The following is a 72,089-nucleotide window of genomic DNA, read 5'->3' as shown; positions in this document are numbered from 1 at the left end:
GATTGTTATCAATGGTCATTCGAACCATAGTCATGATTCGTCTTCGTTAATAAGAATTGTTTCAAATAAAACGAGTGATCCTGACAATCACTTGGTTATACGTAAGTATAATTTCAGTGAAAGGATAAGTAAAATAACATATGAAACGAAAGTATTGTTAAAGCGTAAAGAATCTTAAAATGCAGGAATATTAAATTCTTCAAAAGTAAATGACATGAAAGTAAAAATACAGAAATGTAAATGGCAAGAAGTAAATGAAATGCAATAATACTGAAAGATATTTGAAAACGAAAGAGAATACACATGTATTAAAATGGTGGTGTCATACGTACATTTTCTCAGCGAACTCTTTCTCTTAACACTTGATACTTGAGTAATATGTGAGTGATTTGTACAAAATGAACACCCAGAATCCTAACATTAAGACTCCTATTTATACTAATTTCGACCTTAACGGCCCTACGCTAATCTAATGCCACGTTTCTCATAAGAACTCCAGGGACGCCATCTGTTATTTAGACAGTTACGAAACCGTCTTCGAATTTCAAATCTTCCCGCCTGAGTCCTTCTTCGACGCGTGGCAGTGTATTTAAAAACACTACGAAAACACGCTAAGTAGTAATACTTGAACATATTTCATAAATTTTGTCTAAGTCCTCGAAGACATACACTTCTACTAGCTTCAGTATTCATTATCTTCATAACGAACTTAGAAGTCTTCATTCTCGAAGCATGGCCATCAGGAGCCATTCTTTTATTTTTAAGGGATGGTCATCAGTAACCATCTTTCCTTCGAATTTTTACTTCTTCGAAGAACCAAATTTGTAAAACGAAATCTTCAGCTAACAAGACTGCATGTGCGGATTCAACTCGGTTAGTCGTGGTGCAACCAAGATGTCTAACCCGATTTGTCCAAGCGCACACGACTTTTTCTCTAACTTTGTCAAGAATGGTGGATTCGACGTAATGACAAAAAGTCTTAATGGAACCACACAAAGACCTAAAGTGTACCAATTTCTCGGTATACACCTCTTCGGAGTATGCATCCAAAATTTCCTTCCATGCCGCCATTATCCTATCAACCACAACACCGGCTTTGACAACTTTACCATTTTCATCCGGCCTATCTTTTGTCCCAACCGCGGGTTTCAACTTGCTTCTCACGTTGCAAGTTATGTGATACCGGCAAAGTAAAGCGGTAGATGTCGGGAAGACGGTATCGACCGCATTCATCAAAGCATTGTCTCGATCGGTAACAATGACGTTTGGCATAACCTCTTGATCAACTAACAAAGACTTGCAAATTCCCAAGGCCCACGTAAAGTTGTCTTCTTTTTCACACTCCAAAAAAGCAAACCCCACCGAATAAGTCTTGTCCGTCGAGGTCACACCGACGATCTCTAGAAGAGGAAGCCTATATTTGTTTGTCTTGTACGTCGAATCCATGACTAGAACGGTTGGAAATGTGTTGAATAATTTGATACTTTCGGGATGAGTCCAAAAAATATCACGCACCGTAACTTTATCCTCGGAGGTTCGGAAGCTTGAAACATATTTGTTATCGTCTAGTAGTTTCAAAAGTTGTTGCATTTCCGGCCGAGGGCCCATATTCAATACTTTGAGATTGTGCTGTTCATTGTAAACTTGCTTGATATTTGAAACGCTATCCGGATTCTTACGCTTCAAATCGGCAAGTATGTTGCGAGGCGCCACTTTGACTATCGTTAGGTCCGATATCACATTCCTCTCTTCGCGGGACAAACGACACGCCATTGGATGCCCCTGTAACTTGACATCCAAGGCATGATTATGAATTCCACAAATTACGGTTAACCGCCACAAATCATCAACCCTCCGAGTAGCACGCAACTTAAACGGACACCCGCAATTTCTCGATCCTGTGTCCTCGTGTTTTAGCACCCGGTTTGATTGTACATAACTACCACCCCGTTCGCAATTCAAAACAACGAAAGCTTTCCGCCTACTATTTCCGTTGTCCGACCTTAAAATAACAATTCCAAATCCATGTTTGTTAGCTTCCTTCCGAACCCAATCAATCAATTGTTCGCGACTACCGAAGCTCCGATCATTTGTAAAATGTTGCCGAACATCGACCGCATCGATCATAGGAGTAACGTCAATAACCGGATCGTTATTAACGTTGACAATTTCCGGAACTATGCCTCCATCGTCTTGCACAATATTGTCCGGATGCACCATACCTAACAAATGAATAAATTAGCAAAATTGGCCAAAACTGTTTTTTTTTAAACTGCCAGGGCATATTTCGGAAGTTCATTTCCGAAATTTATTAGGTAATATATTTCGGAAATGAACTTCCGAACCATATCAGTTTTCAGCAGAAATTTCTTCAATCAATGTAGTGAAATAGGGGATGAAATGAGTGATGTTTACCTGAAATTGTAGCTTTCTATGCTCCCTTTAACGTGATCAACGGTTTGAAACTTGATTTTAGGGCAAAAAATGGATGGAGATTGATTGGGTTTTGGAGAGGGTTTTGAGAAGTTTTGGAGAAAAATGATGAAATAGTGAAGGAGGGAAATTTGTATATGCAGGAATATTTTCGGAAATGAACTTCCGAAAATATTCACGTTTTTAAATTTTTTGACTTCAGAAATGCATCTCCGAAAACACCACTTTTTTGGTGTTTTCGGAGATTCATTTCCGAAATGTATGAAAATTCAAAAAAAAAATAACTTCGGAGATGCATCTCCGAAGCAGGGGCAGTTTTGGTTTTTTGCTGGGGGTGACTCCCATAGGGAGGTGGGTAAAGAAATTTTCTAAAAGGAAACCATCCAAGAACAAGTTTACAAGACAAAAAGCCCAACAAAAAAAATTACGCAACCAAAGACTCCAAATAATAGCTAGCCAAACAATTCCCTCCTTTCCTCTTTTGACTTTCTTGGCATGACAATAAGAGCTCCAATACCAAAATTCTCCTTAAAATCTAAAAAACTATTGAAAGACAATCCTATCCAATCGGCCATCTCCATCCAAACAACAACTGTATTCCGACAAAATAAGAAAGCATGATACGAAGATTCATCAAATTCTTCACAAAAAACACATTCTAAATTTGAGGAATAATTAACGATACCTCTCTTCAAAAGCGAATCTTTAGTTAGAATTTTGTTGAAGAAGCATCTCCAATCGAACCCCTTTACTTTGATAGGAACTTCAACTTTCCAAATAGTAAAAAAGGCCGAATCAAAGATATTTTCCGGACCAAAAGAAATATATTTCCTACACAAAGTGTTATTGCAAGAAGACACAATGAAAATTCCACAATCCCCTTGCTGCCAGGAGACGGCATCAGGCTGTGAGGAGGAAATAGAAGCTCCGGTCAGCAACTGGAAAAGGGCAGCAGAAACGGCAGCAGCTGGGCCGGAAGGAGACGGTGTATTAGCTTTTAAAGTGAAAAATTATATTGTCTTTTATTTTATCTTTATTTTCCTTGGTTAAACCCTAATACGTTATTGCATAAAAAAACCTAATACGTTATTATGATGTAAAATAGCGTATAAGTGAAAACAAAAACCAAATTCCATAATCAGTCCTTCTTCTTCCTCTGTTGTTCGAAACCGAAAAATATGAATGGCTGATATAATAAGTAATTTACCAGACGCTATTCTCTGTCACATTCTCTCTTTTCTTCAAACCGAACAATCCGTCGCTACAAGCATTCTCTCAAAGAGGTGGAAACATCTATGGCTCTCAGTTCCCACTTTGCGCTTCCAACAGACACTTCCAGAACGAATCACAGCATCTGAGTTTAAAGATTTTGTATACTCTATTTTGGTTTCGCGAGATGTCACACTTCCCATTAAGACTTTCCACCTTGACGTTACATACAGACATCTTTTTCAGTGCTTCATGATCACTATAACCAAATGGCTCAATTTTGCGATACAACAAAGAGTTGAGTACCTTTATCTCCGTCTCACCTCATTGTTACTTCCCAAATTTCCCATCACCATTCTCACTTGCAAAACACTTGTGGTTCTCAAGCTTTTTAGTTTCCACGTGGAAGAGGCTTTATCAGATTCTTCTGTTCTACTTCCTTCTCTCAAAACCCTTCATTTGGAATATATTTCGTTCCCTAAACTTCGAGACTTTATCATGTTTCTATCTGGATGTCCAACTCTCGTGGATTTTCGAACATCTAATATAGAGTTTGATTCTTATGAATCTCTATCTTGTAGCGAGTGGAACAGCTTTTGCTTGACGAACTTGACCAGAGCTGATATTGATTATACACTACAAGAAATACTGCAATTTGCCAGGGGCTAAACCCCTCACTAAAGGCAAATATTTACTAACACACATAAAAATATACCAAACAAATTAAAAAATCAGCAACTATAGAATTTAATTTCGAAAAAATTAAAAAAAAATTCTAAACACATACAAAAAAAAAATCTAAAGTGTAATCTATATATAACAAACACACAGAAAATTTATATATAACAACATACACACTATATATATATACACTTCTATCATAAACACATATAAAAAAGTTCATAAATTTTATATGTACCTTATTTGAAGACAACTTTGGTGTAGACTTTGAAAATTTCCTTCAAAATATCAGAGCTTTATTCCAAGATTCTGTCTTCTAAGATTCAATTGTTGTAAAAAAAAACGAAAATTAGATTATATATGAAATCAAAAAGAATGTATACTATTGTTGAGAGTAAGTTGAGGAGAATTTTACCTTAAGTGTTGTTGAGAAGTTGAGAGGAATGGAGTTTTGAGAGAAATTGAGAGGGATGAGATTGAGAAGTTGAGGAATGAAATTGTGTTGTTAAAAGGAAGAAGAAAGATAAATAATAATGTTAAAACGGTCCAATTAATGCGCAACGGATCTAATTCAGATATCAGCGAGGGGAGACCCGTCGGTAATGAAACGGTCCAATGGGGCGTGGGGGGACCCCTCGCAAATTGTAACCTTGAAATTTGGGGACTGCACGCGCAGACTGCTAGCACAGTTGATAAGACAATACTGTCTTTTTTCCGAGGGGATACCCCTCGCTAAAATTAGCACTACTATTTCCTTGGGGATGCCCCTCGCTAAATGCTGCATTAGCTGTCCACCAAATTTTCTTTTTGGCGCCACTTTATTTTGCTTGGGGTATCCCCTCGCAATGTAGATTTTGAAAATCAAAATTTCCCTCTTCTTCTATTTGCGACGGGTATCCCCTAGGTATACAAATGTTGTTTTTTTTTTTTTGAAATTGTGGTTTGCGAGGGGCTTTACCCCAAGCAAAGTCATTTATTTGCGTGAAGATTTACCCCTGGCTAATTCCCCTGGCTATTTCAAGGATTTCTTGTAGTGATACTCCATGTTATTTTCCGTTGAAAATAGTTCACAACACACATTCTCCGCGCCTTTAAATCCATAAGGTTTGTTTGATATGTATTTTGTTTTCCTTTTAGCTTTGTGTGTCACAATTTTACTCTCAGTCCTAACAATGATTTTTCTACATATTTGAACTAGGGACCTTCCTGGAATGAATTGATTCCTACTTTTCATGATTTGAGCCAACTCGAGCTTATTTCTTTTAGTTATAGTTGGTAGTTATTAATTAGTAGAACTTCTCAACCACTTTCCTAAGCTTCAAAAGCTTCACATTGACCAGGCTGAAGTAGATGTTAATAGGCTGAAGTAGACGATGAAATGTGGAGTAAAATAGATGACAGAGAAGAGTGGGTAGACCTAGATGTTGTTCCACAATGCCTTTCATTACACCTTATAACATGCAATCTGTTCAACTTCTTAGGCCTTCAAGGTGAGATTCTTATAGTAAGATATATTTTGAAGAATGCAGAAGTCTTACAAACCATGAAAATAAGGAAAGTTGGACATGCTAGAATAACAAGACTAATATCTAGGGGTGGCAATTGGATCCATTAAGCTAAAATCCATCCAATCCATCCACTAAAAAATCCATCCAATCCATCCACCAAATAAAAAAATAAGTTAATGGATGGATTAAATCCATCCATTTATATACATGGATGGATCCAATCCATCCAACACATTTTGATAATCCAATGGATTATTTTAATTTTATACTTTAAATGGTTTAAATTATTTTTTTTTAAAATAATAAAATATGAAAATACAAAAAATCAAGTTTCTTCAGAAAATTGAAAAATCGAGTTTTTTTTTTTGAAAAAACGAAAAAATCGTGTTTTTATGAAAACGAAAAAAATTCAGTTTTTTCGGGAAAACAAAAAAATCTAGTTTTTTCGGAAAAACGAAAAAAAATCGAGTTTTTTCCGAAAAACAAAAAAAAACGAGTTTTTCCCGAAAAACGAAAAAATCGTGTTTCTCCGAAAAACGAAAAAAATCAGGTTTTTCCGGAAAAACAATAAAGTCGAGTTTTTTTTGTTCAGAAAAACAAAAAAATCGAGTTTTTTTCTAAAAAAAGAAAAAAGTCGAGATGTTTTTCGAAAAACGAAAAATCGAGTTTTTTCGAAAAAAGTTGAGTTATTTTCCGGAAAAACGAAAAATCGAGTTTTTTCCGAAAAAAGTCGAGTTATTTTTAAAAAAAATGAAAAATCGAGTTTTTTTCGAAAAAAGTGAGTTTTTTTCAAAAAAACGAAAAATCGAGTTTTTTCCGAAAAAGTCGAGTTATTTTCCGGAAAAATGAAAAATCGAGTTTTTTTTCGGAAAAACGAAAAAAGTCGAGTTTTTTTCGAAAAACGAAAAAATCGAGTTTTTTTTTTCTTCAGGAAAAACGAGAAAAGTCGAGTTTTTTTCCGGTAAAACGAAAAAATCGAGTTTTTTTCGGAAAAACGAAAAAAGACGAGTTTTTTCGAAAAACGAAAAATCGAGTTTTTTCCGAAAAAAGTCGAGTTATTTTCCGGAAAAACGAAAAATCGAGTTTTTTCCAAAAAAATCGAGTTATTTTCCGGAAAAACGAAAAAAGTCGAGTTTTTTTTTCGAAAAACGAAAAAATCGAGTTTTTTTCGAAAAACGAAAAATCGAGTTTTTTCCGAAAAAAATCGAGTTATTTTCCGAAAAAACGAGTTTTTTTTCAGAAATACGAAAAATCGAGTTTTTTTCAAAAATACGAAAAGTCGAGTTTTTTTTCGAAAAACCAAAAAAATCGAGTTTTTTTTTTCGGAAAAACGAAAAATCGAGTTTTTCCCGAAAAAAGTCGAGTTATTTTCCGGAAAAAACGAAAAAAGTCGAGTTCTTTTTCGAAAAAACGAAAAAAATCTAGTTTTTTTCGGAAAAAACGAAAAAAATCGAGTTTTTTTTTCGAAAAACGAAAAAATCGAGTTTTTTTCGGGAAAACGAAAATGAATTTTTTTAAAAAATAAAATTTATTTAATTGTCTTTTGGATGGATGGATATCCATCCATTAGATTTTGTTAATGGATGGATTGGATGGATTTTATTCCTTAATGGATGGATTGGATTGGATTTTTATTTAGAGAGTTTAATGGATTGTAATGGATTAATGGATTGGTTTGATCCATCCATTAAGGATCCAATCCATATCCATCCAATCCATCCATTTTGCCACCCCTACTAATATCCTCATCCCCAAGGGCCTATGCAACGTGTAAAGTTACAATTTGTTAGCCTTTCAATGTAAGTCGTAGTTACTGTTTCTTTCCCGTCACTTAATTAGCTTTTACCATGCAACTGCTAGATTTGGTTGTTTGAATTTGAACTTTCATGTTCATAACCTTTGTCTCAGTGCACAAGTCGATAGAAAATGATTATGTCTTAGGGCACATGTCGATAGAGCTGTCAAATAAGTCCAATTTTTCAAAGTCCCAATTTTTTAGCCCCACTAAAGCCCTACTTTATTAAGCCCTTTGTTAATGAAAAATTTTTTAGGCCCCATAATTTTAGGCCCCTTAGTTAATGTGTTATTTTTGGGCCCTATTGAGGGGCCTTATTTTGTTTCAAAAATTTCATTTCTAGTTCCAATATGGATTATTACTCTTGTTATTAAACTTTTATAAAATTTCGTTTTTATTAAACATTTATGTACTTCTTATTTTCTTTTATAAAATTATTTTAATTCATATTTCTTATAAAACTAATAAATAATAAATAATAATTTTATATAATAAAATCCAACCGTCCAAATTTTAAAGTTTAACATAGATTTTTCGCATTGAGGAACTATTGACAATCCCACTGAGTGCAATTTCCACTTAGAGTTATTGATTTGTGAGACTTAATCAAGTAATTTATCGAAGCAGTGGCATAACTTCAACCAAAAGAATTTACATATTTACATATATATTAAGTTAAGCACTATGACTATATACCATACATTATTAAGAAAACTTCATCAAAAAAGAAAGTAACAAACAAAACTAAAGAAAATGTGGATGTGCTAACATCAGTGGATTTGATATACCAATAATTATTTTTAGAATTTTTTTTAAACGAATTTTTTATTTTTTTTTGTTGAAAAAACTTTTTTAGTTTTTTCTAAAAAGTTGTTTTTTTTAGTTTTAGAATTTCTTTAACGCAATTTTTTAATTTTTTTTTTTAAAAAATTTTTAAAAAACTTTTATTTATTTATAATTTTTAATATATTTATTTTATTTAAAAATTATTATTTTTTGAATTTTTTATTATTTTATTTTTAAATTAAAATTTTAATTTTATTTGATTTGGGGCCTAATGGCCCTCTTTTAAATTTTGGGGCCTTTTAAGTTTTGGCCCTATGTGTTTAAGGGCCTATTATTTTTGAATTTTTTTAAGGCCCCATTATTATGGGACTGGGGCTCAAATTAATTAGCCCTATAAATTGACACCTGGACCTGTCGATAGAAAATGATTATTAATTTCTGTATGCAGTGCCTTCTTAGTTATGTATATTTAGTCTTACTTTTTTGTGACTTCATATGCATGTCAATGCATTTTATGAGCAATGATATGCAAAACTATAATTTGATGTATAATCATTGGGTAGGAGGGGAACATGTGTAAATTAGTGCCACAAGTTTTCCAGGAATGTACCTTCGTTATTCTTTTGTCTACCTTTTGATAGTGTTTTACTATTTTTCCCTGGCACAATAGAAATGATTGCAATTAGAGAACAAGTATGTGGTGAAAGGTTCAGCAGTGGTCTCAATTGTTCTTAATTTATTAATTTATAATAAAGTGCTCTGTTTACATGTTATATTTTATTTTACTAGTGATCACCACTGTAATTTTGTCGAAGAAAATAATATTTGTTCCCTTATTCAGTGTCTTACAGTGCTTGAACATAAAAGTGGGTTAAGAGCAAAAGGAGAAAGATCTGAGTTATAGATAGTTTTGATTTTGATTAATATGAATTTTATTGTAATTCAAACAGTTTTTGATGCTTTGGATCTTATTTTAGTTTAAACCATTCTTATTAACTTCCTCCACAAACTTCAATATCTCTTAACTTGCTTAGAGTTAGGTAGATGTTATCATTGTTATGTATGAATAATCCATTGGTTCTAGACTTCTAGCTGCTGAAAGGTTGAAATAAATTAAAAACATGTAATATTAATAGATTTCCAATACCAAACCAGTTCCCAATTAGCAGGCTAACAACATCAAACCAGTTCACAATTCTCATTACTGATTTTCAATAAGCCAAAAGATGATTTTTTGATGAATTCAATTCTTAAATTGATATAAAAACAAACAAGCTTCATATTATAACTCATTTAAAAAAAATGAATTATGATGGAATATGTAAGTCTGTATGTTTAATAGTTATTGTTTGAAAGGAGTAGTCCTTTATAGAAAGGAAGACCCTTCCTTGTAAAACACATTTTCTCTTGTTCTAAATCATTTATTCAGCATACACTAAGTTTTTGACAGTGTAGAATCACTTAATATTTTTTGTAGTTAATATTTCTGTAGTGTCAGTTTTAGGTTGCTTGGTTTTAGAGACCTCAGAAGTGTACCACAAATAACACCCCTATCACTCAAATAATGTTTTTTTATCTTTTGTGCAACTTGACCTTTTTGAGGTCTTGGTCGAAGAATCTTCAATGATTTGTTGGGCTTGTTTTCCTGGTTCATCTGCAATTTTAATGGCTGATTTTAAGGCACCTTTGACTTCAGATTGACCAAGTTCTTGAATCTCATGTTGAGATGCAACTTTGAATGTTTATATTCAATCACTTCAATTTTCTCTAAATATTACCGGTGTCTACTCATTAGTGTCATGTTCAGAGTGTGTGTGTATTATGTCTGTGCTTCATAGCTGCTGAATGGTTGATATAAATACAACATGTAAGATTGATTTATCTTTTATGAAATGTATGTGTTCGGAAAAGAGAAGGGAAAAATACTATTCCTTTAATATTATCATTTTACACGCCTAAAAAAGAGAAGGTATTGTTTCAAATTGGATGATGATGAGTAGTTCATTTGCTATGGTTTTTTTGTTCTTTTTCTTTTCAAATTGTTCAATGATGTTATGATGTATTTGTGCTGGCTAGTTCTGTTTCTTCTCTTGGATATACATTACAAACTCTTTATATTAATACTCAGTAAATTAATAAACTCCCTAAAATAATAAATTTGTCCGGTCCCGACTTGGGCTAATGTAAAAAATTGAAAAATTCGATAAAATAATAAGATAATAATTTTTCAGGAGATCCCTTTATAAGTTTGGGTCCCAAGAAAATCATAAATTAATAATTCATAGAAACTGAAAAAAAAATATATTACACTCTGTTGAAATATGATTCAATAGTTGTCTGTTTTCCTTTAAGAATACATTGAACACATTTGTTCCTCTTGTTTACATTTACTATACTTCAAAAGTCATTATTAATTTCCAATGCATATGAACACAGTAGTTACTAATTTACATTGTGTCCCAAGGTTCGCTGCAACGTAAATCTAAGAGGCATAGACTAATTTGTCTTTTTGTTTGGTATGTACAGTATAATTACTTAAAAACTCTTTAAATTAATAATTATTAATTTATTGATAAATTAATAACTCTCTTAATTAATAAATTTCTCCGGTCATGACATTATTAATTTTAAGAGTTTCTACTGTATTTGTTTTGACTTTGGCATATACACTTTTTTATGCACTAACTTTGCCCCAGCTAAGATGCTTTGGACACTGCTTTTTTTGTTAGCATGAGTTGGTTTTGTGAATGATAAATGTTGTAAAATGGAAAATGTATAGTTTGTAATAAAATGGTTTGATGCAATTTCCTCTTAGCAACACCAAACCTATAATATTGATGGTTTAAATACTTTTTACTCATTGGAAGGGTATGTGTAGTGTTTGCTACCAGGCTTATGGAAGGATACCATTGTTGGGATATTGATTTTTGACACAGTAACTATATGCAGTTTATGAAGGTTAAAAGAAGAGGTGTTGGAATTGAACTTCAAATTTTTTCATGCTTGTTGATATTAAAATGATTCTGCACTTATTTTTAAGTTATTGATATATGAACTAGAGATGCTATGGTCTTAATTTATGTATATGAACTAGTAACAAACCCGTGCTGCCGCACGGGTAATATTTTTATGTTTTGTTAATTTCTGGAAAAAAATAACTAATGGAATAAGTTGATGATCAAAACATATAAGATTTCTGACGCAAAAACATTAAACCAAGAACATTAGTTTTGATAAAGTAAAATCATTACAACTGAAGTGTTAAAGTCACAACACTTGTTTTTGCATTTGAAGTTGAAAGACATTACAAAATATGTAACAAAGGCTAATAAAAGGAAAACATAGTTGCAACATGAATCTCCAAAATCAAATGGATGTTTGGACCTGAAATAGCAAGGAAACCAAAAAAATTATATATTGCGGATGTCAAGAACAACAATAAGGTATATTATTTTGTTAATATGGCATGATAAGCTTCTATATATAAAAGCACACCTTTCAAATGTTATGGAAGACTTCTTTGAATACAACATTAGTTGTTGAGATCATAGGTTGTTTATCTTTGTCATGAATAAGAATCCTTAATTCCTTTTTGGATTTTACTCTTGAGATAGCCACATATAATTGGCCATGGCTAAAAACTTCTCTTGGCAAGTACAAACCAACATTGTCAAGTGATTGGCCTTGAGACTTGTTAATAGTCATGGCAAAGAAAACAATAATTGGAAATTGGCGTCTGACCAATTTAAATGGCCATGGTGATTGTGAAGGGGACAAAGACATTCTAGGAATATAAAATAAGTTACCAATATTTTTTCCAGAAATTATCTTAGCTTTAATGACATGAGCAGCAAGCCTGGTAACAGTTAGCCTTGTACCATTGCACAAACCTTCAAACTGATCTAGGTTGCGCATTAACATAATAGTGGCCCCAACTTTCAACCTGATTGAATGGTTAAGCAATCCCGAAGTTTTAAGGGCATTTAGGAACTCGGGTGTCACATGCTCGTATCCATCAAAGCTATTTGCATCAGATTTATCAATAGAATCACTACTAAAGTACTCTTTCTCTTCTCCTGCTCCAATTGAAAAATAGCTATATTTAGTTAATATGTTTGGGCAACAATAGTCGTTAACATATATAAAAAATGTCTCTATTATTAACGTAAATAAATTGAATTAAGTGCAATTTAATACCTGGAAGAAGGTTTGTTATATATTGGTTGATATCATCAACTACTTCGATTGTTGAAGCTAAGATCGCACGACTTTGAAGATAATTGGAATCAAGATAGTTATGAATGAGATCAGGGTACGTATCTTCAACAATTGCTTTAATGGGATCTTTGAAGTTAGAAATTAAGAACTCATCTGGAATACAAATATCAGCATAACCATCATTTGACTCACACATGGTCCCATCCCCAATTTTTAAAATCCACTCGGAAAAATTCCTTATCTCATCATTTGTAGAAGTAGGTTGACCAGTTTGCAAGCGCATGTTCTTTGTAAGCCTCAAGACTCTACAATGATCCCAAATATAAGAAGCATTGATTGTTGCATGGATAATATCAGATCTAGTACCTCTTGGTATAATAGGGAGAATTTTTCTGAAGTCACCACCAAACACAACAACCGAAGTTTTAAGGGCATTTAGGAACTCGGGTGTCACATGCTCGTATACCAGTCAATAGATGCTCCGCTTAAACTCTCTTGGAAGAAGTGTATCATCAGCTTTTGATCGTGAGCATAAGCAACCATTTTTCGCACATACATGCGCAAGTGATTTCTCGGACACGTGAGCCTTTGTATTTTTCGAAGTCTGGAATCTTGAATTTGTGTGGGATAGTCAAGTCTGAGACTAAGCTCATTTCGAAGGCATCCACGTCGAAGACATCGTATCCTTCTACCACTTTTAGTCTCTCTTCCAGCGCCTTGATTTGTTTACTATCCTTGGAGTCTTCCCTAGAGTTGGGATTAGACTGTTGCGTCTGAGGTGCTTGGTCTGTGTTGTCCACCTCTTGCACTCCGTATTGTAGATCCACGTAATCATCATCCCTAGGGACATTGCTAGCAGGAATGCGAACTGTGCGGGTTGTCCCTTTCGTTTGTGGAGTGGGGACAAATCCTTCTTGGGAGGTCTCTCCTTTCTCTTGGAACTGGATAGCTCTCCTGACAGATCGGGCCTGAGATTTGTCCTTAGCCGGGCCAAAGCCTGAAACAAATTCTAGCAGCGGGTTTTCGTCGTTAGGGATCTCATCCTGAACCAGGGTATCCCCAGACTGAACCTCTTTTGCTTTTTCTTGTTTATCCAGGAGGGCCTTCATGAATCCTAGCATCTGAGTCATACCTCCTTTAACTTCTTCCATACTAACCTTCAGTTGATCCACCTCCTCACGAAGAGCGGCTTGATTCTGTTCCAGCTGATCCATTGATCTCTTTTGCTGAAACCTTGTTTGATAAGACGGTCGGGATGTTAGGTTATCCTTCCCAATGGTCCCTTGTTCGTGAGATAGAAGAGAAATCTTCTCTTAATGCCATGAAAGTGATGCGTATGCCATGAATGATATGTATGATATCCTTTTTTCCTTCTTTTTGAATAAAATATGATGCAAGAATGCCCATGATGTATGATGAATGGAAAAAGGAATAATAATAAAAAAAATAATGATCAACACATATATATACATATAGCACATAATCACATAAGTTCATAGGTTCGACGTAGGGGGCTCTAGGGAGCCAACCTTTTTATGGGGGGTTCTAGAAGGTCTCATGGGGTCGTTCGTAGCCTCCGAGACTTTTTGTCTCTTCGGATTTTAGAACAACTCATTTTATCCATGAGGTTCGAATTTTTGGGGTAGGTTCTCGGAGAGATCAGTCAAGTATCCAGTCCTGCCCTCAACAAAGTCAAGCCTCGTTTTGGACATTTCCGAATACTCAACCCACTCCGAGTGGAGTTATTAATGAGACTCGTAGGCGATTCATGTCCCCTATTGATCTCAAAGTTAACTCCCACACTTAGGGTTTTAACACGACATAATATCCAGCAGTGCATATAAAAATATAACAGGCAATAAAATATAAATATATTCACATAAGCGATTAGATATAGACATATCCTAAATAATTAAATGTTAAAAATAAATAAATAAACAAAATTTAAAAAATAAAAATAATTACAAACCCTGAAAAAAGCACGTTAGCCAAACCCTAAAAAAAAAGTTGCCAAACCTAAACCCTGCCAAAACCTAAAACCTATAGGAGCATAGTATTCACCATTTAAGTTATCCCCAGCAGAGTCGCCAGCTGTAGCAACCTGCCCTAAAAATTAATATTTAGAGTCGCCACCTATTCTACCAAGGCGAATAGGAAACCTTTAATGGTTAAGAGATTTAGGGTAAGACACTATATTCGGGTTAAGGGAAGGTGTTACGCACCCAAAACCCTTTCCTAAAGGTTAACATTGCAAAGATAAGGGTTATGGCAAAACATAAAGGAAGGTAACAAACAGTTAATAGGGTTAAATACATGATTAAGATTTGGAAGAGGGGGACTCGCCTTGTTGCCAAGTGCCTACGTACCTCCTTATGGAGGATCAGAGTCAACGTAGTTCGGGGGACGGGTTGTACGCCCTTTGAGTTTGATTTGAATGGTTTGAAGGCTTTTTGAATGGCCTATCGTAGTTTTGAATAAGGATGAAAATCCGTAGTTTGTTTTGAAGTGTTTTGAATATTTTAGATTTGGGTGTACAACCCTGATTTGATTTGTACTATTAATCGCGATGATCAATAGGTTTGATCACCATAATTAATAGATTAGCGGGGATTGCTAACAATTCTAATCGATAGGTTCGATTATCACTAATAGCAAATAGATGTGTTTTTTAGAATTTAATTATTATCGTTACCCCTCATAATCAATAGATTTGATTACAAATAATAACGAATTTGATAAAGAGGAAGTGCTAATCATCGTAACCAATAGATTTGGTTAAAACCCTTTAGCAGAATAAGTTTATTCGAATTATATTAATTAATTAAATAATTAATTGATTATTACCCACCGCGATCAATTGATTTAATCGAAGCGAATAAAATTCTAGTATTGGTTGGCTAAAAGCTAGGTTGGCTAGAAGACCCTAATCCTACTATTGGGTCAATGGGGTTGGGCAAACCCTAATGCATTCATAACAATCTCCTAAGGTTTTTTTTTATGATCTTTATAATTAAAATTAATTAAATTTAATTAAATCGAATTAATCGAGGAAACAGTCGGAAAAATAAGCGGGACAGTCCTAATGTTAATTATAGTCCTAATCCTAATTATATTATTATAATTCTAATTAAATAAATTATTATATTAAAATTAATCAAGATTAATTGTATAATTGTATAAATAATTATTAAAATAATTAAATAGAACCTGGGAAGCCATCCTGTGTGGCAGCTCTGTAGATCTATGGTATGAGCCCCTTTTCCAGATGCGTTGGATCTGAGATGAGGGGGATCCAATGGTAGAGCGCTGAGGTCGCACCATAAATCTCTCATATACTGCACACCGGATCACGTATCTAAGTGTCTCATAACATATATGAAAAAACAATATGCATAACGTCACCAGCAAGGTTCGAACTGGTGCGTGTGTGATTGCAAAGGAGCGTATGACCATGCGAGCTGTATGCTTCATCTGAAATACTGTAACTAAACAATTAATATATTAGAAAATAACTTTAAATATTTGATTTCAGAAGTGCGCGCTCCCAGATCTTCATCTTCATCGTGAGATTCTGGAAAATAAACACAGGCTTTTGGCAACGGTTCTTGTGTGTTGCTGTAGACCTGCAATTATCAATCTCCACCTACAAGCCAAATAAATCCCAGATAAAGATACCATTCGACTGGAAATCGTCCGCTGAATCTAATGGTGCTATCAATTTGGGCCAATTTTGCCTCTAATTAGATCCCCCAAATGGTATGGCCGAAACCCTAGCAATGGTGAATTCCAGAACCTGTGTCAAAACTCAAATTAAATACATCAGGCACGTTCCGTACTTCATCATGAATCATAATATACAATAAAAAACTATTAATCACGCATGAATCAATAAGAACGAAATCAAATTTTTTTTATGGACAAAACCGTGATGTATACGCGTGTCCTTGATGCCGCGACTTTGGAGAATGAATGGCACACGTTCAGTCAAATTCCAGGAACACATATGGACCCTCAAAACGCCTTGAATCAGTTCCTTTCTCAAAAAACCATTGTTGCTTCTCCTTGAATTTTCTTTAAGAATTGGCTCGGGTCTTCTCTATTTGAGGCAGCCAAAAAGAACCCCCATGCCTTTTTCTTCTTTTGTATATATAGTAGAACGAATTAGGTCATCAGATTGATACAAAATCTCTTTGATTTATGATATTGAGGTTGATTGAAAATCAACATCCAAACTTTCCAATTTTGGTTTAATTTTATTCTTTTCTCTCCAATCTCCCTTAATCACCAATTTTAATCTAATTATGTTGATATAATCTTGATGTCTTGATCACATAATAGACTTAACCAAATCTTTGATTTTTTCTAATATTTATTTTAAATTAAATTGACTTTAAAATGAATTAAATCAATATAAATAAAATAAATAATAAAATGGCATGGGATTGGGCCCGGATTCTTCTAATAAGATTAGGATCATGTTTGGATACAAGGATTATGGGCCCATTTGGAAAATTTTCAACTTTAATCAATACCTTCTTCATGCGTTTCAACTCCTAAGCTTTGTATCTTCTTCAATTTTAATCGTATGAACGCATTCTAGGATTTTTTAGCAAGCTCGATGGGTCCTTTAAAACCTCCTTTTGGTTTCACCTCAATTGGAGCTTCCATGCTCAAGTTATGAGCTTTGACTCAAAAGGTGTCTTTTATTGACTTTTTAGAGAACCTATAATGTATTGCGCCATATCTCTTGAATGAAGCATTTCTAGCCTTGGCTTGTGAGAGGCAAAGTTGTAGGGAATCCAATTTCCTTCAAAATAGGCTTTGAGTGGGGAATTTTTGATGTTCCATGTGAAAGTTATGCCCAGTCAAAGTTGAGTTGACTTTCTCCTAAGAAACCCTAATTTGAACCTTTTTGTATTTGTTCATCTCTGAGTTTCTATTAATGGAATCATGATCAATCTTTGATCAAATGATGGTTATGCACCTCTATACTTGATGTTTGACCAATGATCCTAGGTTTGAATCATGCTTTGATTGTAGTTGACCTTCAGGTTTGAATCAGTTGACTGTGGATCTTGGGATTGTTTGAGCAAGGCTTTGGAATTGAATCTTGAACTTTGAATTATTGTAAATGGAATATGGAAGGCAAATTTTGGGGTATGACAATAGGTGATCCTACGAAAGCGCTTTTAAAAAGCGCTGCTATAGGCTACCTTAAGAAAGCACTTTCTAAAAAGCGCTGGTATAGGCTGGTTACAAAGGCGCTTTTGAAAAGCGCTCTCGTAGCTAATTTAAAATTAAAATTTTTAAAACAAAATTAATTAACTAACAGAATAAAAAAAATAATAAAAAGAAGAATAAATAGAAAAAGGGATTAGGGTTTGTGTTGGTCAAAACACGTTCTTTTCTTTTCCTCCTCAACACAAGAACGACACCCTTCATCTTCAACAAAACTGGTGGCTTCTCTCTTCCTCTGATCGTCTTCCTCTTCTTCTCCGATTAATCACCGGTGACTCAAACCCTTTTTCGATTCCATTCTCTTTCTCTGACGTGAATCTCCGTTCATCCTCTTCTTCTCTCCGATTCGAAGCTTTCTCCGATTTCGTGGAGATGATGATGTTATGATGAAGATCACATATCGGTTTTGGTGATGGTGACGCGATTCTAGAAGCAGATGATGATGATTTTACAAGTTACAGCATGTTTGAAAAGAGAATCAAATCTTAAAACAACAATAAACAAGAAGAAATTTTATCCAGTATACGAAATCGGAAACAGTGGTGGTTCCGTCAAGGTTCCGACGACGACGAGGAGACTCAAGTAATGGTATTTAACTTTCCTTTTCCTCTTCTACTTTTATTCTTCTACTCTGTGTGTGTTGTTGTTGATGTGAATCGTTGAAAATGCAGGGGATGAAGCTCTATCAATTAGGGACGAGAATTTTAGTGTGATTTAGGGTGTGAGGATCTTTAGATGTTTTCATAAGGAATTCTGCATAGTTTCCTTAAGGTATTTTTTCCTGTCAATGAGTGTCAATTAGTGAGGATTTTGAATCCACTTTGAATATTATCTTTGTCTATTATTAGTTTTGATGATGTTGCAGAGTCTTTGAAATTGAATCCACTTTGAATATGGCTGAGGCTGCACAATCCAACGCTGAGCTTACTGGTTAAAGCGATGAAGAGAAGAAAATGCAGCTTTCGATCTTGCTCACAAGGTGTTCGATAAAATGTCTCACCGGAATTTTTTCCTCTTTCTGCTTCTATTTTACTTTTGATTTGTTGCTGTTGTGTTTCTTAGTTGCCATTGATGATTATGCTCAGGTTGGTTTTCATATTAGCATAGACTTATCGTCGTTATTACCGTTTTGTGCTAGGTGAGTTTCATCATTCAATTCCAATTTCAAAGTAGAAGAAGATTAGTTGAGAAAGAGAGTGCGGGCATTAGGTTTAGTACTTTACCATCTATGAGTCTGTTTCGTATTAATTCTTCAAAGAGTGTTTACCTATGGTCTGTTTTATCAAATTGTTGGCAGGAATTCGTCGTCGTGTTACCGTGTTGTTGTGAGTGTGTCAGTTGTGGTGCTAACATCTTCTTTTCTTCATTTTCGGTAAGTCCTAATGCTATTAACATGCATATTAATTAACAGCATCATACTTTGTAAATACTAGAGCATTGAAACTTGGTTGAAAGAAACAAAGGATACATTGAAAAAACTTTGAATTTCGTTTTGATTCTGTTTTGTTTATGTTTGAAGACAACTTTGTTTTTCATCTATGAAGAGATTTGGTTGAAATTTATATGAAGTTGGGAACATAATGGATTTTTAATGAGTGAGAAGTGATTCTTTTGAGAGTAAAAATAAGAACGATGAGATTAAAAAAGGATTTATCAGCAACAAGTGACAGTAGAATTTTTCTTCTTTAAATTTAGATTTATAACTAATGTAATATATTTAATGTGTTAAATAAAAAAGTTTATTAGGACATGAATGCCCACTGTAATAACGAGTACTAAAAAAGTGGTATGGCTGAGTGTTATATATGTTTATGATTCTTCACTATGTCCTCTATTCTCTTCTGTTTTGATTACAATTGGTAAAGGGGTCGGTTTAAAGGTTTAGTTGTCATAGATTATTTATTTTTTAGTCAATATCTCATACAACAATTGTATCAAAAACTATATAATAAAAAATAAACATAAAAAGAAGAGACAATTAAGAGAAAAAGACAAGTTTCTTGTCAAGCCAAAATCAAGCTCTTTCAATTAATTAATTCATTAATTAACAAGGACAATTTTTTGTTATTTGAGTGATTCAGTCTGATCTAAGTTGTACCCCATGATAAATTTTTTGGTTGGTTTACTAGGAACAGGAATAGGATTATCATGATAGGAAGACAAATTTGTCCAGTAAGACTAAGATTGTATTTTATCTTATGGTATTGTTTAATACAATCAAGTAATTCTCATTTAGTGTGTATACTACTTTGATAGTGTGTGATGATACTCTCCATGTTGTGGTGCAATTGTCCACACTTTACTGTTATGTTCCATGAGATAAGTTATTTTATTAACATGATGGAATATGCTCCATGATTTACTAACATAATTGATTCAGTTTCATCTATTCAAGTATAATCGGTATTGCTATACGACTCCTAATGTTTTTGTTATTCCAACCTCTTTACACAATGCTATCTATATAGATAACATGGAGCTTGAGAAAGATTGACAATGGAGCTTGAGAAAGTCAATTATGGCCATCGAGGAGTCACGTTCGGCTGGAGAGAACTAGTTTTTTTAAGGAGCAAATTAGTGTGTATATATATATATATATATATATATATATATATATATATATATATATATATATATATATATATATATATTTGTATTGTATTTTGTGTTTTGAGAATTTGATTGTAAACTTTGCTTCTAGAGCACTTATAAAATTAGTGATGTTTTATTTGTATTTGGATAATAAATATATGGAATACTAATTCATAAAATGTTTCATATTAAATGTATTTTTTTAAAAATTTTATTTGTTTAATATAATAAATGTATTTCTCAAAATACTAGTGAGAATTTGAGATATGTCAAAATATTAAAAAAAAGCGCAACCTACGAAAGCGCTGCTATAGGGGAGGCTACGAGAGCGCTTTTTCTGGAAAAGCGCTCTTATAGGGGGGTCTACAAGAGCGCTTTTCTGGAAAAAGCGCTCTTATAGGGGGGGTCTACCAGAGCGCTTTCAGAAGCGCTTTTGTTACCTACGCCAGCGCTGGCTTTCACAGCGCTTTTAAAGCCCAAAATAAGCGCTTTCGTAGGCCTTCCATGTTGTAGTGTTTCCTGTAAAGGATTCAACATAATCTTTCGGATATGGCATTATCTTGAAGTCCATCAAACTTCGATTATTATTTTGCAATAGTGTTTCAATAGCCATGAGTGTCGGTTCTTTTAGTTCTGCATCGCTCATTGTCAGAGCTATGATAAAAAAAACAAAAACAATTATTCAATGAATATCCTTTTACACGCATTTTCCACATGTTTATAAAAAGTTAGTTTTTAGTGTATAATTACAAATATTTTCCATACAACACGTTTTATAAAGCAACATTGTATGTAATTCAACAAAACTTCATGAACACAGGATGAACGAATGGAAACTTCAACAGGATTTAACAAAACTTTTAAAATGTAATGTAAAGCAACAGTGTATTGTTGCATCATGTAAAATAGACTAATGGAAATTTCATGATCACAGGTAATTATGCATTTATAAAATCTTGGGCAAAGATGTATTGTTCCATAATAGGTATGATAAGGTGTTTACTTCTCATGCATCAAGCTGTGAGTAGTCAGAGTAAAAAATCATGGTCCTTGCAGGGATGGAAACTTTATGAATCAAACTAAAAAAGAGCTTCCAATTCAGTTGCTCAAAAGAAGTGGAAAATTTTAAATGTTACACCTATATGAATCGGTACTGTTGCCTAGAAAAGAATGGAACATCATTGAAGTATATAGTTGAGGATGGCATTCAAACTGTTACAAATTAATAGATAAGAGGTTCCAAGTTTCATGCAGAGGGGTGAGAAGATTATAATTGAGAAAAAAATTGAAACACAAATTATAATTATAGTAAAGATAAAATACCTTGATCTCTTGTGAAGACGCGTTGATCATAAAGAATGTCATCCGATAAATACATCCAAGTCTTTCTCCAAACATGTTCGGGTCTATTCATGGATGAAGATAGCAACATTGTCACAAAAAGCTTGCGTAAAAATGGACCTGAACCCCAATGATGCGCCTCTTTGATGGTCTCGACAAACTCACAATCATCTTGTAAAAATCCCATCGCAAAGCATGCATCTCTAAAAGTTTTGAGTTTTTTACCGTCAACCATCTTGATGTCTTGATAGCATAAAGGACCTTTTTTGACAGTGAGCATCATCCTTAAATAAAACAACTCGCCAGTGCTTTGAGGAACCTAAATGAGGCGACCAATGGTATACCCTCGTTTCCTAGGTTTCCAACTTCGACTTCGTTTATGATAAAAAAAAATTAGAAACAAAGTCTCCATAAGTTAGTAATCTTCCTTCTTCATAGATTTTGTTAGCCTCGAACCAAGCTGTAAACATAGACTCTGTTACACTTGGTTTGAGCAACACATCACCAACCTGCTCGTAGTCTTTGTAGTACACGGAGTTTTCACCTTCCATGTGAAAAAACAATCTCTCTACGGCTGGTTTTCTGCCATGTATAGAATAAGAAAATATTCTCCAACATGCCTCACTCGAGGAGATGTATCGACAATCCAAATATTGTTTGATCTCGTCAACGTTATTTTTGTCTTGGCCTTGTATGATTGCTGAAATTCTATCGGAACCTTTGTTTATATATTTGAAAAGGTATTTGATAGAAGTACTTTGGTTGCACCATTCCATGTTAATATGGGCTTCGTACTTCAACAACAAACTTGGATTGTGAGGAACAACACGACCACTATGAAAGATGATGCCATTTTTTTCAATGGTGTGTCCGTTGTTTCTTCTCCTATAAACCAGATAGCCTTCTTGGTCCACTATAGTCGTAGGTTGAAATTTCTTTGGGTAAAACTTGGTGCACCTCATGTCTTCCGTGCAAGGTGCGTTGGGATTTGCCAAACCACAAGGACCATGAACCATGTGAGATTTGACCAAACTATACAACCGAGGGTGTGTTTCGGGATCGGGCACTTCGGCACTGATTATCTTATCAATGTCTTCTGGACCTGGATATTTGTTTGAAGGATGCAAGAAGATCAATATATGGGCATGAGGCAATCCTCTCTTTTGAAACTCAATGGTGTACATATCTGCCATTGGAAAAGCAAAAACAATTTAGTATTACTGTTAGAATTTATATAAGCAAATCAAAGTTTTGGGAGATAATTCCCTCACAAGCAAGTACTTTCCCAATAACACCTTTTTTGGTTAAATCTGTAAGCAATTGATCAAACTTGATTTTGAAAACTCTTGAAATGATATCCGGTCGATCTTGAGGCTTCAAATGAAGAGGTCCGAGTACTCTTTGAATCTCAGGCCAATTTGGATTACAGGTAAAGGTAATAAACAAATCTGGAAATCCAACTTTACTGCATACAGCCATTCCATCATAGAACAGTTGATCCATAAACCGACGTCTGTCGACAAAGGACGGAGGCAAAATAACTCGTTTACCCATGCTTAAACCTGGATTTTGACTTTGTTCTCCCTCTTCATTTAAAGAGTTGTACTTGGACACTCGAAGCTTTGGTTGATTTTTGCGTAGCCATTCAAGTTTCTCGGACTCTAACATTGTGTAACCATCGACCAGAAATTGTTGGAACAACCTTCTAGAAGATAACAAAGTCTTAGCTTCGTTTAACCTGGTTTGAATGCGAAAGGCCAGAAATTCGCGAATTGTGAGCCTATTCCTCATGCTATTTTCGTTGACAGGCAAGTCCCTATGAGCGACATCAGGTCTATAACCGTCCTCACCATAAGGAAAAATCAAAGGATACTGGTAAGCCATGTAAGCGGCATGGAGTTCGTTGATTCTCTGAAGTCGTCCTCCTCTTGTTTGCATTATGATATCCCGCATTTCTGCCGTGTCAATATCACCAACAACCAAGGCTGCAACTTCAGACACAATAGGTTGATTATAGACTCTCCCATCGGTGGATCGGCTAGAAATGAGTCGTAGCTTCAGGTTTTGAGTTTCCCCACTATTTAACCATTGTCTCGCCATTTGAAATCTATTAGCATGGAGATTGAATTCGTAAAGCATACTGGACAATTGGTTTACGACAGCAGGATGAATGTTTTCTTTGTTCCTTGACATCCAAATAAACTTTCATTAATAAAAACAGGTCATTATCAATAAAATTCACTACATTATATAATTCATGTTACAACCAAAAACAGTGAGTAATCAGAGGCCTTTACCTTAGTCCATGCATCCGGTTTTCCACCTCATTTTTGGTGTCATAAATATATAATTGAGCAAATTTCAGTTTTCCACCTTGAGGAGGCAACAAACTTCCAATTCGATGACACGTTTGACCTTGTATCCTCATGGTTGGGGGGCCACGGCCATCGTTAAAACGATTGTCAAACTTTGCTCTCGGTGATGTAAATGCAAACATCATATTGTAAAGTCGGATATGTTGTTGAAACATCCGGCTAACTGTATTGTCATGATCAAACAAAAGTTTTGCAAGCTGTTCCGGAGGATGTTTTAGGATTGGTAGTTCAAATTTTCCGTTCCCACAACACATCATAAACTTTGGGTTTGCTGAATGTGTACTTTTGTGCATCCTCTCTTGATACCACATCATTGCTTTACAATAACAACATTCGATAAGAGGGGAACCGGTATCGTAATATTCTACATAAGCATACAATGTATCAATTTTAGAAAAGGAAGTAACAATGGATCAATATTGTTAGTTTGTCTAAAAGTACTGGGGAAAATAACTTACCTTCTGAATATCCCGTTGTGTTGTCGTTAATTGAAAAAGGTGCTTCATATTCGTCTGACTCCGAACAATTATCATCTTCAGATAGATAGGTTGTTATGAACAAACACAGTAAATTTAAACATGAGAATTTGAGGTATTAATTTACTGTTAATTCAAATAGGCATGGTCTTTCAAAATATGTTTTATGAATATACTTTTGAGTAATCGAACGTAGTATTAAACTTACCTGCAAAAGGGTCGTAGTCGCTATCATTGTCAGAGTCGCTATTAAAATCCATATTGACTGTAGGTGTAAAAATCATACATGTTGGCTCCGTTCTACGATGGTGGTTGTTTGTGGATTATGACACCGACGGCACCTTGTTATTAACAGCCTGGTTTCTTTCCATACCTATTTCAACTGCAGGTGCTGATGTTGTAAACACATTCCTGCAGTCCACAAATGACTCGTCAGTGATTATTATACAGTAGTTATTGTATTCAATTAAGTACATCATGTTTGGTACCTTGCAAGGGGTGTAACAGTTGCAGTGGACTGCGCCAGACTCATGGTATGGATGTTGAGCTCTCTATTTAAACCCAATGGCATAATTGGATCGGGCAATTGTTTTCTAGGCCTCCCTCTAGATGGTTTGGGAACTGTTGCACATCTGTATTTCAAATCCAATTTAATAAGTTGTAACTTAGTGACTTCTCCAAATTGGTGGAAAAATGGTAAACTAACTTTAGATGTATGAATGATGCAAATTATTTTGAATTTCAATAAGAACTACTCAGTGCAATAAGCTTGGACTTAATCTATTACTGTTTGTTATACGCATGAAGTAACACAACAATTTATGCCAGAAACTATTATAATAATCTAGTCACCTAATTGAAAAGAGTTTGGTATTGCGAAATTTGTATACCGTGGTTTTGTTCTGGAATACGACACGTGGTTTAAATGACACGGTTGTTGATCTGCCAGAGCTGGAACTTCTATGATCACATTTGGATTGCTGATAAGAAAAAAAATGTTGCTTAGATAATGAACGAAAAAAATGTAAAGTCGTGGGAGAAATGTAGTCCTTCAACATCAGGGCATTTTTGTACCTATTTTATGTGTTCGTCCCGAGAGACAAATTCTCCGTGGCATTACCATCCGCTGCTGGTATAGGAAACTTTCTGGTCAAGTTCCTAGCCATATTTGGAATTCCATAGTGATTCTTAGGCCTACCCCGACCTGGTATGGAAGTTGCTGGAGCTCTGTTGAGATTTAAAATCATGAAAAGCATTAACAAAAGTATGTATAAGAAATTCTAACCCCTGATATATAGTAAATGGTTATATATGTAAAGGCTTAGTGTGAACAATCGAAGTTTCCAGCCTAGATCACAGTTTCTTGAGAACAATGTCTCTTATCTGAAACTTGAGTTCTTTGGATCAAGCTTTACTTGACACACAAGTTAATGTGAACAGGGACACTATGCATAGTTGAATAAATACCATTTGAGATTGCTTAGCTCTTAATTTGCACTAAATAATTAAAGGTGTTCAAAAGAAGTCAACAGAATTAACTAACGTGGATATTGTTAGAACAAGATTTGTTCTGATCAATATTCTTAGTTTTGATGATAACAAGGATATGAATTTTGTGTGAGATAATGTGGTACTCTAATACACTGCAATTTCCCTTTCAGGAAATATATAAAGAGTATGCACAAATCAGCGCTCAGAAGCTTTGACTCAGAAGGTTCAGCATGCAACATCAGAACATGGTCTGGCAAGACATCAGAAGATGGTCAAAGCAGAATCAGAACATGGGTCTATGGAAGCATCAGAAGAACTTGAGTTCAGAAGCAGAAGCATTGAAGTTCTCATGGTATCGCACTCAGAAGCACTTCAAGGTCAGAAGACAAGAAGATGCTCTGCACCAAGCTGTTTGACTCTGATGATATTCAAACGTTGTATACACAAACGTCAGATCAGAAGCAAGTACAAGATGGCAGGCTACGCTGACTGACAAAAGGAACGTTAGAAGCTATTAAAGGCAACGTCAGTAGACACAGCGTAAACAAGGCTCGAGGTAGTTGACAAAAGAGTGAAACATTAAATGCAATGCTGTACGGAATACGCAAAGCATTAAATGCTCCCAACGGTCATCTTCTCAAGTGCCTATAAGTATGAAGTTCTGATGAGAAGCAAGGTTACCGATTCTGAAGAATTCTGTGAATACTAACTTGCTGAGACGCTGTTCAAATCAAAGCTCAGAAACTTCATCTTCATCAAAGCTCACTACATTGCTGTTGTAATATATTAGTGAGATTAAGCTTAAACTTTAAGAGAAATATCACTGTTGTGATTATAGCTTTTCAGAAGCATTGTAACACTCTTAGAATTTGATTACATTAATTTGTAAGTAACTAGAGTGATCAAGTGTGATCAGGATACTCTAGGAAGTCTTAGCTTGTGTCTAAGCAGTTGTAACTAGAGTGATCACGTGGTGGTCAGGATACTCTAGAAAGTCTTAGCTTGTGTCTAAGCATTTGTTCCTAGAGTGATCAGGTTGTGATCAGGATACTCTAGAAGACTTAGTCGCGGACTAAGTGGAAAACCATTGTAATCTATTGCGATTAGTGGATTAAATCCTCAGGTGAGGTAAATCACTCCGTGGGGGTGGACTGGAGTAGTTTAGTTAACAAAGAACCAAGATAAAAATAACTGTGCAATTTGTTTTTATCGTTCAAGTTTTTAGACTACACTTATTCAAACCCCCCTTTCTAAGTGTTTTTCTATCCTTCAATTGGCATCAGAGCGCCGGTTCTAAGGTGCAAGCACTTAACCGTGTTTAGAAAAGATTCAGGAAGAGAAAAACGCTTCAGTAAAAGATGGCTGGTGAAATTCCAACAGATCCACCTGCATCTACATCTGGCTCTGCTGAGCAATATAATGGTAACAATGGTTATACTAGACCACCAGTATTTGATGGTGAAAACTTTGAATACTGGAAAGTTACTTTCTTGGTCTAGATGGTGAATTATGGGATCTTCTGATGGATGGTTACAAACATCCAGTGAAAGCCAGTGGCGTAAGGCTTACAAGGCAAGAAATGGATGATGATCAGAAGAAGCTTTTCAAGAATCATCATAAATGTAGAACTGTTTTGCTGAATGCTATCTCTCATGCTGAGTATGAGAAGATATCTAACAGGGAAATGGCCTATGATATATATGAGTCATTGAAAATGACCCATGAGGGAAATGCTCAAGTCAAGGAGACTAAAGCTCTTGCTCTAATCCAGAAATATGAAGCCTTCAAGATGGAGGATGATGAAGACATTGAGAAGATGTTCTCAAGATTTCAAACGCTAACTGCTGGATTAAGAGTTCTGGATAAAGGCTATACCAAGGCTGATCATGTAAAGAAGATTATCAGAAGCTTACCCAGAAGATGGGGTTCAATGGTGACTGCATTCAAGATTGCCAAGAATCTGAATGAAGTTTCTTTGGAAGAGCTTATCAGTGCCTTGAGAAGCCATGAAATAGAGCTGGACACAAACGAGCCTCAAAAGAAAGGTAAGTCTATTGCATTAAAATCTAATTTTAAAAAATGCACTAACGCTTTTCAGGCCAAAGAAGAAGATCCTGAAGAATCAGAATCTGAAGTAGAAGATGAACTGTCCATGATCTCCAGAAGGGTAAACCAACTCTGGAAGAGCAAGCAAAGGAAGTTCAGAGGCTTCAGAAGTTCAAAGAGATTTGAACGAGGAGAATCTTCTGATGACAGAAGATCTGACAAGAAGAAGGTTGTCTGCTACGAATGCAATGAGCCTGGACACTACAAGAATGAGTGCCCAAAACTTCAGAAGGAAAATCCCAAGAAGAAGTTTCATAAGAAGAAAGGTCTTATGGCAACATGGGATGAGTCAGAAAATGAATCAGACTCTGAAGATGAGCAGGCAAACATTGCACTGATGGCCACTGTCAATGATGGATCAGAATCTACATCAGAATCAGATTCTGAAGAGGTATTTTCTAAACTATCTAGAGAAGAGTTAGTTTCCAGTTTAACAGAACTTCTGGAACTCAAGGCTCATCTTAGTATCAAATACAAAAAGCTGAAGAAGCAGTTTGAATTTGAAACTAAGAAGCTGGAAGTGGAAAATTCTGAACTGAAGGAAAAAGTTTTAAATCTATCCAAAGATGGTGGATCTCCTTCCGAAACAGAAAAATCCATTCCAAGTCTCAATCATATTCTGAAAGAATATGACTCGAGCTTCAGAAAGTTCTTATCTAGAAGTATTGGCAGAAGTCATTTTGCTTCTATGATATATGGTGTTTCTGGAAACAGAAGGTTTGGTTTTGGCTATGAGGGATACCTCACATAAATTTGAACCTATTGATGATCTGAAGATCACATACAAGCCATTGTATGATCAGTTCAAATATGGCCATGCACATGATATTAGGCTCACTTCACATGCACAGAGCTTTAACACTGTTCACACCAAGAAGCATGTGACTCATCCTAAGAAATATCATGCTGACAAACCTAAAGAATATCATGATGTTCCTCCTGTTAAATATTATGCTAAACCCAAGTTCAATCAGAACTTGAGGAGAACTAACAAGAAAGGACTCAAGAAATTGTGGGTACCTAAGGAGAAGATAATTTCTGTTGCAGATATCCTTGGCTGCAAAGAGGACAGAAAGCAAAATGTCATGGTACCTGGACTCTAGGTGCTCGCGACACATGACGGGAAGAAGGTCTACATTCCAAGACCTGGTGCTTAAACCAGGTGGAGAAGTCAAGTTTGGAGGAGATCAGAAGGGAAAAATCATTGGCTCTGGAACCATAAGTCTTGGTAACTCTCCTTCCATAACTAATGTACTTCTTGAAGAAGGATTAACGCATAACTTATTGTCCATAAGTCAATTAAGTGACAATGGTTATGATATAATCTTCAATCAAAAGTCTTGCAAGGCTGTAAGTCAGAAGGATGGCTCAATCCTATTTACAGGCAAGAGAAAGAACAACATTTATAAGATTGATCTTTCAGATCTTGAGAAGCAGAAGGTGACTTGCCTTATGTCTGTTTCTGAGGAGCAATGGGTCTGGCACAGAAGATTAGGACATGCTAGTTTGAGAAAGATTTCTCAGATTAACAAACTAAATCTGGTCAGAGGACTCCCTAATCTGAAATACAAATCAGATGCTCTTTGTGAAGCATGTCAGAAGGGCAAGTTCTCCAAACCTGCATTCAAGTCTAAGAATGTTGTTTCTTCCTCAAGGCCGCTAGAATTCTTGCACATTGATCTGTTTGGCCCAGTCAAAACAGCATCTGTCAGAGGGAAGAAATATGGATTGGTCATCGTAGATGATTATAGCCGCTGGACATGGGTAAAGTTCTTACAACACAAGGATGAGTCTCATTTAGTGTTCTTTGAATTCTGCACTCAGATCCAATCTGAGAAGGAGTGCAAGATCATTAAGGTCAGAAGTGATCATGGTGGCGAATTTGAGAACAGATTCTTTGAGGAGTTCTTCAAAGAAAATGGTATTGCCCATGATTTCTCTTGTCCTAGAACTCCACAACAAAATGGAGTTGTAGAGCGAAAGAAGCAATGGATCAGAAGATCAAGTTGCTGCATCTTTAGAGAATCTCAGGATTTCTGAAGAGCCAACAGTCAGAAGATCACCCAGACTTGCATCAGCTCATTCAAAAGATGTGATCCTTGGGAAGAAAGATGATCCTATCAGAACAAGATCCTTTCTAAAGAATGACTATCAGAAGTAGTGATCAGAATCAGAAGATGTACAGTCTTTTCAAAACAACACAGCTGTCATCTATGAGTTTCTGAAAAAGAACGTGTGTCTGTACGGTTAATACTAGCGTGCAGTTGAAAAGACGCCGACCTAGGTAACTGTGTTAAATCATTTCATTTACCATGATTCTCTCTCCTAATGTCATTTCTCATTAAATGCATAATGATGTCTTTTTCTTGTAATCAATTTCTTTCAAAACAGTTTTTCTTTTCTTTTCTTTTTTTTTTTTTAATTTTTTTTCAAATCGTTTAAATAACCCGCTTCATCTTCATTTCTTCTTTTTTCTCTCTCTCTCCTTTTGTGTATCTCTTTCGTTGCATTTGTTTTCAAACCCTAGTTTCTGATTTGATCTCAAAGCATAATCATCATGAACCCATCTTCAAGTTCATCAAACCCAGCAGAAAGTCTCACTTCTACACATATTCTTCTACGCAAATATGGGTATGCTCCTTCGAAAACATGCATGATTCCCACGGACGAACTGGAAGTTCTTTGTGAATCTGCTGTGGACTTCGACAATCTTAGAGCAAATGGTTTTCAGTGTGACGTCAGAATTTTGGAGCAAGGATGGTCGAAATATCTTGATAGATTGGTTGGACCAAATTATCCTGAACTTGTGAAGGACTTCTGGGTACATGCAACGGTTACCCCAACTGCTATAATTTCCTTCGTACTAGGGCATGAAGTGGTTATTACTGAAAAAATCATCAGGAAGCTGTACAATCTGAATGATGAAGAAGGTTGGTCTGGTTTTCGACCTGGAACGGTTAACTGGCATCAAGTTGAAAATCAAATCTCTCTTGCCTTCGGATCTGATTCTCATAGAATGGGCACTTTGAGGCCGTTTTATCAAGTATGGGATGAGATTATTCTGGGTTATCTTCACCACAGAAAGAAGATGTTCTCACCCTCCGCCTACATCAGTCCGGATCACAAGTACACTCTCTTCTGCATTGGCAGAAAGATAGAACTCAACTTCTCTCACATTCTATTTGAGAATCTGAAGACTTCTATAGTTGAATCAAGAGAAGATGAAAGGGCGAAGTATCCTCATATTCCTAGAAAGACTATTCCTTTTGGAAGAATGATTTCAGACATTCTGATTGAAAGCAAATTGCTGGATTCCATCAGAACACTTGACGTATCCCATTTTCTTGGAGTAGTTCAAGGTCCCATCTTCAATGGTGTGGATTTTTTCAGACTAGAGCTCATTCAAAATGTATCTTCTGTGTGCACAAGCTTTCCTGACATTCTGTCAAGAAGAGTTGCTGTTGAAGGTTTTGTCTCCTTGTTTCATAAAGAACTTCATCAGGCTGTCAAGCTTCACCTGGAAGATTGTGTTAGGAAGCAATCAGATATTGATCCTGCTTGGATCCGTGGCAGAGTTCTTCTGTCCAAAGCTGATCTTCTGAAGAAGGATCAGAAGGAACAACAGGCTAGGCTAAAAAGAAAGGCCCGAGAAGATGAGGCCAATAAAGCCAAGAAGCTGAGGGTCACCTATGATCCTGACAAGGTGTACTCTCCTGAATGCAGGGAGCAAAGGATCAGAGACTCTTTTCACACCACCAGACCTACACGTGCTTCTTCTGAATCCGTCACCAGGCATATTTTTACTTCACCTCCGTCTGTTCCTAAACCTTCTCTCCAATCACCTCCTTCTGAAGCAAAAGTAAACTTCATTATACCAAATCCTTCTCCATCATCTCTTTCCACTCCCTTTCTAAACCCCACACCTCTTAGTATTCTTCCCCCAACTCCTTCTGATAAATCTTTCTCACCAATCCCCTTCATATATACTCCATCCTCTTCACAACCTATATTTTCTGATACTCCATCCACATCAATCATTCCCTCAAATGTTCCTTCTTCTTCATCCACCGCACCGCTACCTTCTTTATCCCATCCTTTACCTATCAGAAAATCCAAACCCTACTGCCTTCTCTACCCTGACTACAAATTCACCTTCAATCCACCTGAACCCGAACCCTATGCCTTCTTGGAACTGTTCAGACATGTGGTGATTAGCAGTCTAGACCTTCTGAAGGATGCCTTCCTAAATGGTCTGGATGATGTTTCTACAAGAAATCTCTGGAGAAGCTTTCGCCAGGATTTTCAAGTAGGAGCAATGGGAGTACAGAAGAGACTAGTGGCTGCTGCCCCTGGTTACCCTGGTTACCTTCTGGAGGGTGATAATGGTATATACTATCATCCTCTCAGAAATTGTGTTGCTGCTGAGGAGAAGCCCTTTGTGGATGAACTGGAACAAGCAAGACTGGCTGCTGCATTAGAAGCAAATCCTTGCAGAGAAATTGTGGTTTAGAAACCTCATTTCTTTATCTTGGTTGGAGACTTCAAGACTCTCTTTGACTTTCTGAGGGAAAACCCTTCTAAGAAAGACCCAAGCTTGGTCATTCCAGAAGTTGTTGACCCACCAGAAGTTGAAGGTCCTTCTGCCCCTAGGAATCTAGCTGCCATTCTTCAGGCACTTGAGAATGGAGATTCTGTGATTTCGGCTGCAGAATATGAAGATGCTTCTATGCAAGAAGCAGATGTAGAAGATCTTGTTGCTGAAACAATTCCTATTGAGGAAAACCCTACAAAAGATCTATCAATGGAAGCTACAGATCACAATGCCATCACTGTGGATAGAAGCTGTGAAGCTTCTTCTGATGAACCTTCCCGTCTTGCAAGGACTCTGGAAGTCATTCAGAAGAACCAGGATGAGCAAAGCTCAGTCAATGCTGAGTTTAGAGCTTTCATGGAGAGGCAGAATGAGCACAACAATGGGGTTCAAGATATGCTGGCCAAGATCTTGTCGAAGCTAGGGTCATCTTAGATTGAGTCTTAGTTGTTTTGTTTTTTGCTTTACTGCATCTGTTTTGTGCATCTTCTCTTGCTTATCCTCTTGTACTTCTGTACTTCTGTCTTTTTGAGCCTAAATGAAAATTATCTATTTCTTCCATATGTTTCCTTTTGTTTTTCATCTGAATCTTTTATGTTTTTTTTGATGTTATGACAAAAAGGGGGAGAAAATATGATAAATGATCTGATTAGTATTATCAGTTACCGGGTAAAAAGGCCCCACATTTCTAACAGAACTTGCAAAGTTCTATGGTTTTTGAGTGTTGACTTGCAGGAATTGAAGATTCTCTTTAAAGCTCAACATGAGAAGCAAATTCATGAGGAGAAGCAATTCTAAAGAATCAAGCTCTTGGATTCTTGAAGCAAGCTGAGTGCTATGAAGCTTCAGAATCAAAAGCAAGAAGCAAGAAGGAAAAATGTTCAGATATTCTGATGATAGAATATGCTCTGAAACATTATGTCTATCTGTTCTGATACATATTATGTGGCTCTAATACATATTATGTGTTCTGACTCATTCATGCTGACTTTTGTCGTTTAGCGTTGTTCTGTAACATTTCAGGATGTAGAGATGCTCTGATGATGCTCTGGTACATTCAACAATGTTCTGATACAATCTAGCATGAAGTGATGTAAGAAGAAATTCAAGCTCTGAAGCTGTCCTGATGGAAGCAAGAATCAGAAGCTGTGAATGTTCTGAAGATCAAAGAAATTCAAGTTCTGAAGCTGTCCGATGGAAGCAGGAATCAGAAGCTATGAATGTTCTGAAGATCAAAGAAATTCAAGTTCTGAAGCTGTCCGATGGAAGCAGGAATCAGAAGCTGTGAATGTTCTGAAGATCAAAGAAATTCAAGTTCTGAAGCTGTCCGATGGAAGCAGGAATCAGAAGCTGTGAATGTTCTGAGGATCTAAAGAAATTCAAAGTTCTGAAGCTGTCCTATGGAAGCAAGAATCAGAAGTCATGAATGTTCTGAAGATCAAGCATATGTGAACGTCTCTACTGAAATACTCAGGGAAGTCTTTTATTATTAAAATTCTTCTAGTATTAATTTCAGGGGGAGATTATCTATCTCAGGGGGAGATTGTAAATCTCAGGGGGGGACATATTCACATGCTTATGCTTTAGCTGTGTAATTGTCTTTAGCCGTCTGCTCTTTCTGATCGCAAATTCATATCATTTATATATGTTTTTGTCATCATAAAAAAGGGGGAGATTGTTAGAACAAGATTTGTTCTGATCAATATTCTTAGTTTTGATGATAACAGGGATATGAATTTTGTGTGAGATAATGTGGTACTCTAATACACTGCAATTTCCCTTTCAGGAAATATATAAAGAGTATGCACAAATCAGCGCTCAGAAGCTTTGACTCAGAAGGTTCAGCATGCAACATCAGAACATGGTCTGGCAAGACATCAGAAGATGGTCAAAGTAGAATCAGAACATGGGTCTATGGAAGCATCAGAAGAACTTGAGTTCAAAAGCAGAAGCACTGAAGTTCTCATGGTATCGCGCTCAGAAGCACTTCAAGGTCAGAAGACAAGAAGATGCTCTGCACCAAGCTGTTTGACTCTGATGATATTCAAACGTTATATACACAAACGTCAGATCAGAAGCAAGTACAAGATGGCAGGCTACGCTGACTGACAAAAGGAACGTTAGAAGCTATTAAAGGCAACGTCAGTAGACACAGCGTAAACAAGGCTCGAGGTAGTTGACAAAAGAGTGAAATATTAAATGCAATGCTGTACGGAATACGCAAAGCATTAAATGCTCCCAACGGTCATCTTCTCAAGTGCCTATAAGTATGAAGTTCTGATGAGAAGACAGGTTACCGATTCTGAAGAATTCTGTGAATACTAACTTGCTGAAACGCTGTTCAAATCAAAGCTCGGAAACTTCATCTTCATCAAAGCTCACTACATTGCTGTTGTAATATATTAGTAAGATTAAGCTTAAACTTTAAGAAAAATATCACTGTTGTGATTATAGCTTTTCAGAAGCATTGTAACACTCTTAGAATTTGATTACATTAATTTGTAAGTAACTAGAGTGATCAAGTGTGATCAGGATACTCTAGGAAGTCTTAGCTTGTGTCTAAGCAGTTGTAACTAGAGTGATCACGTGGTGGTCAGGATACTCTAGAAAGTCTTAGCTTGTGTCTAAGCATTTGTTCCTAGAGTGATCAGGTTGTGATCAGGATACTCTAGAAGACTTAGTCGCGGACTAAGTGGAAAACCATTGTAATCTGTTGCGATTAGTGGGTTAAATCCTCAGGTGAGGTAAATCACTCCGTGGGGGTGGACTGGAGTAGTTTAGTTAACAACGAACCAGGATAAAAATAACTGTGCAATTTGTTTTTATCGTTCAAGTTTTTAGACTACACTTATTCAAACCCCCCTTTCTAAGTGTTTTTCTATCCTTCAGATATATTCGACAAACTTCTTGCTTCACTGACGATGTATTCTTGTACAGGAGACGGTTTTTGCTTAGATTCCAATGAGGAAGGAGTAAGTACTTCATTTTCCTTCGTATTAGAATTGGATGCAAAATTGGAAAATAGATTTCTTCCCAAAGTTTCTATCTGGAAGGACCTGAAATTTGTTTTAAAAGCGTGTCTTGATATGCTAGGTTCTGAACCTTCGAAACGTCCACTTAAGACAACAGACTGGCCAACAATTTGAGTGCTTGTATTAATGTTATTAAACGATGCGGTCAAATCGAGCAAAGGCTGCCTCGGTGTTTTTGACATTAGAGTATTCATCATGGTATCACCAGGCAGTAGTTGTTGAGGATTGTATTTTTGACGTTTGGAACGATTCTCTTTCAAAATCAACGATCTTTTTTATCGTGCCTTTTTCTCGTTACGTTTTCTATCAAAAGGGTCCATAATTGGCAACACAAAGTGACCTACAACAGTCAAGCAAAATTCATTTCACTTCAGTTAGTAGGTGTAATTAAAAGACAAATGACATTGGTTCTCTAACTATGCATTGGTGTACACCTACCAATGTCATTTACTAAACATTTAATGAAGCAATGGGAGAGTATAAAGATTGGTATGTAAAAAAGGTTTGAAGTTCATGCCATAAACACATATAACTTGGTAGTTGCTCAATCATAAATGAGTTACACCAACTGAATTAATTGTAAGATTGGTACGATTTCAGATTATTATAAAATGACCATAATGAGAGGGAAGTAAACCATGTTTCAATAACAGGTTCTTCTGAATTCAGAGCAGCACTGAAGACCAATCCTTTTCAAGATATTCAAACTAAGGTGAGTAACTCAACCCATCCCACAGCTTATTTATGTACACCCTAATAAACCAGCATAAGGTATTCCACTACCATGCTTAGTTTCATTTTTTTATAATAATGGAAGCATAGGTGTTTATTTTTTTTAAATAATCTCAACTGTAGTGCATCCAAGACAGTAACATAGACAGAAAGAGTAGATATGTTTTATATGCTCCATTGATGTTTCTTTTAAGAACAATGAAGATGGTTTACCTGTAAATCTTAGTGTTTGTTATTAACAGTTTGGGAGATCTGTCCCCACTTGCAACACAGGCATCCCATAAACTTCATCATTTTATCTTCTTGTTCAAGGTATGTTAGTTAATATTCTTATTCATTATAAGTTTCACATAGTATAAGTTATGACAATTTTTTTAACACAGCTGATTTTCGTTATTTAATGGAATTCTTTCTCCATAATAAACTATCTAAAAACAATTTGTCACAATTATAATGAATGCAAACAGGGAATTAAAAAAAATGGAGAAAAGTCTATTTTTGATAGTGCCACATTTTGTCAGGGACACTGGAATAATTTTAAATGATATAAAATTGTCTCATATATGACAGTCAAATACGTAGCTGAAATTAGTAAGCAAATATATAAAAAGATTGAGTGGACAACGGTTCGGTTCGGTTCGGATTCGGGCCCAAAACCCAGAACCGAACCAACCCTCGGGTGAGATTGTTGGGCCCAACTTCCGACCGTTAGACCATTCGGTTTTCTCGGGTTCGGGTTCAAGCGGTTCGGTTAGCAGAATCGGTTTTTTTCGGTTAATTTTTTACTGGGTCAATTTGAATTTTAAGCCCAATCAGAAATTTTTACTTTTTTACCTGTTAATTTTGATCTCAGTTGTTGGGCCAGTTTCAAATTCTAGCCCAACTTAAATCTTTGTTAAAATTTGTAATTAAATTGTTTTGACTAATAAACTAATAAAAAAAATTAAACTATTATATTTCATTTTTTTCATTAAATGTTTTGTCTTACATCTGATAAAACCTATTAAATCTATTTTAATTAAAACATAGAAAAATAAAGTAAAAATATAATATTTAGTGATATTTAAGTTTATAATACTATTACAATATACAACTTATAAGACATTAAAATTTAATAGTGAGATAAAATATTTTCTGTCCATGATTCATCCAACTCATTCATGCAATACCTGTCATCAAAAATTTAAATAAGTGATTAATAATAGTAACAAAAATATAAATTAATAATGAATAAAATTCAAAAGATACCAAAAATAAATGATTATCAATATTAATGATTATCAATATTTGATTTAAGTACCAACATTAAAGTTTATAAATTCTAATAAACCATCCATTATCATACACATTAACCAGAGAAAAAAAACATTTTTAAAACATTTTTATTGGTTTAACAGGAAACCACAAATCCAAATGAAGAAATAAAATAAAATAAAATAATTTATAAGTCATTATTTTATAAGTCATTAAAACAGGCCAAATTAAAATGTTAAGAAAAGTAATAAAGGAGAGGAGAGTTGAATTACCTAAACACAATCATGGAAAATGCTTGAAATGATTTCTTTAGCTTGAGGATGTTTATCAGAACTATATTCTACAACTGATTAGGAAGAGATATGGTGAAAAAGAAAATTACAATAACAAACACAAGAAACCATTCATACAATATCTTGAGTTGCTGTCATTGGCTTTTGATCAGAAAATCCTCTGCATAGACAACAAAACAATATTCAATCTACAATATTGTGAAAGTAAACAAGATTGACAAACAAACAAGTATAGGAAAATGAACAAGTTCTACAATAATAGATAGAGAAATAGAAAAAATCTTCAGCAAATAGGTCATTAGAAAACTCCTTGTCTTAAGTTTTTAGCAAAAAGTTTCCTTTTCAAGGGCCTAAAATTTTCTGGATCTTTCCAGCTGCAACAAAATTATACAAACTATAAAACAACTATGAAAGAATAAACAAAACTTCACAGAATATAACAATCATAGTCTTAGTGTAACTCTCAACAAAATCTTCCCTACTGTGTTATCAAGTTTTCCTGTATCAAAATCTAAACAAGTTATAAAAGTTATAACAGAAATAATAAATCAAAATCTTTAACACTTGAGAAAGTGTAACTTTCAACAAACAAATCTTTTCTACTGTGTTATCAAGTTTTCCTGTATAGACAACAAAACTAATGTTAAAATCTTAACACAACAAAACTAAAATCAAAACTAAACTAATATTGCAAAGAATATGACAGCACCATTTCCACCAAAACCTGAAACAAAACAAGCATATGCACATAAGGTCTTAGGCTTTAAATGAAAGCTTAAACCAACAACTTAGCTCACAACATGAGAACTTTTGATAAACCTGTCTTTGATAAATCTGTCTAAATACAGAACATAATCACAAATTGAAGTTTATAAATTATCTTGATTCAAAATAGTTACCTTTTTATTTCAACCCACTCTGATGCATCATCGAATCAAGATCTGAAATCCAAAATATATAAACCCTAAACATAATCAACAACACTAAATCATTTTAAAAAAAACTCTAAATCAACGGCCGCCGCAGGGAGATGGGTTAGGGTTTGCAACATTTGGTGCCAATATATAGAATTTTAGATTGGGCTAAAAAATGGACTAGGGTTTGTAAAATTGGAAGCATCAGGATAGAGAACTTCAGATTGGGCTGGGGTTCTAGGAATACATTGGGCCTAACAATCATTAACTGTTATCTTCGGTCGGAATCGGTTTCCGACGGACCCAAAACCAAACTCCGAACCCGACCGTGTAGACCCATCTCAACCCTTTTCTTCCTTCCGCCATTACCCGCAAACCGACTCAATCCGATCCGCTTCCAAAATCTTCCATCGGACCGGTCGGATTACGTCGGACGGTTGATTTCTGTCCACCCCTAGATTGAGTTGTTGCAAAAGTGAAATGTCAATGTCTCTAAAAGTCTACATGTGAGACATAGACCTCAAGAATTGTAAATTAAAATTGACAATACATTAAATTGGCAATGGAAAAAGCAAAAGTGAAAGTATAATATATTGACTTACCGTGTTTCAAAGCCCCATGCATTTAAGGTTGAAGTGACCTTAATCTAAAGATTTTCCCATAATTATGGTCTTTGTACTATGAAGAAGCTCATATGTTGCAGAAGTATGCAACAATATATCAATGGATGCTGTTTCCAATGAAAGAAATGATGACAGCCTGGTTTGTACAATAGGTAAAGTTGAAAACCACTCGATTTGGTGAGAGATACACGGGTACATCCCAAAAAATAGCATGCTGTGTTAACCTACACCATGTTCGGTTTCCTAAAAAACGGGATTGAAATGAAAAGTTAGAAAAGTTGCAAGTTTTAACAAAACCTGATTAAAACCCTTAAAAAACCTACAATAAAAAACATTCAACATTAAATAAGAATGTGAGAAAAGAATAGGTTATAACAAAACAATGTTAAACTGCATTCTATATACACAGCATATGTAATGTATCAACTTTAGTTTTAAGTTCAAATGACTCCATGATATATAAACTGATCACTCTGAACTGTGGTCACTTGATTAAATATATAATTCTGCAAAATTGTACCTCACCTCACTATAGTATTTGATTAACTTTAGTTTTAAATAATTCTAATCTTGAGCTAAAATGATCACCATTCAACTAAACTGTAATAGATTCACCTAACATGTGTTTTTGATAACTAAAGTTTTGATTTACTTTGGTAAGTATTGAACTAAACTGATGAGATGGATATTTAGTTATTGATTAAAGATACATGGCTGCAAATCAAATATGTTGTTTTTTAGGAAAGGCTACCATGAATTTTCAAGTTTGGCAAATGCTATGCACCATCCTTGATTTAATATATAGATTACAGATTTGGATACAAACCAAATCAAGCATATATCCAGGCCCGTCCCCAACCAGGTGCAGGCAGTGCTACTGCACTGGGCCTCACAATCCTGGGGGCCCAATTTTTAATATTACTATTAAACAAATATATAAATAAATAAAACATTAAAAAAAATAAAAAGCAAAAGGTACAAGTCTCTCACCTCTTTCTATTATCCTCTCTTTCTCTATCAGTATTATAACAACACAACACAACAGTTCAGCAAGCATAGCAACGATAAAAAAAATAAAGAAAATCAAACGCTGTCAACAAGAGAACAACACCGCCATCGCCGTTCATTGAAACGCCGCCGTAACAAAACTCCGAGCTGTAGTGAAACACAGCACTGAAACCACCATCTTATGAAGTTATGAGGTACGTTTCTGACTTTTTGTTCTTTTCTTTAATTTTTTCAAATTCTCTTCTTATGGTATTAATTTATTGTAAAACTAAATGATAAAATAAAATGAATATATAGACTATAGTCATAGAATTTTGGTTGTTTTGTATTTTGTTTCATAGAGTTTTAGTCTTTCAGACAAACCTAATTACCAAAATATGAGGTTGTTTTGTAATTTATTTCATAGAGTTTTAGAAAAACCTAATTAGTAATTACTAAAATATGGGTTTGTTTTATATTGAGAAGAAGAGAGATTATTAGTAATTACTTAAATATGGGTTTGTTTTATATTGAGAAGAAGAGAGATTATTTCTTAATTGATTTTGTGCTGGTGTTGTTACTGTTATACTGTGCTGGCTGAGACTTGAGTGTTGTGATGCAAAATGTAAAACTAAATTGATTTTGGTATGTTTTATTTGAAAATTGAATATTCTTAATTTATTTTGGTACTTCCTTGATTAACATATAATTTTATTTTTTGCACATCATTTTTAATATTTATTAAAATTATTTTTTTCAAATATTTAGGCCCATTTTTTGAAGTAGAACAGGGCCTCTGACTTGATTGGACCGGCCCTGCATATATCATATATGTATGAAGGTGTATGCTTGGTAGATGCCCATCTTAAATAGGTGAAATAGCAAGCTAAGTGTAATAATTTCTGCAATTCTGCTGCATGCATATTTTACTAACCTACAGCATGTATCTACTATCAGTATGGAATGATATTCTCATTTGAATTGAAACAACAGTCAATACATATCCTAATTAAAGAGAACATTAGACAGCATACACTACTGTCAGCATGTACTACTAATTAGACCATCTATAATTGGAGCTGATATTATGGAATAAAATAGCAGTTACTATTTGGATTTAAACATTTAAGATTCATTACAAAACTATGTAAATGAATGAGTTTAAGAGTTAAAGTACATTAGACATGGCATGTTCAAATTCTTGATGAAATTGGCCAACAAAAGGAGCACATAATAGTTGGATGATATCCTTACAAAAGGGCGATATGCTAGATTAAACACCAAAATAAGAGAGTCATTGCTGAAATCAACCCACCAAATTAATCCTTTTTGAATTGCTTGGTCTTTTTTCCATTTTTTGCCTTAGTGGCTGATTGTTTAGGAGTGAGTTCTTCAAACTAAATGACATCGTTAATAGAGGTTGACGTAATAACCCTCTTGGCAGGAGTACTGCTGCAGCTTACAGAAGGACTCCCCGTATGCGTAGCAGCAGAATCTGGTTAAGCAACGCTTGATTGTTCGCAAGTTTGTGTGAGCCACATCAAACATATAAAAATCAGTTACCAAGGAGTATCAGAAATGGATAATTCCTTATAATATTGAACATAGTCTATCTAAAACAAAGTGATGTTGCATGAACATACTTGGTTTGGATTAAGAGTTGGAGAAGTTGTGTCCACTTCCATAACAGCAGCATTAGCTCCCTATATATATTGTAATAGGTCATTGTTTACAACTAATAAATGTTAAGAATAACCAAAAACATGCTTTAAAAAGATGCTGCTTACTTCATTTGGTGTGAGGTAGTTGTCAAACCTTTTGTAAAGGCCGTCCTCATTGAGTATTTTCACGACAGAGAATCGTCTGAATTGTGATTGATACTTGATACGAAAAACCATTTGTCTATTCAAGAGAACGTCCAGGTGAGTAGGCCATATCTTAGGATTGTCCTCTCCAGCCTATGGTAAACAACCAAGGATTAATACACATGAATTATTATATTAATGATATAAAGTAAGACAAACCAAAATCCTTAGTCAAACTCACCTTCTTCATAATTTCTCTTAATTCATGAGCAGTCAATTTAGTAAAAGGGATACAATCCTTATCCCAAAAAACAAAGATCCCCTTATGGTTATCATATTCCACCTCCACTTCAAGTTTGAATCTGAAAAATAAAAGGTTCAAATCAGTTTTTATTCAAGGCAACTATAGACAGATTGAACATTAAATGGAAGGGCAGATATGGTGCTCACTTGGTAACACGTTCAGCATCGGTATTTCCAGTTGATTCAAAATACCATCCAAACCTGCAGGCATTAAAACCTGTGGTAGTCCCAATGGTGGTTGCAAAATAGTCTTATTGGGTGAAAGTGTATAGAAAGCACATTTGATTTAGCAAATTAGAGTTTGCACTGTAATAAAATTATAATCCAAATAGAAATAATTCACAATAATATAATAATAGGCACACCCTTCCGAATTCAGATACTGCACGGATACTCTTCACCTCGGACAATTTCGTCCAGAAATTGTTAGCAGATTGAACAGATGAATCAGCAGTCAATGATTGGGAAGGGGCAGGTAAGTTGGAACCAAAACTGAATAAACACCATATTAGTCAAAACATATATCTATAATAGTAAATTAATCATTTTTTAAAACTTTAAGGTTAAGAGCATATTACCTAGCTTTGAATTCATCTACTTGTGGATGTTCCAAGTTGATGTAAAGTTTAGAACCGTTCCATGCGTTGGAAAGACATGGTAATCCCGACACTGAAATGTATAGTGTAGAAAGTAAATATTAACATATCAAAAAACAAATGCATCAAAATGAAACAACATACATAGCATAATCAGAAAATGAAAATTTGAGTTTGTCCAATGAGAATCATAGTTTATGGCAAAGACCAATTTGGCTTACCAAACACTGAAATGTATAGATGTAAACATATTGTTAACATACCAAAAAATAGATGCATAAAAATGAAACAAAACACATAGCATAATCAGAAAATGAAACATGTATTTGGCTTGCACCATGCATGTGTCAATACGATAATAGTAGGACCAGCAAAGTTGTTAGGGGTAGTGTAGTTGATGAACTGTTTGCCGTAATCTTCCCATAACACCAGCTCAATCACATTGCCGTTGACATCACTTATAGTGACATTGACGCAAGATTTCCTACCACCACCTCCCGTTTGGGTCTTTAAAACATCTTGTAATACACCAATAACATCTGCAAAGTATGATATAGAAAGATCCATGTATGAAAATAGATAAATGTATATGCACAAAAGTAACTAACACAAACTAATTATGGTGAAACTTAATGTGGTGAAAGTGAAATTGTACCATATAAGTGGTCATGTTTGAAGTCTCCTTTGAGAAAGTTCTCAATAGGGTGAAAACTGTAGCTGTGAGTAGGAATTTCAGGTATCGCCACCTTCGTCATGGTAGTCCCTCCATTGAATATGAGTTTGAGTGGGTTAAAACACACCTTGAAAGGACCATCGTTCTCAACTGGCTCTCCATTATAAAGGTAGTACGTCCCATGCTCCGTGACAACCTCAACCCAATCTTGGAAGTCTTTTCCCCAAGTGGTCACGTGAATCTTATCACCCTGTGAAATGAAGATTAAAACAATGTACAGCATAACAGCATAACGGTTTCAATGTACAGAATAAGCAAAAGGCAAAGTAAATGTTCACCAAATGAAAAAAAGTTAGGAAAAACGCAACCTTTGCATCCTGAATAACGGCTTCAAGGTGTTGAGATCCATTTTTCTCAATAACAATCCACATATCAACAACCCGAATGTGCATTTTCCAGACCTGGTTTCCCTTTAGAAGATTTTTAATAAAAATGGGAGCCCTTGACATGTTTTCTACATAAGGTGAAAAGAATATAATATAAATGAGTAAACCAACACTCTTATATGAACTAAAACAATGAACAACAAAGAAACGATTGAAAGAAAAAGCAAGCATAAAAAGTGAACAGGAAAGTAACGAACAGCAAAATGAACAGCAAAATAAACTCAAGAATGGCCATATAAGAGAATACAAACAGTTTTGTACTTTCAGTTTCTCAGTAATGCTCTCGTTTTCTCAGAGCATGTCGTCGCTTGTCCGAGAAAAATCATAAAGTAAAATAAAAAACAAAGATGAGTAGTGTTTGCTATTCAAACTTGCCGGTGAAGAAACGACGAACGGGGCAAGGATACGACTGATGTTTAAGCTTTACAGGGAGGTAGTGTTTGCTTTGTTGTGTGGTTCCCAACGATGAAAAGAAGTTCTGCAGAGGAGTGGGTATAATATTGATTGGAGGGAAACGAAAAATGCTGAAAAGTTGAATGGAAGTACAAAACTATTTGAGTTTGTCCAATGAGAATCACACAAATGGCAAAGACCAATTTTTAATTTGTTAATTACTTAGATAGCCTTTTGTTAGTGTAAAATTTTTATGAAGGAAGGGTATATTAGTCAGTTTGGGCAACATTATAGTATTGGGTAGATAGTTGATACTTAAAATTAAATATATTGTAACGCTTGAAAGATTTCTAATTAGTAATTACCATGGTTTCACACATCATTTAAACTTCTTAATGAATCAACAACATTAGGTTTAGCCTTTGAGTGTTTTACCTTTGATACGGTTACTTGTGCATAGACAATCGGTCTCAAGTAATACCTTTTGATTATTCTCGGATATGTCTACGCCAAAACAACTTTAATATTGTTTTATATTTAATATTAAAATTTTAATATTTGAATAATATGTAAATGTACTCTAGAATATTCTCTTAGCATAACATTTTGTATATTAGTAGTAAGATATTCCTTCTACCGAATGGACTCCATCTGGATTTATATTACACGCCGCAATATCTTATTTGTCAACTTTGAAATTTGTTTTGCAATCCATAAATATTTACATACTTTTAAATATAGACTCATAATATGCACTAACATTTATACATTGATCCAAGTAGTATTTTCAAAAACAATGGAGATATGACTCAACAAATTATGAGAACATACTTATTATAAACTTGAAAACTTATTATAAACTTGGAAACATAAAAAAAAAATTAGAGAAATATATCAGACAAATTACATTGATTGAATATTTAAAAAATTTGTTGAAGTGAATAAACCGTACAACCAACTCTCTAACTTCAATTATATAAAATAACAAGAAAACAAATATTTAAAAGATTTAAAATTATTGCATAAAAGAAAAAGGAAATGTCATCTATCAACTAACACAATGCATAGAAAACATGTTTGAACACAACATTGGTAAGTACGATGAACAATCTACAACCGTTATTTTATAAATGTGCTTCACATCTACCCGTCGATCTACGCCTGCAACAATCTTCATTATGATAAATAGTCTACAAATGTTATCTCATAGATACGCTTGACATCTACCCTCCAGTCTATGCTTCCAAGCACCTTCATTACGATAAATAGTCTATAACCATTATCACATATATACGCTTCACATCTACCCATCGATTTATGCCTTCAAAAACATTCATTACAATAAACTGTTGGTTACATTCAATTATTTTATTTTTTTCAACTTATTAGAACCTACATTTGAAACATGTTATGAATATTGAAGCATATGAGAAATTAAGTAATGTGTCTGCTAACTTAACTTTCTCTTTATTTTCTTATCAATGAAATTATTTGGCTTATAAAGTTGATGAGTAAAAGATTTAGTAGAATGAGGGGCTTTATTTTTCCAAAGCAGGTCTTCCAAATTCTGTTGTGACTTTTTCAGTTTTCGATAAATGCATTGAGCAGAGTGTATTTGATAAGTCTTTAAAAAATGAAAAATGGCTTTTAAAATCTGCGAGGATAGTGTGTATTATAATCATGAATAATGGTACAAAAAAATGATTAAAATTCGGAAAATGGTTAAAATTAGGTAAGTGGGTGAAAACATGGGTAAGTGGAAGATCTTCCAAACTATCATTGTTGTCAGAATCTTTTTTGTCGACTGTTGGTTATGGAGCTTCTTCATGGATCTGAAAGATATGAGAAATAAGATGTAGTTTAACCTTAACATTGGAAATATAGAAATGTGGTATTGTTGGCTGAAGATTTCGACAAGTGAAGGAAGATTGGTTGTAAAAGATATACCTCGAAGACAGGCATAAAACATGGCTTTTGAAGGCCATTAGAGATTCTCTTTTTGTGTAAAAAGGACTTTACCTCGTCAAAGTGAACTTCAGCTAAATATCCTCGAAGGAGAAGGGTAAAGGACTTAAAATATTTCAGAGCATTTGGAAAGTGAGTTTCAACAACCACGTTGGTTGCGTTTTGGCGCCTCAAGTGGAAGAAGATTTGAATTCAAACAATTTGTCTTATCCAAAAGGGACACATGGAAGTCTTGGAAGATCGAGGAGCATGTAGGCGAAAATGTGGCACTCCGTTAGGAAAAGGCCGTTAGGGTCGAATCAGTATAACTTTAGGTCTTAACGTTAAATTTTAGTGTGTTCAAATCTGTAAATCCTCAATTATACTCAAAGTACCAAGTGAATTGTGAAACGAGTGTTGAGAATGTACGTGTGAACTACCACCTTATATTAATCGAACTATTTTATAATTTATCAATTCAGATTTTCATTCAGTAAAGTCTTTATTTTCTCTTTATCGCTTTCGAATCAATATCCTTGTTATTCATTATTGCACTTAACTTGTTTACCATTCCTTCACTTTATCTTTTATCTTTTCAAACACATTTCTTTTATTTTCAAACTAAACACAAAACCAAACCAAAAATGAACACTACCAAATCATCAAAATCTCGAAACTTAGACTATGTCCTAGGATCAATCTAGTCGATCCTGCGAGTAACCAAGGTATTTGTTATTTTGGAGAACTAGCGCTTGTTTACGAAATTCCACCATAAACAAATTGGCACACCTGGTGGGACAGTGTCTAAATTTCGAGTCATAAATTCATTATTTGTATTTTATTGCTTTATATATATATATATATATTATCATCTATTTGCTTAACATTGATGTATGAGATTGAGGAGCGGAAAATTAGCCAATACCAATCAGCAAATACCCAAAAGAAGGTACAATAGGAAAATGGTTAACCCTCCAAACAACAATGCAGAATAACTTCCCCATCCGATAGGAGGAAGTACGGTTGCTGCGACAACAATCGATGCCATGCTTGTTAATCAAAATACAACGACCATTCAAACATCAACAGTCTCGACGACGGGACCAATGGCCGCTCCCTCAAGTATGCAGAGTATGCCAAACGTTTACTCTGCAATGACTCAGGGGCAACCTTCGACCCCAAGACCCCAAGGATTCAATGTATTCGGGCCATTAACACCAGGATTCTCGATATCGACGTGGGACCTTCTATATGGTATGCCAACATCTCTTATGGCAGATTTACACAATAGTACTTCTACATATACGAATCCTTTGGCAACAACATTCTCTCCATTACAAGGGTCAGGTTTTGGTATTAACCAGTCAAATCAGAATTTTCGACCACCGGGATTTGCTAATCACTTGCCTTCGTTCACCACAATTACATCAACAATTTTAAGGCAATAGATGGACGAGAGTAACCACGAAATGGTGGGAGTGCTTGCCTAATAAATGAGGGCAATATTCGACCCATTGATCCAGAATACAACTCTAAAAAACTTATAAAGCATCCAGTCGAATCAACAAATGGGACAAATAACAGATTTCTTTGGAGCCCCCAGAGAGACCATGCAACCACCAGATCGAGAGTGGGTAAGTGAGAATATGGGTAGAGTATTCAAAGAAGACCAGTGGTTGCGTTGTCAACCTGTAAAGCGACTAAACATTTTATCCATCTGAGGGATGGAATTGGTGTTATAGATTTTGGTTAGCTGAATATGAATTAAAGGATGATGTTGGAAGTAATTCATACTCAAAAGCTGTTGCTAGAGTCAGAAGTTTCTGAGGTGATTACTCAGAAGCAGTGTTACTCAGAAGTAGAATCATATGAGGTGACTGTTCCAGAAATGTGTTTAGCTTCTGAAGTTTGAGTTTGTTTCGCTTAGCTATTAAGTTTAGTTTATTAAGGGATGATATTGAAGGGTAATTTAGTATTTTTAGTATGTTGCCTATGTGGCCCTAGTTTCTGTGTATAAATAGACTAATAGTAGTTGTCAACTTGTCAATTAATCATTTTCTTACAGCTTTTGTAGCCGTAAATGCAGAGCATTAAATATAATATCCCTTTTGCTTTCATCACCTTGTGCACTAACAACAACAACTATAAGAGAATGAGCATAACTTTTTATGCAAATAACCATATTTTTATTAATTTCACAAGGTTTGTTGTCATGTGGCCCCATCGTCAACCCTTGTCAAATGTCGTAGTCCACTTCTCCACTTGAATGTTATCGACCCACCTTAATGCATCCGCATTTGACAATCTAATTTTCTTGTGATAATATCTGAATGATGATTGATTTAAAGCATACTCTGCTTCTTCTTTTTTATGGTTCTTGTCTTTAATTTCCAGCCTGGAGTTTTATGAATTACTTTAAAAATTACGTGGAAAAATTAGTTATTATGAAAATTTATAAAAAATTAGAATGAGCATAGTGAAAACTGAAAACCTTTTATTTTTTTCTTTCTAAAACTCAAACCTATATAATTTCTGATTTTCTTTAATAAATAGGAGTAATAAAAATAGGCATTTAGATTAATTTTATACATTCGATTGATCGAATGGCCAGTATAGACTCCTGCAAGACAAGTGTTTTTTCCGCCCAAAAGGGGCTAAAGCTTGACCCTAAATGAAGTAGGGTTTATAAACCCAGAAACCCGTTTTCTCTCATTCGAGTCCACAACCAAAAGCTTCTTCTCCTTCTTCCGGTATCAGAAATTTACAATGGCGGATATCATAAGCACTTTACCAGACGCGATTCTCTGTCACATTCTCTCTTTTCTTCAAACCGAACAATCCGTCGCTACAAGCATTCTCTCTAAGAGGTGGAACCATCTATGGCTCTCAGTTCCCACTCTGTGCTTCAAGGAGACAGTTTTGGACCGAATCACAACTTCTGAGTTTAACGATTTTGTATACTCTGTTTTGGTTTCGCGAGATTTCACACTTCCGATCAAGACTTTCTATCTTGACGTTACATATGAATTTCCTGTTCCGTGTCCCATTATCAGTATAACCAAATGGCTCAACTTTGTCCTACAAACAAGAGTTGAGTACCTTCATCTCCATATCAATTCCTGGCATCATCCTCCCAAATTGCCCCTCACCATTCTCACTTGCAAAACACTTGTAGTTCTCAAGCTTTATGGGTTTAGCGTGAAAGAGGTTTTTTCCTATTCTTCTGTTCTACTTCCTTCTCTCAAAACCCTTCATTTGGAATATATTCGGCTCCCTAAACTTCAAGATTTTATTATGTTTCTATCTGGATGTCCAATTCTTGAGGATTTAAGAACATTTGATGTGCTCATTGGTTCCCTAAACTCCCAGGGTTTAACCTCTAATGAGTGGAAGAGCTTTTGTTTAAGTAAATTGACCAGAGCTGATATTCAATGTGGTGCGAATAAACCTTATTTTCCGTTGAAAGCACTTCACAACACACATTCTCTGCTCCTTAGATTCCTTCGGGTTTGTTTACCATACTAACTGATGATGAGATGAAAACTAAATATTTTGTTTTCCTTTGTTTCTTTGTTTGTGAGATACTAACCCTGATTTCTTCATATTTTCACTAGGTACATTACCGGAATGATTCGATTCCTACCTTTCATAATTTGACCCAACTGAAGCTTGTTTCTCTTAATTATAATTGGCGGTTCTTAGTTAAACTTCTCAACCATTGCCCAAAGCTTCAAAGGCTTGACATTGATCAGGTTTGTTAAGGATCATATCTCATTTGTCTATTCATTGCATTGCACACTCTTAGTGTAGGATTTTAATACACACCTTTATGTTTTTTATGTGCATTATTAATAGGCTGACGTAGACAAGAAAATACGGACTAAAAGAGATGATAGAGACGATTGGGTAGACCCGGATTTTGTTCCACAATGCCTTTCATTACACCTTACTACATGCAATCTATTCAACTTCTTAGGCCTTCAAGGTGAGCTTCTGCTAGTAAGCTATATTTTGAGGAATGCAGAAGTTTTACAAACCATGCAAATAAGCAATGTTGGGCAGAAAGGAATAAGAAGACTAATATCCTCATGCCCGAGGGCCTCTACAACGTGTCAAGTTACAATTATCAACGTTTCAATGTAAGTAGTACTGTACTAGTTACTCTATCATTCTTGTCACTTAATTAGCTTCTACCATGCTACTTCTAGATTTCGTTGTTTCAATTTGAACTTTCATGTTCATGCAAATTTTACCCTCTTCCATTTTGTGGATTTATTGATAAAACATATCACCACCTGAATACAACGCAAACTTGTGGCCGTTAAAATTTAAACGGAGTATCATGCATTATAAAATGCTCATTTGATAAAAAGAAAGAGCTGTGATTATTTTGATTTCAATGCTTTCCTGTAACATAACTTGATTTCATCAATGAAATTCATTTGACTTAAAGCAGAGTGTGGAATTTGGCATGGCTGCTTAAGCAAATTTAGTAGCAAAATGATGAATGTTGTAAAAATGGAAAATATATACTTGTTTTGGTCTGTAATAAAATGGGTTGATGCAAGTTCCCTTTGTAACACCAAACCTATAACATTGATGGTTTAATTTTCTTTATCTCATGTCTTGATAAATAGGAAGATCATGCTTTTTTTTCTTTTCTTGAGTTCCATGACTGAAATCATTACCGTTCTTTAAAAAAGAACAACAATGGAAGAAATTTCTATTAGGTTTTAACCTTTCTTTTCTTTTCCTTTAGAGTTCAGAAAAACAGGTTGAAACAAAGATGATGGCATGCTGTAAATTTCACATTGCAAGTTAATGTCATCTACTTTTTTGACTCATTGGAAGGGTACGTTCCATTAGTCTTTGCTGCCATATATATGGAAGGAAACCATTGTAGGGATATTGATTTTGGACATGGAAGCTATATCCACTTTATGAAGGTTAAGAGAGGTGTTGGAATTGAACTCCAAATAGATCATATAGCTTATTAGTATTTTGAACAAAAAATTTCTTGCTTGTTGAAATAAAAATGATTCTGCATTTATTTTGAAGTTACTGATATATGAACTGGAGATGATATGGTCTTAATTCATGCATATGAATAGTCTGAGTGAATAGAAAATAGGACTGAGCTCCATGATGGTGATTCTCATCTTCAATATATGAGTACCTTTCTCCATTAATTTAACTTATCCGCTTCAAAATAAGCTGATTTTATGGTGCTCATTGTGATCAAATGTGCATTTGACCCTTGATAGCAAGTTTTACCATGTATTTAAATTCTCTTCTCAAGAGGTGAATGTAGTAAAGAGAATCACAGTCCATACTTGAAAGTTAACTAATTACCACGGTTTAGTACATTATTTGAGAGTTTTATCCTGTTAGTTTGCCATATATAACCCGGGTTAGACCTGATGATTGTATTGAAAAAATTACATCTATGAAAATATGTAACTTTTAAGAGCATATGTGATCAAGTTATCTAAGTCGGAGGGAATATTTAACTTTTAACATGATCCTGTTTAATTAATACTCTTATTTGTATTACTGGCTACTGCCTATATAACAAAAATTTTGTGATGCAGGTTAAATATTCGGTTTCATGAAATGTCTTTCATATTGTTTCTTTTAATAGGGTATCAAAAGTTCGGTGAGAGTCAATCTTATACTGTGTTTATTTGGTGGATGTATTGTGTTTATTTGGTGGATCCATTGTTCTTGGGTAAAAATATTTTAAACAAACTTTACTCCAACTTCGATTTGTCCCTAATTAATTATCGTACTCATTCTGCACCCTTTTCAACAGATTTTAACACGGGTCCTACCGCCATTTGTTCAGACAACCATTTCGAATAAGACTTCTATATGAAATTGTCTTCTCTGTTGATCAAGTGATTCTAAACACTTGAGATAATAACGAATTGTCTTGTTTGAAATTAAAAATAAAATAATTATAAAAACTTTGCTCTTTAAAACAATATTTTTTATTTGATGAACACAATGAGAAATTGTGGTGAAAATTTAGAAAGAAGATGGACATAGATATTCAGCCTTCATATAGAAAACTAGTAAATCACGCGTGCTGCCGCACGGTTATATTTATTTGATATTATATATATAATTTGTTTAGATATTTATAATATTAAATGATAAATATAATTGTATAAAGAATGATGATGATATTCATGTATTTGCATAGGTTAGAATAATTTTGTATGATGGTTTTATACTCAAATGTATATTAAAAGCAATATTTATAAAAAAAAGTTGTATGAATTTAACTAATCGTGTCCCGTTACAAATTTATATATTATGATTTAGATTTTATTTAAATAAACATGTAGATATTTTATTGATAGTGTCCTGTGAGAAAAATAAAAATTTTGACATTTGAAAATAAGAAATTTGTGTCTCAAGTAAAAACAATTGCTAAATAAAAAAATGTATTTTGGTGTTAGTTTTTAGTGAGAAAATAAAAATATTGACATTTGAAAATATTTTTTTAATAATTATGAATAATTTTGACATTTGAAAATAATATTTTTAATAATTATGTTAATTTAATTTATTAATTAATTTATGTTTAAAAAATAAAAAAGAAAAGAAATGACAATTTAGTCCTTTTTGTTTTGTAAATTGTTGAAACAAAAAAGGATAGTTTGGGTAGAATGGTAGACTTCTTTTTTAATGGCTTGGTAGTAGATTTGATAGGTATTTTGTTGGTAATGTCCCGTAAAAAAAATAAAATTTTGACATTCGGAAATAAGAATTTTGTATCTCAAATAAAGACAATTGTTAATTAAAATAAAAAAAGGTATTTTGTTGATAGTGGTCCGTCAGTAAATAGACATTTGAAAATAACTTTTTAAATAATTATAAATATTTTTTTTTTGATAATCATAAAATAATTATGTTTTCGGTTGAGTAAATTTTTGCGTGTTCCTCTTCGTTCTATTAAAAAAGATTTAACTTATTAATTTATTTATGGTTAGAAAAAGAAAAAAGAAAAAAGAAAATTGAGAGAGAAAAAAATTAAAATGAAAACTATGAAGTGTGTACGGTGTTTAATAGAGAGAGTGGAAGATATAATTAATTTAATTTGAAAAAGGTGGGAAAATATAATTTGAAATGAGAAAGTGATTTTGTAATGCCAAGTGTCAACACTTTAATGAATAGAGAGTGTGATTATATTGATCTTTATGTAAATACTCTTATACCCTTTTTGCTTTGTAAATTTTAAAAGAGTGAAGGACATTTTGGGTAAAATGGTGGCATTTTCCATTAATAGTTAGATAGTTGATAGTTGATATTTAACTTTTATAATTGATTATAAACACTTAGTCTTGACCATTTACAATTTAAACCGATCATTTTAAAATGTTAAGCGCATGAGAGCTTTCACACTTTCTCTTTCATACTTCAAGATCTTTTACTTGATTCAATAATTGATTAACACTTCACCAAGATCTTTGAATCATCTTACCAATGAAACTTAAAATATTTTCTTTTTTGATCAGATGTCATTATCAAGAGTTTACTGGATAGTTGATATCAACTTCCCCTTTGTCAGTTGTCACAAAAAATAACTCTTAATACTCAAAAGCCATTTAACTTATCGATTTATCATATTTAGAAATTGATTAAAAAAATAAATAAATAAAGTTGATTAGAAAAATTGTCATTTTTGCAACTTAAATAGTGGATTCATCATTTATTTTATAAAATAGTGTTCCAGTATTTAAAAAACAAAAGATGAATAGTTTAGTTTCTAAAAGCAATGAAAAAAATTAGGGGAAAACTTCATTACCTTTCAAAAATGATTGGGTAACTTTATCCAAATGAATTGTCTCATTTATATTGGCTTAAAAATATAGTATAATTTTTAATTATGGCTTTATATTTTTTTTAGGATTTCTCAATGACACTCTTATACGCCGCGCAAAATTTCAAAAACGCTCCCAGTTTTCGTAGATGTATCTCTAGAAGTACTCCTTTTTTAAAAAAAAAATTGGTTTTTTTTTGTAGATGCATCTACGAAAATCAGAATGTTTCGTAGATACATATTTGATGAACTTAATTAATTTGGGATTTTCTCAATTGTTAAATTAATTTAGGATTTTCCCAATTAATTTGTAACTTAATTTGGGATTTTCCCAATTAATTGGGAAAATACCACGCTTCCGTATATGCCATGAACTTAATTAATTTGAGATTTTCCCAATTAATTGAGAAATTAGTTTGGGATTTTCCCAATTAATTGGGAAAATCCCAAAATTTGCTATGTTTTAAGGCTGGCCTACGTAGATGCATCTACGAAAATATTCCGTATGTGCATCTACGGAAAGAAAACAACGTTAAACAAAAAAAGTGCTTCCAGAGATGCATCTACGAAAGCACAAAGACATTTTTGCCAATTTGATGGTGCGTAAAAGACTCATGGCGTGGGTTGAGAAATTGTCTATTTTTTAAAAGAGAATTTCTTTATCCATCTCCCTATCTTCTTGGTGACCCCTGGTGAAAACCCTTAAACGCCCCTATACTTCGGAAATGCATTTCCGAAGTGCAAAAAAATGCTGTTTTCGGAGATGCATCTCCGAAAACACCTTTTTTTTTCAATTTTTTTCTTATTTCGGAAATGCATTTTCGAAAACAGCATTTCGGAAGTGCATTTCCGAAATACTGCGCGTTTTGCAGTTTAAGCAAAACAACCCCTCCCCCCAAAATCATTTACCCTAAACCAATTCCAAACTCAACCTCAAAGAGATTTTCTGCAAACCAACTTCCAAGGCTACATCAAAAGCTCCATCTACTTGTTCTACTACATTCAAAAGCATCTCAATCACCTTCAATTTGTAAGTTTTTAAAGCTTTAGATCCATGATTGAAATGCATGTTAGGGTTGTTAGAAATTAGAAAAATGATATAGGGGTAGGTTGTTAGTAGTCTTTAGGTTGTTTAAAAGCATAAAAACTGATTTTGAAGTGTGTTTTAGGGTCTGCCATGGAACCTGCAAAAATGGTGTTCGCAGGGGTGTTTCGGAAGTTCATTTCCAAAAACACCTCCCTGACCAGTTTCGAAAATGAACTTCCGAAAAGTGTCCGGAAGTATTTTTTTATTTTTTATTTTTTTTAATTGTTTCGCATTCTTATGGAGTTCAATTGTTTCAAGAATATGGCAGGCAACCCAGCACGTATCAGACAGAGGAGAGAGACACAGACAGCGTCGGCTAGACGCGAGCGTGCGGCGCGCTTGCATCGACGCGGGGACGGGGTGGAGTACGAGCACTCGTACATACTGATGAGCATGGTTCCACGGTGTGCAATGTCTTCTCCACTTGCCGATTAAGGGGATGCTGCTGAACCATTCCCAGATCCAAAGGGTCGATGCAATCGACTGGATGGCGATCTATATGGGTATGGACCCATATATGGCTGATTTTGAGTGCCGGACGACAAATGGGCCTCATATCTGGTTCTCCACATTGAGCGATTATTATGAGCACCACTTGGTGGCGGCGGCCGAATTCGAGGATGCAAATAACGTCATATTTATGGATTATCACCGTGCCTGCGCTCTCCGGTGATGGTTCATGTTTTTGGTAGGAACTGCACTCTTTGTGGACAAGAGTGCAAGATACGTCGACGTGACCTACCTCCGCTACTTCATGGACTTGGCTACCATTCACCAGTGGAACTGGGGGTCAGCTATTTTGGTATACCTATACCAGAAGCTGAATGAGGCCTCCAACTGGAGGACCAGGCAGTTGAGCGGATCCGCCACACTCCTGATGGTACGTTTCATTTTAATTGTTTCACATTTATTTATGGTTCGTATTTATTTTTAATACATTATCGTGTTTGTGTTTCAGGGCTGGATCATCTCCTACTTTCCCCGCATCCACGGCTTCCACGTTGATCCTGCGTACGAGGACGCCATGCCTAGGGCCGCCCGATACGTTCTCCAAAGGGGGAACAATGCAGTGGGACCATATCGTGGGTACCTCGACCGCACAACTCACGATGACATTCGTTGGAGGCCCTTCAGTGACTACACTGCTATTGTCGCCTTTGACCACATCGCTTTATATTCTGGCTGGTTGGCATGCTGGACCAACACCATGGTGAGGTATCTTCCTGAGCGGTGCATGCGGCAGTTTGGACATGTGTAGATGATACCAAGGTCACCGTTTGAGGCTGCTCCCGACACAGTTACCCGAGTGGAACTCACTGCCATATTTGCGGACTGGGAGCGTCATGTGGTCCCGGAGGAGTATCGTCGCATGCAGGTCACCCAGAACTGGCATTGTGTAGAGGGGTACGTCACATGGTTCTATCGGGTGTCACATCCTCGGATGATAGCCGACGCTCCCGGCGCTCCTAGGCCAGCATACGAGGAGATCCTAGAGAACCAGCAGACCGAGGATGACCATGCCATTGATCTCCTCCCGATATGCCAGCGGATAGAGATGCTTGGGTGGGACGCGTTAGAGCGAGGTATCATTGATCAGGACGGTCCAGAGGCAGTCACCGTGGTGGAGAGGATAGTTGGTGATGCGGGCCGTGCGGCGGTATACAGGAGGCAGAGGAGGTCCCAGGGAGAGAGGGTAAGGCATACACAGTAGGGGTTCCGAATTATTTTTCTTGTATTCGGCTTGTATTTCGCACTATAACTATTTTATTCGGCTTGTATATATTATTTGGATTTTATTTATTATATTAGTATTTTCTGTTGATATGTCGTTTATTTTATTTGGCGTTTTCGTTTAATTAAAAATACGGGACTGTTAAGAAATACATAAAAAAAATACAATTTCTGCATAATTCGGAAGTGCATTTCCGAAACCCCCCAAATTGTGAAAAATGTGTTTTCAGAAGTGCATCTCCGAAAACACCCCCCATTTGGTGTTTTCGGAAGTGCACTTCTGAAGTCTAGAAAAATTTAAAAAAAAACTTCTTCGGAGATGCATCTCCGAAGCAGGGGCTAATTGGAGTTTTTGCTGGGGTCACCTACATAAGGGGGTCAATAAAGAAATTCTCTTTTTTTGAAACATAAATCCACCCATATATCATTAAGAAAATACTAGTTTCCAATGCACCTAGTTTCTAATGCTGACAACTTTATCATAAGGACTTCTTGAATATTTAGATTGGAAAAACACAATCGACTTAGATGAAAATACTCTCACTTATTTTAAAAAAATTATTAGAAATCTTTTATTTATTAATGGGTGAAGTATCTATGTGGTCCCTATAAATATTCAAACTTTTATTTTTAGTTTTTCTAAAATTTTCCTTTAAACATTGGTCCTTCAAAAATTTTCCGTCCTTAATTTTATTTCCTGCCGTCTATTTAGCATAACTGAAGCCGACGTAGCATGCCATGTCAGTGAAAGTCAACCCTACAAAAATAAGACAAATTGCGGGGTTTGAACTTTGAAACCCTTAAATAAATGAAAAACAATTAAAAAAAGAGAAAGAGTCTTCTTCCTCCTCTTCCTCTCTCTTCCTCCACCAAAATCATCTTCTTCCTCTTCTCTCTTTAACTTTCTTACCATTAATTTAGATTTTAGAATTCTTTGAATGTGAATGGAAAGGTTCTTTGCATTCTTTCCGTGAATTTCTCTTTTATGGCTTGGTTTATATGTGAACGTGAACCGTTTGACGAAATGTCTCACAAGAATAGAAAATAAATTCAAAGTTGTTGTATTGTTGCAGTATTGTAACAGTTAAACACAATATCATTATTTGAGTGAAACTGCAAGATGCTAATATTTTCCGTTTTGAATTTACTCATTTGCTTTATCAATGGAAACTCTGAAATCAAACACTTACCACTAGAACATGGGTAGGTTTCATTAATGTCATACTGAGATCCTAAAAATAGCTTGTATATGTAGTAGTTGATGGAAATGTACTTAATCCATGCTATAAAACTTGGAAGATGTCGAACATAGAATTCAACAGCTAGCACATGTCGAACATGGAATCCATCCTGTTATAAATGTGATAAAAGTGATAGAAGATCTTTAGTTTGGGAAGATCTTTTTTTTCTGTTGTTGACTGAGATGCTTTGCAAATGGAATTTAATGTGATATAATTATGAACTTTAGTTTGAGAACATTAATGTTGGCTTGCTACTAAAACTTTTATAAAAATCAAAGGAGTACAACATACTCCATCTATTTTTGTCATGCTTGCTGAGTTCTTGCATTAGCTATGCTTTGTGGTCAAGGATCTTTCATAACTAAGCTAATGAAAAGAACAAATTAAGGTTTAGAAAGTTTTCTAGATGATGGAAATCACGATGCGAGCAATATTGTGTTGTATCTTTTTTTGTTGGAATTTATATGTATGTCTTTTAGATTACCAACTGGACGATAGACTACAACAGATACCGGTATGCGGCCATATGTTTCACATAATTTGCATTGATCTTTGTCTTGCCAGCCACAACACCTGCCCTCTTTTCCGTCTGTCGCTACTACATACTACTAAATCTTTGACCGAAACATCCAATATGCATGTAGATAATAGTAGATTCGGTAATTTCGTATCACCGCCTCTACATATACTAGTTCTTAGATCAATGATCATTCATGGCAGATATATACTGATAAATGAAACTCTATGATTGAGGCCACAAGCCATGAAGAAATAGAGATGCAACAGAGAAATGAAGAAACACTAGCCATGGAATTATCTGACTTGGTATCTACTAGTCATCTAGAAACCACTGTCATCAAAAATGTCTTTGGAGAAGTTGGGATCAACGCTCACCCACGCGTCGATGTTGAAGATCAAAACGTGCAAAACAACCAATAGGAACATGAAGACACGAGAGATTCTTCTTTCACTACTACATCATTTCTTGTTCATCCTGGTGGGTGCAAGAACTTCGATTGGTGAGAATTTTGGTTATTTTGCGGAGGATTGGATCAAACCGTCAACAACATCATCATCACGGCAAAATTTTTGATATATCCTTGTGCAGATTGGTTTCAAGATCATGGACTTATATTTCCTTGTGATACTTTACATTGTAGCATTGTCCTTATATGAGAGTTATATATCAGTTATGAACATGTAATTTAAAATTTTCTGCTTATTTGATCTAACTATTGATCTTCTTGGTGATTTGAAGTTGTTTGTTACATATTATATGGAAAAATAATTTCAACATTTGGTAATATAAAGATTATATATTTATAAGGATTTTAAAAGAAATTGATATTGCATGCATATCAATTGTGATTTCAGGCTAATATATCACTGAAATGTATGTCATAGGTGCTATTTGTCATGCTTTGAAAAATAAGGTAATTTATTTCATTTAGATTTGGTTGATACCACACACCAAGTATTGAATTTATTTATTAATTTTTGGATGATACTAACGTCATTTTATATAGTTGGATCACTTTCTCTTTTCAATTGGATGATTTTATACAAGATACTATCTACATACATGTTTCTGGGATCTTTTTTGGATGAATTTTGTTTGACTCTAAGGCTATGTTTGGGAGTTTTAAAGAAAAGAGAGGAGAGGGTTTTGAAAAAATAGAAGGATTGAGTGAAAATAATTGAATGATTTTTAATTGGGAGGGTTTTAGGATTTTAGAGAGTTTGTTTTAATTGAATGATTTCATCTGAGACTGAAAGTCAACAATTGATTTTTTTAGGTTTCTGGTCAAAGTCAGGTCAACAGTCATGTCTCTTGACTTTTGGTGAAAATTTGTTCAAAGAAAGTCAACAAAAATAATTAAAATCAAGAAATAACTAAAAGCTACCAAATGGGGAAAATTAGTTGAAAATTGAAGTTTCCATAAAAGGAAAGTTCTACACTTAGAGAATTTTTAAGAAATTTAAGAATGGTTGGGCAGGTGACTTCAAGCTTATTTTACACGTGGTTCTAGGCATTATTTCAAGATGAGTGCAAAAGCAAAAATATCCTATTCATGGTCCTTTCCAACTTTGTAGTTGGAGTTTTGTTAATTTGAAATATGGATTAAAAGATATAGAGCTATGAACTTGGAAGATTAAAACTGGATACAAGCCATGTTGCTTGGAAAATTTTTGGGCACGTGTAAGCAATTTCTCAAACACGTGGCGTACTATCTTTGAGGAAAATTTTAAAGAGCTAATGGCATCTATTTGAACCAATTCCAACATAAAACTCCTCTCCCTCATGTCTTCTATCCAACGAGCAAAGAATCAGGTCAATTGGATGTGTATTGAGCAAAATATCAAGTCTCAAAGTCAGCACCATGAGTAGCGTATCGTTGGCTAGGCATCAAGCTGGTAGAGCCAAGTCTGCGCGCGCAGTAGGATCAGTTGTGCCAGATGAGGATCACATGCCTTTTTGAGTAAGCTCCAAGCATCATCTCAAGACATCTCCAACACCAATATCGTTTTACTCTACCTCCTCTTCATGATGAGCCCAAGTATGAATCAAATGGTGAACCATGGGTGAAGATACATCTATGGAACACTCTCTTTTCAACCCCTTCCGTAGATACATCTACGGAAAATTGCATGAACTTAATTAATTTGGGATTTTCTCAATTAATTGATAAATACATTTGAGATTTTCCCAATTAATTTGTAACTTAATTTGGGATTTTCTCAATTAATTTGTAACTTAATTTGGGATTTTCCCAATTAATTGGGGGAAATACCACGCTTCCGTATATGCCATGAACTTAATTAATTTGAAATTTTCCCAATTAATTGGGAAATTAGTTTGGGATTTTCCAATTAACTGGGAAAATCCCAAAATTTGCTATGTTTTAAGGCTTCCGTAGATGCATCTACGGAAATATTTCGTATGTGCATCTACGGAAAGAAAACAACGTTAAACAAAAAAAAGTGTTTCCAGAGATGCATCTACGGAAACACGAAGACATTTTTGCCAATTCGATGGTGCGTAAAAGACTTATGGCGTGGGTTGAGAGAAATTGTCTATTTTTTAAAATATAAATCCACCCATATATCATTAAGAAAATACTAGTTTCCAATGTACCTAGTTTCTAATGCTGACAACTTTATCATAAGGACTTCTTGAATATTTGGATTGGAAAAACACAATCGACTTTTTTTTTTTGATCACCTAAAAAAAACACAATCGACTTAGATGAAAATACTTTCACTAATTTTCAAAAAATTATTAGAAATCTTTTATTTATTAATGGGTTAAATATCTAAGTGGTCCCTATAAATATTCAAACTTTTGTTTTTAGTTTTTCTAAAATTTTCCTTTAAATAATGGTCCTCCAAAAATTTTCCGTTCCTAATTTTATTTCTTGCCGTCTATTTAGTATAACTGAAGCCGACGTAGCACGTCACGTCACTGAAAGTCAACCCTACAAAAAAAACAAGACAAATTGTGGGAGTTTGAAACCCTTAAATAAATGAAAAACAATTAAAAACAATAGGAACATGAAGACAGGAGAGATTCTTCTTTCACTACTACATCATTTCTTATTCATCCTGGTGGGTGCAAGAACTTCGATTGGTGAGAAATTTGGTTATTTTGTAGAGGATTGATCAAACCGTCAACAACATCATCATCACGGCAAAATCTTTGATATATCCCTGTGCAGATTGGCTACAAGATCATGGACTTATTTTTCCTTATTATTTGATCTAACTAATAATCTTCTTGGTGATTTGAAGTTGTTTGTTACATATTATATGGAAAAATAATTTCAACATTTGGTAATATAAAGATTATATATTTATAAGGATTTTAAAAGAAATTGATGTTGCATGCATATCAATTGTTATTTCAGGCTAAGATATCACTGAAATGTATGTCATAGGTGCTATTTGTCATGCTTTGAAAAATAAAGTAATTTATTTCATTTAGATTTGGTTGATACCACACACCATGTATTGAATTTATTTATTAATTTTTGGATGATACTAACGTCATCTTGTAGAGTTGGGCCACTTTCTCTTTTCAATTGGATGATTTTATACAAGATACTATCTACATATATGTTATTGGGATTTTTTTTTGATGAATTTTGTTTAACTCTAAGGCTATGTTTGAGAGTTTTGAGGAAAAGGGAGGAGAGGGTTTTGAAAAAATAGAAGGATTGAGTGAAAATTGTTGAAGTTGGTATTTGTGAGTTTGTTTGAAGTCCCACCTCTTGAGCTAGCTTTTGAGGTTGAGATCCAAGCATATTTAACATGGTATCAAAGAGCTCGGTTTAATTTCGGATCTACAGTCAAAGCGGCCACATATTCTTCTTTACGGTGTTGGCCGAAATTTACTAATGGTTTGGTAATGATTTCTTGTTTTCTCACTGTTCCTATAAAATAGCCATGACGTCATCAATCATGTTGTTTGGTAAGCTACTGGTACTTGTTTCATAATGGTATGATTGATGAAACAAATTGTTAATTTGGAGAAGGAATATTTTTTGGATGCATTGACGTGACAGTATTGTTTCTTTGGGACTAATTTTATTTAATATTTTCTTTAATTTGGTGTTTTTGTTACTTCATAATTAATTACAATGAGTAATGATAAAGATGATTCTCTTCAGTCTGTTAGTGTTCAACTCAATGGAGAAAATTATTCTTATTGGAGTTATGTGATGAAAAAATTTTTGAAAGGAAAAAGGATGTGGAGGTATGTTGATGGAACCTCCGTTAAACCTACAGATAAAAAGGATGAAGCAAAATATGCAAAAGAGTTGGAAACATGGGATGTTAGTAATTCTAAGATCCTTACTTGGATCAATAATTCTGTTTCTCAGTCAATAGGTGTGCAATTGGCAAAATATGATACTGCTAAGGAGGTTTGGGACCATTTGAAACGTTTGTTTGCTCAATCTAATTTTGCAAAACGATACCAGCTGGAGAGTGACATTAGAGCTCTAAAACAGAATAATATGACTATTCAGGAATTCTATTCAGCTATGAGTAATTTGTGGGATCAATTGGCTCTTATGGAATCGACTGAATTGAAAGTTGTCAAGGCGTACACTGATCAAAGAGAAGAGCAGCGTTTGGTTCAATTTTTGATGGCGCTTAGGGATGATTTTGAGGGACTTCGTGGGGGTATTTTGCATCGTAACCCTCTTCCCAATGTTGATTCAGTTTTTAATGAACTTTTGGCAGAAGAAATAAGACTCAAGTCCCACTCCAGTTTGATTCCAGATAAAGGAGTTCTCCCCACTCCTCCGTCTGTTTTTGCTGCTCCAGTTCACAAAGGAAAACCTCAAGGTAGAGTTGGATTGGGTAGTGATGAATGTGCTTTTTGTAAGGAGAAAGGTCATTGGAAAGCACAGTGTCCCAAATTGTTGAAAGGAAATAAGAAAAATTTCACGAGTCGATCATCTAATGTGGCTGCTGCTGCTCCTACTACCATTGGTTCTGGTTTTGATCATGGTTATCCATCAGAGACTACTTCTCAAATATCTGATATTGCAGAGCAGCTCCAAAAGCTTCTTGCTACTCAGTCACGTGCCATGTCTGCCTCCTCTAATAAAGGTTTGAACTCTTCTTGTTTGTCAGGTATATCTCCTTCCATATGGATTCTTGACTCTGGAGCATCACACCATATGTCATATGATGCAAAATCATTTGTGTCCTTGAATACTACATCATCTATGTCAGTTATGACTGCTGATGGCACTGATATGCCATTAGCAGGCATTGGCTCTGTCTCCACATCTAATTTTTCATTTTCTGATGTTTATTATATTCCTAACCTTACTTTGAGTCTTGCTTCTGTCAGTCAATTGTGTGATTCTGGTTACTCAGTTATATTTTCTTCCACTTCTTGTTGTGTGCAGGATCCTCATTCCGGGAGGCTGATTGGGACAGGCCGTAGACAGGGGGGACTTTATGTTTTGGATGAGTTGAAAGTCTCAGATACTGCAGCCTCAACCTCTACTTCCACAACTGATTTATTATCTTCTTTTCGTTTGAATTCTTCGTCTTCTAGTTTTTATTTATGGCATTACCGTCTTGGACATGTCTCTGCTTCTAGATTAAAGTATTTGGCTTCTACTGGAGCCTTAGGAAAGTTACAAACCAGTGATATCTCAGACTGTTGTGGTTGTAAACTTGCTAAATTTTCAGCTTTACCATTTAGTAAAAGTGTTTCCATTTCATATGCACCGTTTGATTTAATTCACTCTGATGTATGGGGTCCATCACCGCTTCTTACTAAGGGTGGATCTAGATATTATGTTTCGTTTATTGATGACTATACTCGTTATTGTTGGGTTTATCTTATGAAAAATCGTTCTGAATTTTTTGAAATTTATTGTATGTTTCGTGCTATGGTTAAGACTCAACATAATGTTGTTATAAAGTGCTTCCGTTGTGATTTAGGTGGTGAATATACCTCTAATAAATTCTCTGAATTGCTTGCTTTTGATGGTACAATTCATCAAACATCTTGTACTGATACACCGCAACAGAATGGAGTTGCTGAAAGGAAACACCGTCACATTATTGAGACTGCTCGTTCTCTTTTGTTGTCTGCTTCGGTTCCTAGTGAATTTTGGGGTGAAGCTGTTCTTACTGCTGTTCATGTTATTAATAGAATTCCATCTTCTGTCACATCAGGTTTGTCTCCCTTTGAAAAATTGTATAACTTTATCCCTGATTATTCCTCTTTGAAAGTGTTTGGTTCTACTTGTTTTGTTCTTCGCCCACAAGTAGAACGTAGCAAGTTGTCTTCTCGGTCTGCTATATGTGTTTTTCTTGGTTATGGGGATGGCCAAAAGGGTTATCGTTGTTATGATCCTGGTGCAAAGAAATTGTATGTTTCTCGTCATGTTGTTTTCCTTGAACATATTCCTTTTTATTCTCTTCCTTCTGATTCTATTATTACTAGCAGTTCAAAACTTACTCACATCGATCCTTTTGGTTATAATGATAATGTTTCTAGTGATTGTAATTTTGAGAATTGCAGGACTGATACTACTGCTACTCCAGATACTGACTTCCCTCTTGTCCCCACGGCTACCCAAGAACCTCCTGCGACTGTTGATCCTCCGTCTCCCCGTTATCCCCCTCGTGATCGTAAGTCTACTCAGTTACCTGATTTTGTCTATTCTAGTTACTCTGCTTCATTTGCTTCTTTTCTAACATCTATCCACAGTTTGTCTGAGCCATCTTCCTATAAAGAGGCTATTCTTGACCCTCTTTGGCAGCAGGCTATGACAGAAGAACTTTCTGCTTTGCACAAAACAGATACTTGGGAATTGGTACCTCTTCCTCCTGGAAAACGTGCTATTGGGTCTCGTTGGATATACAAGATCAAAACTAAGTCTGATGGGTCAGTTGAGCGTTACAAAGCACGCCTTGTTGCTAAGGGATTCTCTCAACAATATGGTATGGATTATGAAGAAACTTTTGCTCCTGTTGCTAAGATGACTACTATTCGCACTCTTATTGCAGTTGCATTTGTTCGTCAATGGCATATTTCACAAATGGATGTTAAAAATGCATTTCTAAATGGTGATCTTCAAGAGGAAGTTTATATGGTACCCCCACAAGGTGTTTCTCATAATCAAGGGGAAGTGTGTAAGTTGAAGAAGGCATTATATGGATTGAAACAAGCTCCACGAGCATGGTTTGAGAAGTTTACCACTGTGATTTCATCTATTGGCTTTCGCTCTAGTGATCATGATTCTGCTTTGTTTGTCAAGAATACTTATCATGGTCGTATTTTACTCTCACTATATGTTGATGATATGATTATTACAGGTGATGATATGGATGGAATTAATGGTTTGAAATTAGAGTTAGCAAAACAGTTTGAGATGAAGGACTTAGGCACTCTGCGCTACTTCTTGGGCATTGAAGTTGCCTACTCTCCTAGAGGCTATCTTCTCTCTCAATCCAAGTATATTGCCAACATTCTTGAACAGACTCGTCTTTCTGATACTAGAATAGCAGATAGTCCTCTTGAGTTGAATGTGAAATATGCTCCATCTGATGGTGTTCCTCTTCCAGATCCCACCTTATATCGTACTTTGGTTGGCAGTCTGGTGTACCTTACAATTACTAGACCAGATATTGCTTATGCTGTTCATGTTGTTAGTCAGTTTGTTGTCTCTCCTACTACAGTGCATTGGGCAGCTGTTCTTCGCATATGTCGTTATCTTCGAGGAACTCAGTTTCAGAGCCTTCTCTTTCCCTCATCGTCCTCATTGGAACTTCATGCTTATTCAGATGCGGATTGGGCTGGAGACCCCACAGATCGTAAGTCTACCACAGGCTTTTGTGTCTTTCTTGGAGATTCTCTTATTTCTTGGAAGAGTAAGAAACAAGATATTGTCTCCCGTTCTTCTACAGAAGCTGAGTATCGTGCTATGGCATCCACCACTACAGAAATAGTTTGGTTGCGTTGGTTACTTTCTGATATGGGCATCACTCTTTCTGAACCAACGCCTATGTATTGTGATAACAAGAGTGCAACTCAAATTGCTCACAACTCGGTCTTTCATGAACGTACCAAACACATTGAGATTGATTGTCACTTTACTCGTCATCATCTTCAGCATGGGACAATTACTCTACCGTTTGTCTCATCCGTTTTGCAGATTGCTGATTTGTTTACGAAGACGCATTCCATTAAACGTTTTCGTTTTCTAATTGACAAACTCTCGACGCTCTCTGCTAATACATCTTGAGTTTGAGGGGAGATGTTAGATATTATTATTATTATTAATAATAATATCATATTATTTTATTGTATCTTTGTAAGGGTAGTTTAGTCTTTTCTAGCATTTAATATTTATACTCTGGTGTAACCTTTATTCTTTAGTTTAGTGTGTTCATTCTATTTTGGAACCCTAAATCAATAAGTCTTTCTCATTCTCTATGTTTGTATACGTTTACTATTGTTAACATGGTATCAGAGCCGGGTTAAGGACTGCAATGTGGGCGTTTGGCCCATGCCCACGCTAGGCGTGAGGGTGGGTGTTGAAGTTGGTATTTGTGAGTTTGTTTGAAGTCCCACATTGCTTAGGTTCCCGGACTGTTGGGTGTATAAATGTGAGGACAACCTCACCTCTTGAGCTAGCTTTTGAGGTTGAGATCCAAGCATATTTAACATGGTATCAGAGCCGGGTTAAGGACTGCAATGTGGGCGTTTGGCCCATGCCCACGCTAGGCGTGAGGGTGGGTGTTGAAGTTGGTATTTGTGAGTTTGTTTGAAGTCCCACATTGCTTAGGTTCCCGGACTGTTGGGTGTATAAATATGTGAGGACAACCTCACCTCTTGAGCTAGCTTTTGAGGTTGAGATCCAAGCATATTTAACAAAAATAATTTAATGATTTTAATTGGGAGGGTTTTAGAGGGTTTGTTTTTATTCATAACACCAAAAACCCCCTAAATTGGGGGAGCCCAAAATTTGTATTGAAGGAGGGCTTTGTACGATTTTGGAGGGCTTACTTAAATTTTCAAAATATGTTTTATGTTATAGTATTTGAATAATTAAAAATATAGGAATGATACGCACTCTTTTATCATTCTATACAAAATTATTTTTTCAAAAAATATGTTTTTTATATTTGTTTAAATATTCATTTTTGGAAGTCTTTCCCTCCCCTCCTCTCCAAACTACCAAACATAGTCTAAGAGTGTGTTTGGATGAAGCATTTTAATGAGATAATGTAATGTTTTGAGGAAATTTAAAATGATTTGCACAAAATTTATTGTTTGGATACAAAAATGAAAAACAAGTACAGAAGAAATTTCTATTAGGTTTTAACCTTTCTGTTCTTTTCCTTTAGAGTTCAGAAAAACAGGTTGAAAAAAAGATGATGGCATGCTGTAAGTTTCACATTGCAAATTAATGTCATCTACTTTTTTGACTCATTGGAAGGGTACGTTCCAGTAGTCTTTGCTACCAGTTTCATACCATATTAATGTCAATCTATATGTGTGTGGGGGGGGGGGGGGGATAGAAACCATATTGATTTTGGACATGGAAGCTATATCCACTTTATGAAGGATAAGAGAGGTGTTGGAATTGAACTCCAAATAGATCATATAACTTATTAGTATTTTGAACAAAAAATTTATTGCTTGTTGAAATTAAAATGATTCTACATTTATTTTGAAGTTAGTGATATATGAACTGGAGATGATATGGTCTTAATTCATGCATATGAATAGTTTGAGTGAATAGGAAATAGGACTGAGCTCGATGATGGTGATTCTCATCTTCAATATATGAGTATCTTTCTCCAATAATGTAACTTATCTGCTTCAAAATAAGCTGATTTTACAGTGCTCATTATGATCAAATGTGCATTTGACCCTTGATAGCAAGTTTTACCATGTATTTAAATTCTCTTCTCAAGAGGTGATGTAGTTACGAGAATCACAGTCCATACTTGAAAGTTAACTAATTACCACGGTTTAGTACATTATTTGAGAGTTTTATCCTAGACACTGTTAGTTTGCCATATATAACCGGGTTAGACCTGATGGTTGTATTAAAAAAATTACATCTATGAAAATATTTAACTTCTAAGAGGCATATGTTGAAGGTCGAGAAAAACACAAGAAAGGGGGGATTGAATTGTGTTCTTTACCATGTAAAAATTCCCTTTCTTTTTAACGTCTTTTCTTTCTTTCGTTTTATCAGCTATTGGATTATGCTTTTGGTGTTGTGGAAGCATATAGAAGTAGAACTACATAACCAATGAAATGTTCATTTTAACTTCTGTGTGTCATCAGAACTTCTAATTGGTCTCATTATAGTTCTGAAGAGCTTTTTCTTGAATGTTCTAAGTTAAAATGAATAGTACAGAAAGTAAAAGACACATTCATTTTTATCCTCTTTCACCATCTGAATAAGGCTACCTCCAGTCCACCTTCTTCAAGTGATTTGCCTCTGTCTAGAGGTCTTAATCCACTATAACCAAATCATGATTACAACTGCACAATCCTCCGTCGTGACTAACAATCCTGCACAGCCAACTGCTGAGACTAACCCTGCACAAGCTACTCGCGAGTGACTAACCCCTAGATGACTGAACCGTTCAGTGATCCCATCTGGATATAACATTGATCAATCTAGTATCTTGCACAACAACGTGTTGTGACTAACTCCCTGCACAGCTACCTGCTGTGACTGACTGCAGTGGACGGTTCATTGATCTCCACGAGATATAACATCCATTGACTCCTGGACTCCTGACCTTCACTTGGTTTCCAAGAGATTTCCACAATGACCGCAACCAATTGTCTTCCCAAGCTTCTGACCTTAACTGGTCGCTCAAGGCATCTTCTTGAGATTTACAAATGTGCTTCTTATTAAAGCAGATGGTCTCCTATTCTCAATACGTATATTTACGACACACTGATTAGAAGTCACTTCTGGTGCCTAAACAATCTATCAGAAGTTTCCTAAGTTATAACACACTACGAGCAACAACTCTATGTGTATTTACATATTATTACAAGAAATGAAATATCTTGTAGTCTTCTTGTCTTCAACTTCTAGATGAGATCCTTGCATGTTTGTTGTTAAGCAGAATATGAGCATCAGCTCCAAATGGTAAGTGCTTATTCATGATGATCTTTGTCTTCAAATTTTCTTAAGCTGATTTAGAGCAGCAGCTCTATTATCGATTGCTTCTGATTTGATCTTCATCTTCTGAAAGCAGATTTAGAGTGACAGCTCTATTTTAAGATGCTTCTTCAGGTTATCTTCATCTTGTTCTGAAAGCAAATTAAGAGCAACAACTCTTGTATGGATTGCTTCTTTCCGGATTGGTCTTTTCTTGTCTGAATAAGGAGATTAGAGCTTCAGCCCTTGAAATTAATTCCTTCTTGTAAGACCATCTTCTTCTCATCTTCTTCTTGAACACTGATCATATAGCTTGTTACAGCTCATAACACATTTAATGAACACAAGCAAACATGAAACACTTCTTCAAGCAACGACTCAGTGTATTCAGTTTCACAGGTCATTTAATGTGAACAATGTATGAGTTGATCAAGTATTGGTGAACTTCTAATAACTCCAGTGGAGAATACTGCTCAACAGCAGAGATTTCTTCTTTGCTTATATTAGGCATATGGTTTGTGTATCACAACACAATGGATTATCACATACTAAGTATGTGTTGCCTCTTGTGGAACTTCTGAAACATGATTTCAACATTCTTCTTTTATACTTTCATGCTCAGTTGTTCTTCTACAGATTTTCTCTCAAGATCTCTCATTTTCTGCTCTCTGTAGATGTATCATGGATACATAATCTGATACACACACTGAATGCATACTCTGGATGCATACTTGGAAGCATACCTTCACGTTTTGAAGTTTGGTCTACTTATAAAGCTTGGTATGTTACCGTTGGAGTTTAGACGTTGAGATTTGTTTGAATATTGCTTTGAAAGCTTTATTTCGATTGAACCAGGAAGGACAAGTGTTGTTCACGACAGAGCCTTATCCCTAGTGTGATGATGACAGTTGGTAGCGTGTTTCCTTGTTTGTCTTTTCAACGCGTTGCATGTGGGTTGCTTCTTCTTTCAACCTTGGGAGTTGTTCCATTTAATGTTGCAACCGTTTTGCTTATGATGATGTTTTTAACGGATTCCCATTTGATTCTTAGCTATTGTGTTTTATTCAATTTTGTATGCTGAGTTGTAGGTTCTTCATTGGCTTGTATGTGACTTCTGTTGATGTTTGTATCTTGCATGTCACTGCATTGTAGCTTCAGAACTTGTAACTTCAGAACTTCTGATCTTCCTACTTGCTTAATCTTCTGATGTTGCAAAGCTTCTTGTACTTTCTGATTTTGTGTTTGTTGTATGTGAGCGTTGATACTGCTTGTTCTTCTTAGTGGTCTTTGGCTTGTTTGACGTGTTTTTAATCAGAACATCTGATGAATGATGTTTAGCTTTGTCAATCTTCTGAATGTTTGATTCTTCTTTCATATATGAGCCAGTTTCTGATGTAGTCTTTATATTATGCTTTTAATGAATCTTGTATAAGGCTTATAGCATGATATCTGCACGTAAAGTGAAACCATTAGTAATAAATTTGTTACTCACAAAATATACGTTGGTTATCATCAAAACTAAATTCTGAACATAGATTCTCAATCTTGTTCTAACATATGTGATCAAGTTATCTAAGTCGGAGGGAATATTTAACTTTTAACATAATCTTATTTAATTAATACTCTTATTTGTATTACTAGCTACTACCTATATAACAAAAAAATTGTGATGCAGGTTAAATATTTGGTTTCACAAAA

The 72,089-nt window shown here is 35.0% G+C and overlaps 5 protein-coding genes across 5 annotated transcripts; 2 read left to right on the top strand and 3 right to left on the bottom strand.

Moving 5' to 3' along the window:
- The first annotated feature begins 3,615 nt into the window (after positions 1–3,615).
- LOC131641337 (putative F-box/FBD/LRR-repeat protein At5g25850) lies at positions 3,616–4,311 on the top strand. Its single transcript, XM_058911642.1, has one exon. The coding sequence runs from the start codon at positions 3,616–3,618 to the stop codon at positions 4,309–4,311; it is 696 nt and encodes a 231-aa protein (XP_058767625.1).
- A 7,599-nt stretch (positions 4,312–11,910) lies between these two features.
- Positions 11,911–12,913, bottom strand: LOC131641336 (uncharacterized). Its single transcript, XM_058911641.1, has 2 exons — positions 12,610–12,913; positions 11,911–12,488 (listed from the first exon to the last, which is right to left on the bottom strand). Exons 1-2 carry the CDS (start codon positions 12,911–12,913, stop codon positions 11,911–11,913), a joined length of 882 nt encoding a protein of 293 aa, XP_058767624.1.
- An 8,850-nt stretch (positions 12,914–21,763) lies between these two features.
- Positions 21,764–24,912, bottom strand: LOC131641335 (uncharacterized). Its single transcript, XM_058911640.1, has 6 exons — positions 24,861–24,912; positions 24,635–24,709; positions 24,099–24,540; positions 23,073–23,986; positions 22,311–22,987; positions 21,764–22,120 (listed from the first exon to the last, which is right to left on the bottom strand). Exons 1-6 carry the CDS (start codon positions 24,910–24,912, stop codon positions 21,764–21,766), a joined length of 2,517 nt encoding a protein of 838 aa, XP_058767623.1.
- A 63-nt stretch (positions 24,913–24,975) lies between these two features.
- Positions 24,976–44,561, bottom strand: LOC131641334 (uncharacterized). The gene is made up of 15 exons (XM_058911639.1): positions 44,421–44,561; positions 44,035–44,302; positions 43,700–43,918; positions 43,601–43,606; positions 43,362–43,452; positions 43,147–43,275; positions 42,931–42,984; positions 42,722–42,842; positions 42,463–42,633; positions 42,319–42,378; positions 39,435–39,565; positions 25,754–25,879; positions 25,543–25,632; positions 25,141–25,284; positions 24,976–25,063 (listed from the first exon to the last, which is right to left on the bottom strand). The coding sequence occupies exons 1-15, from the start codon at positions 44,559–44,561 to the stop codon at positions 24,976–24,978; spliced, it is 1,839 nt and encodes a 612-aa protein (XP_058767622.1).
- A 4,924-nt stretch (positions 44,562–49,485) lies between these two features.
- On the top strand, positions 49,486–52,688 carry LOC131641329 (FBD-associated F-box protein At5g56370-like). Its single transcript, XM_058911633.1, has 4 exons — positions 49,486–50,342; positions 50,450–50,587; positions 50,691–50,974; positions 51,595–52,688. Exons 1-4 carry the CDS (start codon positions 49,602–49,604, stop codon positions 51,623–51,625), a joined length of 1,194 nt encoding a protein of 397 aa, XP_058767616.1. The 5' UTR covers positions 49,486–49,601; the 3' UTR covers positions 51,626–52,688.
- The last annotated feature ends 19,401 nt before the right edge of the window (positions 52,689–72,089 follow it).

Source organism: Vicia villosa, unplaced genomic scaffold, assembly GCF_029867415.1.
Source record: "Vicia villosa cultivar HV-30 ecotype Madison, WI unplaced genomic scaffold, Vvil1.0 ctg.003668F_1_1, whole genome shotgun sequence".
Taxonomy (NCBI): domain Eukaryota; kingdom Viridiplantae; phylum Streptophyta; class Magnoliopsida; order Fabales; family Fabaceae; genus Vicia; species Vicia villosa.
The sequence above is the reverse complement of the archived record's forward strand: the minus strand, read 5'-3'. Positions and strand labels throughout refer to the sequence as shown.

What these genes read in the sequence shown, in the direction of transcription:
- LOC131641335 (XM_058911640.1), bottom strand. Translation starts at nt 24,912, where the DNA reads ATGGATTTTAATAGCGACTCTGACAATGATAGCGACTACGACCCTTTT. An exon ending in CGACTACGACCCTTTTGCAG is followed by an intron (nt 24,710 to 24,860) that starts GTAAGTTTAATA and finishes ATCTATCTGAAG; the next exon opens with ATGATAATTGTTCGGAGTCA. An exon ending in AACCGGATGCATGGACTAAG is followed by an intron (nt 23,987 to 24,098) that starts GTAAAGGCCTCT and finishes TTGGATGTCAAG; the next exon opens with GAACAAAGAAAACATTCATC.
- LOC131641337 (XM_058911642.1), top strand. Translation starts at nt 3,616, where the DNA reads ATGGCTGATATAATAAGTAATTTACCAGACGCTATTCTCTGTCACATT.
- LOC131641336 (XM_058911641.1), bottom strand. Translation starts at nt 12,913, where the DNA reads ATGCGCTTGCAAACTGGTCAACCTACTTCTACAAATGATGAGATAAGG. An exon ending in TATAACAAACCTTCTTCCAG is followed by an intron (nt 12,489 to 12,609) that starts GTATTAAATTGC and finishes CAATTGGAGCAG; the next exon opens with GAGAAGAGAAAGAGTACTTT.
- LOC131641329 (XM_058911633.1), top strand. Translation starts at nt 49,602, where the DNA reads ATGGCGGATATCATAAGCACTTTACCAGACGCGATTCTCTGTCACATT. An exon ending in TGCTCCTTAGATTCCTTCGG is followed by an intron (nt 50,343 to 50,449) that starts GTTTGTTTACCA and finishes TATTTTCACTAG; the next exon opens with GTACATTACCGGAATGATTC. An exon ending in AAAGGCTTGACATTGATCAG is followed by an intron (nt 50,588 to 50,690) that starts GTTTGTTAAGGA and finishes CATTATTAATAG; the next exon opens with GCTGACGTAGACAAGAAAAT.
- LOC131641334 (XM_058911639.1), bottom strand. Translation starts at nt 44,561, where the DNA reads ATGTCAAGGGCTCCCATTTTTATTAAAAATCTTCTAAAGGGAAACCAG. An exon ending in GATGCTGAACGTGTTACCAA is followed by an intron (nt 42,843 to 42,930) that starts GTGAGCACCATA and finishes TTTATTTTTCAG; the next exon opens with ATTCAAACTTGAAGTGGAGG. An exon ending in CGGATTGAGTCGGTTTGCGG is followed by an intron (nt 25,880 to 39,434) that starts GTAATGGCGGAA and finishes AAATCTCAACAG; the next exon opens with AGCTCCAGCAACTTCCATAC.